Raw genomic sequence first — 64,530 nt, 5'->3', positions numbered from 1 at the left:
CATGCAGCAGAGTTTGCTTCTTCTTCCTAAGCTCCTCTATGGTTTCCTCTGCAGCTTTTCGTCTCTGTGCCTGGGCATCAGTTATTTTCTTCCTCTTTTGCTCATCTAGATGCTGTCTGTATCTGGACCTTGCTGATGCAGCAGATGCAAGTAGTTCCTTTGAGATAGGGACTTTGAGAACTCCCCCACAGACACTGACATAATCACAAACCAATCGCTGGGTAATCACTGTTTCTTCCTGCATATTGCAGGTCTCCACCTCTTTGTTTACAGAGAATCCTCTCTCCACTGTTGCTTGTCCATGGGAAAGAAGAAGTAGTTTCTGGCAAAACTCCCATAGCTCCTGATAGCGTTGGCTCAGGACACCATGGAGAAATGCATCCAGTCTGCTCTCTGTGGGTCTATAGGAGAGAAAGGTCTCACTTCTTGCTCCAACAGATAAGACCTCACTAAACTGCTGTATAATTACATCACCTGCAACATAAAAAGAAACAGGGAAACACATTTTGATTATATACAGTTGTTACGGCCCTCCACAAGATCCAGGGGTTTAGGGCAGATAACAAAAAAGGCTGGACAAAACCGTAAAATATAACCAAGGTTTATTTACACACTCGGGTTCATATAAACAACCAAAATCCAAAATACAACAAAGGGTGTCCTAAATATAGGTTATATAACTCCAGCCAAAAGAAAAAGAGCAACGGAAAGAAAAGAGATATTACAATTACTGTTATACTATGTACAAAAAGGAAACTTAACCAATGGCTACTCACAAAAGGTGAGAGCGTCTAATAACCAAAACAAACAACCAAAAAGCTACTCACAAAAGGTGAGAGCATTAACCATATCCAAAACGATAACTTAAGATGACTCACACAAAACTGGTGAGAGTCTCTGCTCAATATCAACTCAAAAGCACAAAGGTGCACACAATTACTCAAGACAGGAATCAAGCTCACTAAATACTCTATAAAGTCCAACGATTACACTCCAACACCCAGCCTGGCAAACTGTGCGCCCACGGGAACACAGCTGCCCCGGTTGTTGGGGCCTCCTCCTTTTTGAAGGCCTGGCTGCTCCACTGGATTGGTTGTAGAACCTGGAAGCGGAGACGGAGCAATCATTCCAGCTGGCACGGAATAGAAGGACGTCTGGCTGACGTCAGAGGGAGGGGCGGTTCCAGCTGGGGCTGCGTCAAACCCACAAGGAAATCCCCAGACAGCCTTTCTCCCATGGGCTGTAGACCAGGGGTCGTAACACAGTACATAAACCAGATTCATATTTATCAGCAAACTTGATCCTTTTTATATTTTGGTGTAAACACAGACTGAACTGTTGTATTATCTCCTACCAGCAGAGACACCTCCTGATAAATGCTTGCTTTGCAGAAATCTCTGCACTAGTTTTGTCATATTTGTCTGGCACCAGTCTGGGTCAGAGTACATCCTGCTGGGGTCCAAACAGGCCACCTGCCTAACAGGGGGATACTTTAATGGGCTCTTGTCTTGCACTTTCTGAATGATGGTAGACATCATCTTGATGCAGTCCTTCCTATACTCCAAGACTGTGAGCTCCCCCATCTTTTTTTGTCTCTGAAGTTCCTGACAGAATGAAATGTAATAAGACTAAGTGACCCTTTCTTATAAAAACAAACTATATTTGCTGTCTATCATCATTACATTAAAAGGTGAAACACTACCTTGAGAACTGATTCTGCACCCAAGCCTACAGTGACATCTTTTAGGTGGACCCAGCTATTCTTGTCGCTGACATTCAGTCTGACCAACGGCAGTGGACTGATGTCCTTCAGGATCTCTCTTTTGACAAAACGCCTCAGCACACTCTGACAGAAAAACAAAATGCATCTTAACTCATGCTAAATTTTTCAAACATTTATCACAACACAGACCAACATTAGAAAATTGATTTCTTAAATCATATTTGTGGGTGTGAGTTTCTGTATATAATTTGCAAATCAATCATATGAATCACATTTTTTCAATATGATTAAAGGTAGCACACTACTGTGAGGACAAATTTAGTATAAATTAAGTCAGACAGAATTGTACACACACTGAAATAAATAGCAACATCAAACTGTCCAGTGCAAGGATATAGTTACCTTCATCAACTCAGTCAAGTCTGTGGCTAAGAATGGCATCACTGGTTCATCAGTTTGATATCTGTTCAAGAATGGCGTGAATGTCCTGATGATAGCGATGTAGAAATGTAGCTTTGCCTGGATGAGGGGGTCTTTCTGAGCTGCTTCAAGGGTATCAAAAGATGCAGTTCCTGGATTTGGTAGCTTCCTCATTCTGACTGCATCCAGGTACATGGTCATGGCCACACCTCTAGGGCTCTCTCGGCTACTGGTAAGTTTTCAAGCCATCGGTGGCTACAGAATGCAAGTGGAAATTTTGCAGATTTGGTCAAAGCAGTGAAGTCCTCTCTCCTTGCTGGCACATTATGGAAGAGAACATGCATGGCTTTTAACACTTTCTCTAGCTGCCATAAGGCAAAACCGCATTTGCAGGCATTGTGTAGGGTGTGGAGGCCACAGCTCCCGACAACAATCAATTGAGTCCCCTCACACTGCCCATGCTGTTCTTGTTGAAGTAGTTCCAGAAACTTCCAGTTTACACTGGGTCCATCCATGGAGACTGAAAGCAGCTTTTTCAAATCCAGCTGTTGAGTGCATTCCTGATGAAAAAAAGAGTAATTTATCAAACATATAGTCTAGACGATATCTAGCATTAGTAAAATGTATCACAATTAAAACTTAGAATTGATGCACAGAAAAGCCATAGCTTGTTGTGAAATTGTCAAAAATATGTTTTATATTTTACACATTTTAATATGGCAAAATAAAAAGCATTATTTGTTATGGATTTCAACACAACTGCATAATAATTTTTATAACAAAAAATGCTTAAGAAAAAAAACGTTCATGTTTTCCATTTCAAAACAAAAACAACTACAGGTATTTTATAAGTGTTGGCTTGATTCTTACTTTAAAGTGGAGTAGTAAATCCTCAGCTCTTCCATGACCCATGAACTGGGATCTCAGGTATCTAGACTGGACTCGATCATCTTTCCAGTAATGAACATGTAAGTCCAGTTGCTTTGTTTTAGTCATTTTGTTGAGGGTTTCATCAAACATCAAAGTAAAACTGCCTCTGTTGACATCGGCCACGAGGAGTTTAATGATATAGGGAGCCAAACCAAATGTCGATATGTAGGCTGTTTTGTCTTTACCACAGGTAAAGTTTTTAGCGATTCCTGAGTCAGGAAACAAAGCCTGGAAAATCTCTCCAACTCCATCATTAGCGCTGTAGGACTGGTGTTTTGTCACGCTATGCAGACACCACAGTACCTCTGCCTGAAGGGTAGCGGTGGACCCAAAGATTGCCCTGAAGTCTGTCTCTGATGCTGCAGTCGTCGCTGGGATCGGAAATGTAGCTGAAGTCTGAGGAACTGATGGAATAGCGCAGAACTGAGAAATGGCGGGCATCTGCTGGCGGGTTTTGGCAGCAGCTTCTTGCTTCTCGCTGCGCATATGCGACTCCACAGCTTTAACTCCCATCGAGCAGAGTTTAAAAATCTTCTTGCACAGCGTACAGTGGGCCTCGTAGCTGTTCCCTGGAACCGTTGCTAACCATGTGTCCTAAATGTTGGATCATCCAGCCAGCGAACATTAAACCTGCACTTCCCCATGACTGACGCACCTGTTAGCTAATGAAGTACAAACTGCTAATGTGCCTGAAAATAGACCCCCCCACACACACAGACAACCAAGGGGTTCCGCAGATTCCAACCTCTTATACAAAAATACAAAACAGTAATTAGAAAGTTCTTTAGAGATTTCCAGATAAAATATATAAGTTCTGTTTATTTGATGTGTGCTATTTTTTAAGACCTTGGGACTCTGGATTTAAGGATTACTTGTCATTTTTAATGATATTTAAGGCCTTAATTTTGAAAAATCTCATTTAAGACTTTTTAAGGATCCGCGGATACCCTACCAATGACTTGGTGGGACCTACCATAGATATATATAGAACGCTAGATGCCTCGTCCGCGTTGCCAGCCAACAAAGTCGAACGTCCGTGCCTGGCGGCCATCTTACCACAGGTAGCTCTCTCACCCATAACGCTGTTGGTAGTGTAAAAGTACTTTTCAGAGGACCATAACTTGATCAAATTTCAACAGATTTTCAAACGGTTTGGTTTGTTATAAACATGGGTGGATGTAATAATTATACTCAATTGTTATTAATGATTATGTTGTCCTAAAAATAATGTTATGAAACAGGTAGATTAATATTTCCCTATTACAAATAGGCTATAAGCAAGGCTCTATGTTGAAATCCTTTAATGATTATGTTGTCCTAAAATAATTTCTGAAACAGGTAGATTAATATTTCCTATTACAAATAGGCTATAAGAAAGGCTCTATGTTGAAATCCTTTAATGATTATGTTGTCCTAAAAATAATTTTCTGAAACAGGTAGATTAATATTTCCTATTACAAATAGGCTATAAGAAAGGCTCTATGTTGAAATCCCCCCCTGTACACAGATGTATATACTGTAGACACTGCATACTTGAATACATTGAGGCCTTTGAGACCATACATGTAGGGGATAAACTTAACTGAACATTTTACCCACCTCTGACATACTTCATCTGCCTCTCAATATAATGCATGCTCATAATGTACCATAATCACAGAATACACAATATAAATTTAACCCCTTTCATGCGTAGCATCCACTATGGTGGACACCTATTTGACAGCTGTTTTCTAGTATATTCTTGGGTGGATATTTGTAATTTTGCCACTTCAGGGACATCAGTGAGTCATGCAATACACTGTTCACTTACTCTAGAATGAATATTTAATATATGTAATTCATACATTGTAATAACCAAACTTTCTTTAGTGATAAACAGGAAAATAAAAATGATAGCCATATTTTTTATAGAATAGCCAGATAATATAAATATGAAAAGCTTATCTAATTAATAATTTTGAATAAACTGTCAAAATACATTTCAAAAATAAGGTAAAATATGATCAAGAAATAAAAAAGCATCACTGTATGTGTCTCTGGAAGTAAAATACTGTATGCAAAAAACAGGTGGCACTGTTTCTTATAATTCATGCTTGAAAGGGTTAATACCACTAATATTGTATAAACAGTAAACGGTAACCTTCAGCATTATCAAATGTCCTCAATGTACAGTATAATTTACATTTACATATATGAAATCATAGAAAACCAGTTCTGAAACACATTGTTTAGAACATATTTAATTAGGAGCTGAAAACTCGGTGTCCGAAGACCCAACATCCACATTGCGCTAATGCCCTTTGAAAAGCACCGTTTTGTTGAGCTTCTGTCTCATACTGTTGCTCTGTAGGGTTATTGTCGTCATCCTAGCGACGTGGTGTAGCCTCAACTTAAAAAACAGGGACACAACTAATGTCAGCAGTGCATGGTGGTGGCTGTCTATGCCATACTGTGTATCATTGATGTGCTCCCCAAGCTCAAACACATCCTCTGACCCAATCCTCTTCCGTACAATGTAAATGACCTCCAGCAGTTTGATGGGCCTTGATTGTCTGCAACCAGCTGAGGCCTGGCGAATGACACATTCTGCTGCCCTGACGACCTTTACTGTTCCCTGTGATGGAATCACCAGGCCTCCATTGTTTTTTAGAGAGAGTAGGTGGTAGCTCTGGTCCTTGATGGCAGATGCAGGATCTGTCACCAGGCTGGCACGGCAGACATCACAGGCCAGCTTCTTCAGAGCCCGTCGCACAACAAATCCTAAAAAAGGGTTAGTATAACAATAGCATGACTAGAAGTAATGATAATAAATAAATAAACATGGGAAACCGTGAGACAGTTCTCCTTTTTTGACAATCATCATATCGTTTTCCCATGGATTTGAATACTGGCACTATTGGTTACCGGCAAAATCGGCTTTCAGTCAGCCTTTACCTGAAATGTACACAAGAGCGTTGTCCACAAGACCATTGAAGCGGACGGGAAGATAGCTGTGGTCATGGAGTAGGGCCGGAATGTCTGCAAATGGAGATGGAAGGTCTTCTCCTCCTGCTGCAGAGGAAACATCCACAGCTGACAGGCTTCTAGAGGTGTCAGTGGTCGCTGTTAGGGACTCGGTTTCATCTTGTGCTGTAACATTGCCTCTGCGACTCACAACTCCACACCGGGCCATCAGCTTCCTGAATATGTACTTAAACTGGCTGGCAGTGGGGTTGTTATTCCAGCCGCCTTGAAGAAACACAAGATTATCAAATAATTCAGACTGTGTCAATGGTGATCAATGTTCAGATAGACTTTTTTTTAGATACTCAATTTGTCAGTTTGTGACACTTGCATGAAATGTGTATGTCTTCAGAAAACACCCTCTCACACACACAAAAATTATATATATAAATATAATATAAATGTGTATGTATATATATATATATATATATATATATATATACATACATAAATATTATATATTTATATACACACACACACACAGGACATGATACATACACAAACAGACCCACAAACAATAAAAGCATTTGATTAAAATTGTGTCATTTTAGTGTTGTGGATGGTAAATATAAGTTGTGATCCCTACCGGATGCTCTAATAGAGTTAAAGAGAAGCTCTAAGTGGTCCTGGCTGAATCTGTAGGTCAGGACATATCGCTGGCCTTCAAGCAGCACAGGGACCATCGACATCAATGTGTCGATGTTGATGACAAAGCCCAGGACTGAGAGGAACCTTCAAAAGCAAATATTTAATTACTATGATTCTACTACTGTCCACAGGAAAGCAGGAATGCAAACTAACGGTATAGGATCAAAATAGTGAATGCTCCCAGAGCATCTCTCACTTCTACGGGTAGACACAAATTTACAGGTTAAACAATTGAAAATTGTTCACTGCTATTCATCTTAATTTTTTTCTTGGGGGGGGGTAAGCTGACTAGTTTGCATCCCTGACCTTAAAGTAATTATTGTGAGGTTTAGGACCCTTAAAATTACTTAAGGACACTAAACCTTCTTGACATAACAAAGACCATGCAAGACGTACCATTTTGACATGGGCATCTGGGGAGAAAAAAAAAAACGAATAAAGGAGAACTATAACCCAGACAAAAGCTGCAAACAGAAAATACATTGGAGCAAGATAGAATCATATGAATAATACATACCACTTTATGAACTTGATGCAGACTGAAAAGAGCATCTCATGAACTCGATGCAGAAAGGACAGAACATCTTACAGGACAGAGCATCCTATGAACTTGATGCAGACAGGAGGACAGAGCATCTGAACTTGATGCAGAAGATAGTAGATAAACAAGAGAACAGAACTTATTTAATGAACTTGAGGGATGCACTGACAACCAGTAGTTTTATCTTAAATAATTTCATGATTTATAAATTCACTAGCTTGTATACATCTACAAAGAATAAAAGAAATCCTGATTTTCTAAATCAACAGTCCAATTCTGATAATGTAATTAAGAATTTGTACTGGGTATTGGCGACTACAAATGGTGTCAGTGCGTCACTAGTTGAACAGTCACTATTTTAAAAGACCTCTTTGTTCTGTAAAGGGGTTTGCCATCCTCCATCTTCAAAGTGAGTAGGAACTCCCTGGCTTTTAACAAGAACTCCCTGGTGCTTGTCCAGTTTGTAGAACCAAGGGGGGCTTTGAACCCTTTGGCTCTGGGATTGCGACTGTTCAAGATGTCAAACAGCCTGTCTGTTATCTATAAACAAATATCTTAATTAACTGATAGCACTGAAATCATCACTATAAGACTTAGTGTCAACAGGTATCAGATACTAAGCATCCAAGTATGAGGCATAGTTTCCATTTCCATTTCCTCTGTGGATATGTTGCAGTGCCTTATACCTGTAAATATGAGATGTGACAATAAGGGTGCTTTTGAGAAAAGTATGAGGTCGGTGTAAACCGTTTTAACCATTTTAAGTTCTTACGTATCGTTGTATTTAAGGAGGATCATAATTATTTAATCAATCCTGATTTCAAATGTGAAAAGTGATAATCCTGGAGACATTCTTACCTCATAACCACAACTCTCTTAGTGTCACCTGACCAACAGATCAACTACAAAGGGAGGATGAGTTTTATAGGTTTGGTCAATGATGCAAATCTGTAGTTGCATTACCTTGATAAACTCTGAAGTAGCCTCAGAATCTTTGAACTCTGCATATCCCATGTCCTGCAAAGAGCGAAGTGCCACAGCCACAGAGTTACTGAGGGTCTGAGCAGCCAGGGAGACCTTAAGTTTAGAAAGAGAAATGAAGAACACATTTGCACTACAAGATACAAAGACCATCATAAAGTATAAAAAAAACAAAGGCTTAGAGTCCATTTCTATTGTGACCCTCTCTAAATGAATCCCCATGCAAACATACCTTCATCTTCTGATTAGCAAAGTTCACATGCTTATCAGTGACTCGGTTGGCAGCATGTAGTTCATTTTTCTTTTGGACATTGTTCAGCTGGACTATGTAATTCCAACTGATTCTGCCAGTTACACTTCTTATGGGGCTGTATGCCTGCAGATTGCAGAATCACATTTTTTTCCTCACAGCACACATCAACTGCAGTTAACATAATTATGTAAATACAAAGAACAATGTATAAAAAACAGAAAAGTAAAACAGAGTAAATGGGAAATAATGAGCATGTACCTGCAACATATTGCGTGTCAGCTTCAACATGTGGCAGGCATCCATCATGACAAAAACCTTGTCATGGGTTATTGGATGTGGAAAGTGGGTCTTCAGGGTACACATTTAACCACATAGCCATTTAAACCACTAACTCAAGCATGCCTATGGTGGACACTGGACATACTAAAAACATCTGTAAAATGACTATGTAAACATCGATTTGACTTTGGACAAGTTTTGCCCGATCCTCAGCTTGCCCCGTCAAAAATAAATATTTGAAGCCTTCCTATGTAGCCTGACCATTTATAATAATATTGTCTGCAGAGCTTCATGTAATTCAGTGTTAAATTAGACATCATGCACAATACCTTTGCAATGAGCTGGGATGTGGAAGGTGAATATGCAGAGTCTCTCTCATGGTAGTGGTAAGCCTTTGGACCATGCAAATGCAAGGGTAAGGGCAAAATCTCTCTGTGCTCGACAGGAGATGAACTGAAGGATCTGAATTCATAGGTCTTTAATAGAAAGCTAGGAAGGGGACAAAGATCATAAACTAGACAAAATAATCAATGTAAATATTTCATTTTACCTGAGTAGCATCCAAGCTTGTCTTTCAGCTCTTCGTTGATGAGATTTTTATCCTTCAGTTCCTCCAGGAGAGCCTGCATGTTGTTCTTTTGCCCTCTTTTCTCTCCTCAAGGCATTTGCTCTTCTCCCGCTCCAGTTTCCTAACTCTCGCTGAGGCTTCTTCAAGTTTTGGCCTTTAAGAGCCTTAGGGGAAGCAGGGCACGCGTACAAGTGGTCAGTGGCCTGCCGCTTGCGCTGCCCCTTGAGCCTCAATCTACTCTTCAGATGCTCCCTGTTTTAGGGCAAAATATACAAAAGCGTACACATAAATTACACTTTACTTTTACAACACTTCTCAATTATGTGAGCCTGAAGACACCATTAGGTTCTCCAATTCTCCAACAGAAAAACACAACATCATACAGTATCCCACTGATGGTGGATTTGTGGAGAAATAGAAATGATAGTTACAGGGCCATTATTAGATCGCTTTTGTTTCTGTGCATGTGTGGGTTTGGGTGTCTGTTTGGGGGGGGGTCACTTTGTAGGGCTTAGAGTAGAATCTTGTGGTGCTATTCCAGACACTGGTCTATGCATGGAAAACATGTAGGTTTCTTCACTTATATGGCAAAATATGTTTTTGTGGCTCTGGACAATAATGTAAAGGTCACCTAACGCCTAGGTATGGTTTAATGTTCATGTTTATTCATCCAGTGTATGAGTGACAGAGGCATGAGATGGCCAATGTTTTCAAACTTTTTACACAGAGTAACACAATCAAAATATATTTGGCTCTTAGACTACCTTCAAAGACTTATTTGGGTTCCAAACCAAGATAAAGGATTTAATATAAAAAGCCATATGATGCCCTCATTGATTTGACGTTCACATGCAAATACTCACATCATCATTCATCAGGTCCTTGGATTCAGCAGGTTGTCTTCTGCTCTTCTAGAAGTGGCTGTGCTTCTAGTTGCTTCCGACTAGAATAAACATAAGACATTGTGGAGTCTCTAAAATGTGCTGATATAAACAACATACTACAACTTGCAGGTACTAAAAACTAAAGTGTGACATTTGATCACATACTTCTATTGATATAACATCTATACACCTTCAATTATTGTTGGTTACACATACTCTTTGAAGATGGGCTGGAAAGTTGAATAAAGTTGGGACAACACCGTCTTTGAGCCGCACAGTCTGCCCCGTCCTGTCCATGTCCTCTCTCCTGAAATGGCTCACAGGCAGAGCAGGCACCTGTCAGAGGCTACAAAATCATTTCTCCTCAGAGCATTTCCCACTGCCTCCCTCCTTTCTTCTCCGTTTTTGGGAAATCTAAATAAAGTAAAAATGTACCTAGATCGGGATGTAAAGTAGCACTAGCCACCAGCAAATGCTGGTCAAATATAACAGTGGCTAGTAGATTTCAAATACATAAAAAAAAATTTATCAGTGGTTCATTTGTCATGAGCCCCACTGTTCCTGTATAACAGAAATTGTATTGAACATACTTCCACTAAATAACTAACGATTATCCTAAAAATAATATATTATCTTCTGGTGAAAGGTGAATCCCTCGTTTTCTTGTGGTCAAGACTACGATGATTAGCGCAGCCATAAGCTGCACAAAAGTCCGGCATGTTCTCTTTGGAAAAAACAAATTTCCTGTAGAAATAAGAATGGAAGATGTTTAAACAAACCAAACCCAAATGAAAATATGTGCAACTTTAGTTATATTGAAAAGAAACACCAATTCTGCTCTGACTTCGACGTAAAATTACTAGGTGCTAGCTAGCAGCCTAGCCATACACAACGTTGACTAAACCGTTTTCTGAAGAGAAAATCTGCGATTTCAACAGTCCAAGCATCCAGATTATAACCCGTTAATACTGTTTCTAATAAATCCCACCATTTGTAAATCCCGTCAAAATTTCAATCGAGATAAGAATAATAATGTTTCAGCAGATCACTGACCTTACTTGGTTTACCTCAGGTTCGACAGATTCTGCCAGGAAGCGAACTGTGGTAAGATGGCCGACCTGTGATGCCGTGTAAGAGACTCCGCCATAAGGCATCTAGCGTTCTATATATATCTATGCTTACTAGGACAAATGACGTCACATTCTCCATTCATGTGTATTGTGTTTTTACTTCCAGCTATCCTAAATGACATTCCTCCTATCTAAAATAAACATTCTGGATATCTGAAACAGTATTCTTACTAGGAAAAAAGAGAGTTTCTGATATCCAGAATCCAATAGTTTCTAGTCATAATTTTCATTTCAAGGTATCAAAAATCATTACTAAAACAAACTAATGTAATCACCTGCGTGTGACCCATAATGCTTAGCGGCTCACATTCCGTATTTAACACATTCAGCTTCGTTAACTCCCGTTTTCTCCACGAGTTGTAATGGCATTAGCGGTCATTCACAAGAACTACCTAATTTAAAATCCGCCCTGTTTTTGGATTTTGGTAATTCCTTTTTTTATTTTTCCTTCTGAATTGAAAGATGAAGACATGTTAAAAGGGGGCCCAGAAGTTTGACTATTTCTTTCAAATTAAAAGCCTAGATTAACACGTAGCATCGTGCAAGCACATACTGTGTTGAATGAAATGAAATGAAAATGAAATGAAATGAAATGAATGAATGAAATGAAAAATACTTTATTAATCCCAAAGGGAAATTCAATATTGTAGTAGTAGTATATTTTTTTTTTTTTTTTTTTTTTTTTTTAAACACATCACATTAATTAATTAAGGGCTTTGTTCTTCAGCCTGATAGCTGCTGGAAGGAAGGATCTTCTGTATCTCTCTGTCTTGCATCGGACTTGAACAAGCCTCCCACTGAACACACTCTGTATGTTCGTCACGGCGTTGTGTAGAGGGTGTGAAGGATCTTCCATTATCTTCGTCAGCTTGTACAGAATTCTTTATTTGATGATCAACTCCAGCGGCTCCAGAGTTACTCCAAGCACAGATCCAGCTTTCTTGATCAGTTTTGTTAATTCTTTTCAAGTCTCTGGTTTCTGATGCCGCTGCACCAGCAGATTGCTGCAAGCTGATTGCACTTTCAACCAACAGACCTGTAGAACATTTGCAACATTTTGGTGCAGACGTTAAAAGATCTCAGCTTCCTTAAGAAGTAGAGTCCTGCTCTGACCTTTCTTGTAAATGTACTCAGTGTTGCTTTTCCACTCAAGTCTGTTGTCCAGCTGAACTCCAAGGTACTTGTATTCCTCCACCACCTCCACCTCCTCTCCCATGATGGAAACACTTCTATGTGTGTTCTTGTTCCTCCTGAAGCCAACAATCATCTCCTTTGTTTTCTTGGTATTCAAGATGAGATGATTGTCACCGCACCATTTCACAAACTGACCGACCAGTTCTCTGTACTCTGCTTCTTGTCCATCACTGATACACCCAACAACTGCTGAGTCATCAGAGTATTTCTGCAGATGACAGAACTCAGAGTTGTACTGGAAGTCTGAGGTGTACAGCGTGAACAGAAATGGTGAAAGTACAGTCCCTTGTGGTGTTCCAGTGCTGCTGACCACCATCTCAGACACACAACCTTTCAGTCTCACAAACTGTGGTCTGTTTGTGAGGTATTCGTAAATCCAGGTGGTTGTGGAGGGATCCACCTGGAATTTCTGCAGCTTCTCACACAGCAGAGCAGGCTGAATCGTATTAAAAGCACTTGAGAAATCAAAGAACATGACCCTCAAAGTGCTGCCTGACTGGTCCAGATGAGAGTGGGCTCTCTGAAGCAGGTATATGATGGCATCTTCAACCCCAAGCCCATTACGGTATGCAAACTGTAATGGGTCCTGAAAGGTGTTCACCTGCTTGCTGAGGTGAGCCAGTAAGAGTCTCTCCAGGACTTTCATGACGTGAGATGTCAGGGCGACTGGTCTGTAGTCTTTTGGTTCAGCTGGTTGTGGTTTTTTAGGCACTGGAACAAGGCAGGATGTTTTCCACAGCACCGGGATTCTTCTCTGACTCAGGCTGGTGTTGAACAGGTGCTGGAGAATCGGACATAGCTGTTTTGAGCAGGTCTTGAGAACTCTGGGACTGACACCATCTGGACCTGCAGCCTTGTTCTGGTTCAGTTTCACCAGTTGTTGCATGACTTGGTTACAGGAGACAGACAGAGTGGAGGTGGAGGCAGAGGAGGTTTCAGGAAGTCCTGATGTGGAGGGAGATGAGGTTGTGTCCAGGTCCTTGACTGAGCTGCAGGGTGACAGAGTGGAGGTGTGACAGGAAAGCTGTGGGCTCATGGAGGGTGTGTGGCTAGTTGGGGTTGAAGCAGGAGATGAGCTAAACCTATTGAAGAACATGTTCAGTTCATTCGCTCTGTCCAGACCTCCATCGGTCTGATCCTCCTTTATCCCGAAGCCAGTGATCTTCTTCATTCCTGACCACACATCCCTCACATTGTTTTTCTGAAGCTTACTTTCCAACTTCTTCCTGTAGTCCTCCTTGCACTTCTTCGTTTGTGTTTTAAGTTGTTTTTGTGTGGACTTCAATAACTCCCTGTCTCCATCCCTAAAAGCTTTCTTTTTTGATGTTCAGCAGCTTTTTTCAGGTCACTGGTGATCCAGGGTTTGTTATTGGGGAAGCACCTCACTGTTCTTGTTGGAACGGTGCTGTCCACACAGAAGTTAATATAATCTGTCACACACTCAGTCAAGGCATTGATGTCATCTCCATGAGGTTCACATAGGACGTTCCAGTCTGTAGCCTCGAAGCATCCTCTCAGAGCATCTTCAGCTTCATTAGACCAGGTTCTAATAGCCTTTCTAATGACTGGTTGTTGCTGAACGATGGGCTTGTAGGAGGAGGAGAGAAGAACTAGTTATGGTTCTGATCTTCCTAAAGGTGGCAGGGCAAAGGAGCTGTATGCATTTTTAATATTTGCATAAAATAAGTCCAACGTTTTGTTTTCTCTGGTGGAGCAGCTGACAAACTGTTGGAAAGTTGGTAGAGTTGGCAGAGAGGGAGATGTTGTTAAAATCTCCAGAGATAGCCACAAATGCGTTTGGATGTTGTGTTTGAAGCCTGGCCACTACAGAGTTAATGACATCACAGGCTGCGTCTGGAGCGGTACCAGGTAATATATATACCGCTACCAGAATAACGCATGTGAACTCTCTGGGTAAATAATACGGGCGGAGACTCACAGCTAGCAGTTCAATGTCTCTTGTGCAGATCTTCTCTTTAACAGTGACATGTTCAGGATGACACCAGCGCTGGTTTACCAGCACCGCAATTCCACCTCCCTTCAACTTCCCGCTGAGTTGTTTATTGCGGTCTGCACGGACCGTCCTGAAGCCGTGTACAGACGCATTACAGTCTGGGATGTGTTCATGCAGCCATGTCTCGGTGAAGCACATAATACTGCACTCTCTGTATTCTTTAAGAGACCTGGTTAGCACCTGAAGTTCATCAATTTTGTTAGCTAGCGATCTCACGTTTCCCATAACAACCGTTGGAGAAAACGGTTTGAATCGCCACCGTTTTTCTCTCTGCCTCGCTCCTGCCCTGCATCCTCTTCTCTTTCTTTTCAACTCCGTTGGGATTTGAAGTGTTGTTTCACTGATAATCTTGAGTTTGGAGAGTTTTATCAGTTGATCCCGATGGTAAACAAGTCTCGTTGCCATGGAGACTCACAATAACAAGTCTTGCAAAAACAGAAAAATATTCAGAAAAAATCTCCCGTATAGCACAGCCTCTGACCAGCGTGAAAAATCAACCCGAACAGACACAGATTGACAGCTGATGTCCTTAAAAAAGACGGCTATATTGCAAAAAATCACGAGTTAAAAACAGAGCTACTACAATTGCTGCTGCCACCTAGCGGCGCATTCTAGAATATGTGTTGACTCATATAAAACAATATGAATATGTTCGTTCGGGCAGACAGCGACCCCAAGATGATGACAATAATAATAATAATAATAATAATAAGATAGATAGATAGATAGATAGATAGATAGATAGATAGATAGATAGATAGATAGATAGATAGATAGATAGATAGATAGATAGATAGATAGATAGATAGATAGATAGATAGATAGAAATAAAAGCCTAGTGGGTAACAAGTAACCAGGATTATAATGATTGTTCACAGTGATCACAGTGCTGTGAACTGTTCATAGCTATTATTCCTTGCTGGCTAAGTTACGTTGAATGTCTGGAATTTATCTGTGCCAAGCCGTCATATAACATGGTGAACAACTTAATCTGCCAAAGTGGAAAATCAGCATTTTCATTCAGATTTTTCCAGTGGGTAGGTCATTTTGTGCAGTTTTCTCAATAGTAAATGTAAATGGAGTCTAGAAAAGTTGTTTCATCAGTACAGCGCAGGAAAACTTCTAATATTCTATTTCCTTACACAGCTGCTGTTACTGAATCACCACAAGGTGGCAGAATACATGAGGGACATGGACTGGACTTTTGGCAGGCTACGCATACTGAAGACTTTATTCCATGTGGGAATGCCAAAGATTGAACAATATACCATCCACTCCAATGTACAAAGGAAGCTGTTGCCACAGTTTCCACAACAGTGCCTGATATGGAGCCTGAGTGAAATTAGGGTGTAATCAAGACCTGTTTCTATGTTTATATCACCATAGAATAAAACTATTTGTCATGTCAGTATTGATGAACGTTTAAAAGTCCATTTAATAATTTACTACACTAGAATGAAACTCCTGATTACGTTAATACTTAAATTAACTGGCTTTCCCACAGGAATCCTGGTAATAACCAAAAACACAACAGCTTGATTTTGATGGTGCACAAGCTCTTTAAGGTAGTTACCACTTGTATGGGAGATGATGTTAAATATGAAAGGCTGCTGGCAACAGCTGATGAAAACTAAGTGTATGCTGGTTTTACAGTGTATGCTAGTCTAACAGATGTAGCTGTCGAACGTATGCCGATCTGACAACGTATGCTAAACTGACAGAACATGGGCAGACAGACCAAGTGTTTGGGAGAGGACAAAATGGACAGAGGTGTACAGGAGGACATGGATGCTGAAGTGCTGCTTCAGTGCCATGATTATGATGTGAAACCAGAACCAGGAGCTTTAGGTACAGTGCACAAAATCATGGGCTCAATATGTTTTTCACTTTTAAAGGTTGCCAGTTACCGTCATCTACTGACATTTTGGCATCACACTGAACAAAGAGCTGGTACACATCATCTGCCTCCAGTGCAGCAGTTCCTGACAAGGCCACGGATCCACTGCATCGACCAGTAGGAATAGTTTATAATTCAAGTTTTGGTTTAACTTTTAAAACAGCTTTCTGCCAAGTAGCCCTTGAAAACACTGTTTTTCATTTTAATAAAGTTAAAATTTTCTTTTAAATGACCACTATCCCTTCTTCACTTCACCAGAACCAATGTCTTCCAACAATTGTTGAATAGTTTCAGTTCTTGCTGTACCTGTCTCTCGGTCTGAAGGAGAAAGATCTCAGTGACCGTTTCAAAGTTCATCAGTCCACTGTAAGCAGGATCATTACAACCTGGATCAATTCTTTGTACACTTGGCGAAGTTGGGATATGGATGTCTCCTGACATGATTAAAGCCACAATGCCAAACGTGTTTGGAAAGTACTCTGACACCCCAGTAATTATTGACTTTACAGAGATGAAATGTCACATACCTTCATCTTTTCTCTTACAGAGTGAGATGTTTTTACAGTACAAATCCCACTCTGCCATGAAAGGAATGTGTCCCCACATGGTGCTATCAATCCTGCTTCTTCGTTGGATTCTGGCTCTGTTAGTAACAAAGAATTGTTTAGGCAATCTGGCATTATCCAGCTTCTGGAAAAAGATATGGCCATTATGGAGAATTTTAGAATAAATGACCTGGTGCCCTTCAAAGTTTACAAACCACCTTTTCTCACTAAAAACTCAAAGCTATCACATGACGTGCTGTTCACTCAGGACTTTGCATGGTTAAGGATACAAGTGGAAAGGGCCAATAAGGAGAACAAATTATATGACACCATCATCCCCTGAACCTTTGAGGCAGTGTCAACCAGCTTTTTGCAGTAACCTGCCTCCTGAGTAACTATGAAAACAAACCCCCGGTCAAAACTTGGGCCAAGGTACTGACAGCAGGTTAAGTTGCACATGGGGTGATCAGATAGCTCAGTGGTGCCCTACTAGTTTACAGAACAATAACATGTTTGAAAATGCCATTTAGACAGGGACCAGTGATAACACCCTGCTGACGCAGTCTGATTGGCTGAGACACCTGCGCTGCAGAGTGGGTGATGACTTTGCCTAATTGCCCAAAATGCAGAGACAGCATCTTTGTGGACCTGCAGTTTCATCTAACAGGATTGGAGGATGTGATAGACATCCTCCAGCCTGTCATCAGGGGATAGAGTTTTGTTGTTTTTAATCTCAACTGGTGCTTTTTCTGTTCAGTTATAAAGTTATGGTTAAGTTGGTTCTAAGCATTTGTTTATATTGAAATGAAAAGTTTGGTTATTTCTTTTCAAACTGGTTGTGGTCTCTCCTTCATGTTGTTATCAACACAAGCCTGGCACAGAAACCAGTAACTACAGGTACATTTTGAATCTGTCGTTACTGTTAGGGTGTTTATGAATAAAGCCGTTGTGTTTTTCGTTATTACCAGGATATAAATTCCACACGTTCAACGTAACTTAGCCAGCAAGGAATAATAGCTATGAACAGTTCACAGCACTGTGATCACTGTGAACAATCATTATAATCCTGGTTACTTGGTTACCTGGTTACCCACTAGGCTTTAATTTCTATCTATCTATCTATCTATCTATCTATCTATCTATCTATCTATCTATCTATCTATCTATCTATCTATCTATCTATCTATCTATCTATCTATCTATCTATCTATCTATCTATCATTATCTTATTATTACTATTGTCATCATCTTGGGGTCGCTGTCTGCCCGAACGAATATATTCATATTGTTTTGTATGAGTCAACACAGTATGTGCTTGCACGATGCTACATGTTAATCTAGGCTTTTAATTTCAAAGAAATATTCTAGCTTCCGGGCCGCCTGTTAACATGTCTTCATCTTTCTATGGGCTTTATGCGCAGTCTCTTCCTGGTCACGATAAGCCAGCCCAACTACTTCCGGTTGACAGCTGCCAAAGCGGTGAATATGGTGTTTTTTACCCGTTGTCTTCAAGACTTGCCTCGCATCAACGGACGATGTCCACAGGATTTTCCAGAAGCATACGACGACGTCCGCAAGCAAGCGGATTAAAGGCTTTAAGTTGTTTATCACCAACTTTATACACGATTATGAAGGTAAGTGTTTCGCTAACAGTGGTAGCTCGAAGGTAGCATCATAAGAAGACAGGCAGCTAGTCAACGTGTTAATGTGATTAGGACACCGTGTAGTAAGAACAGTAAATATTAAGCTCACATTTTACACAGAAATATGTTTGGTCTGTTTTTGACATATAGTAATGCTTTGCTACTTATATTGTGTGTTCTTTGGTTAGCACCATTTGCTAATAAGTCACTACTGCTTCTCTTCCTCAGTTTCCCACAAGAGTGAGACAGAAGTGACAGTGAGGGCAAAGTGCTTCAGATCCATGAAAAAGAGCCAGAAGCCGCATTCATTGAGTGTAGGGAAATGGGAGCAGCGGGAAGAATTTACTTATTAAATATCACCTCAAACGGCAGTTAGTTGCAGTCCTGGGTTTTGATGCTGCTGTAATTTTTGCTGTTAATGTCTGTCGTTCAGAGGCATTTTCTACTCTGGTTTATTAATGTGATGGGAACTATGTAGCTCTACATTTATTGTCAGGAGTTTTTTTTCATGTAGACGAAATAAGGGGAAACGATGCATATTAATGAACATTCAGTCAAATGTAAATATAGCTCAAGGCTAATTTCCATCTGTAGACCCCCTGGCAGGTTAATGGTACTACAGAAATGCACACTAGACAAAAATAATTCAGTATTTTATATCTATTCAGTATTTTAACATATAAGAATATTTGGCTAAAACATATAACAAGTTTAACAACTTTAGTTGCTGTGTTTTTATAAGTCATACCAGTTTTAGGGCTATCATTCACTGCATGGATATAAAACCACTTCACATGGTACTGTTTCTATCAACTTCTTTTACAGGTGGTTCTCAAAGACACTAAACCTGTTGAGCTGCTGACGTACCAGTGTTCATGTGTTGCTGGGCTTGCCCTGTGCAGTCATGTTGCAGCCTTGCTGTATCAGTCTGCTGATTACAGCCAGAAGGGACTTACAGCTGTACCCCCAACACAAAGCTGCACACATTCTGAACAGCAGTGGCACAAACCTCGTACTCAGGTGAAAAATCCAAATTTTTTTAACATAATGTTGTTAGTTACACACATAGAAAAACCTCATCTTTAACTTTTACATTTCTTTACAGGGCTTCAAACCTGGTCCGACCAATCAGATGGTGATAGTATCAGCAAGACCCAAAGAAAGAAGACTGGCTGAAGGAATCCGGTAATACATTACACATAGAATAGTTCATTTATTTTCCTTTGTCTGTTTCATTGAATTTCCCTTTATAAGCATGCACACATGCACACTCTTCTTCTTATCGCACACAGCTTGTTAACAGTGAGGCACAAGAGAAGGCATAGATGCAGTGAGTACATAGTACATGGTAGATGATACCAAACCAACAAGCAGCGTGAACAGCTTCTTAAGAATAAAGTCTACTCCAAAGTTTGGCAGGTCAGAAGGTTAAACTGAATTGATCTCATAAAATATTTGACTGAACATGTAAAACAATTACGCTATGTTGTAATTGCAGGAGTAATTTATACAAAGCAGCCTCAAACCTGACCTGCGAGCTCCCAGACATGACTGTGCTTCACCTGAACGAGGCCTATGAACAGATGCCAAGGGACACTGCTCCACTTATAACCACCGTGGGGATTTCAGGGGCTATACCACTGGTGGATAGTGCCTTTGGCAAAGTTCAAGAAGGAAGTGTCCTCTCCTATCTCCTCCCAGCATGGAGCCCACCTAAAACGTGTTTGCATTCCACTGCAACACCACGACCATCTGTACCTCCCTCTAATTACTTCTTGGGCCCCACCAAGTGCTGCTTTGTACTGAGCCATCATCAGCAACTCCACATGGTGTCTCTGGAAACATCACATGACATGGCCCACCGAACTGAGGAGAGCACAAGGCAGCAAAGCTCTCTGCAGGAATGGCACCTCTTAAGGAGGCTGCGTGTGACATCCTCTAGATTTAGGTATGTGCACTTTTCACCCAACAGGATATATAGTTGTAAACAAACATGATGATCCTGTCGGAATAAGAAACTGTGTTAAATATGATTTTGTTTTTAAAACTTTGCCTTCATATAAACATCTTTTTTAGAAACCGCAGCCTAGCAGACCTTATGCATTTTGGTTTTAATAATAGTATAGTGTTTATATATATATATATATAATTGTACTGTTTAATTATATACTGTTTATCCATGTGATGTGCTTCAGAGAAGTTTGCCATGTGAGAGGACAGTCATCGGCAGAAAGCTTGGCCTCGAATCTCCCAGTCAGGCTACAAAACTGCTGACATGAAGAGAGGCCTCGAGCTGGAGCCTAAGGCAATAGAGGAGTATTGTCTGGCGAGGGACGTCAACCACTACCCATGTGGCTTCATCATTCATCCCGATGCGCCGTGGCTTGGGGCTTCACCAGATGGTCTGATCTACGACCCAAAAGCTGAACCTGCATTTGGACTGGTAGAGGTGAAGTGTCCTCATGTCAGAAGCTATGTCGACTGCACTTACCTCAGGGTCTCTGATGACATACTTCAGTTAAAAAAATCACATGCCTACTACTGGCAGGTGCAGGGGCAACTTTTATTAAGTGGATTTGAATGGTGCGACTTTGTAGTCTACACTGAGGATGACCTGTTCATTCAGAGGATTTACAGGGATGATGAAGTTCTACAAGCTATAAAAGAGAAAACTGATTATGATGCTTGCACTGCTTGTAAACAGAGGTGGGTAGTAACGTGGTACATTTACTCCATTACATTATCTTGGGTAAGTTTTTACAAAAAATGTACTTTTTATCGTAGTTTTAAAACGGTGTGCTTTTTACTTTCACTCAAATATACTTATAAATTAACACTACTTTTACTCCATTACAATTGCATGCATTCCACTCGTTGCTTCTATTTTTTGGCCATTTATTAATACGAATCAGTTTTGTTACACGACTTCCACATGACCATCTCAGAAAACAAACATACTGTGCTGGTGGCTACGTCAGTTTTATGGAGACTGTTTTAATGTGATGGATGTTTTATTCATGTTCATTTTTTTTCATCACTGTTTCAGTTATTGATTTTTAGTTAAAAAGAATATATCTGATGTTGTTGTCAGTATTTTAGTAGTTTTTTTCAATAAGTACTTTTTAGTCTAACTAGAGTAATTATCTGGATGACTAGCTTTGACTTTTACTTGAGTCATATTTTTCTCATGTAACAGTACTATTATTTCAGAATTTTTGGCTTCTCTACCCACCTCTGCTTGTAAATAACAAACAAACACAAAACAATTAAAATTCCACCGTTTGTGTCCCAAAGGAAGGCTGTGAGATCGCCTTTTTTATTGCATCAAAATGTTTAAAACAGCAATAACAATATCACATTCAATGACTAACTATTCTACAATAATCACTTGCAATGTCAGATTTGATTGTTCTACTTTGCCCAAGCCTTAACCAAGGGGCCATTTTCGTAGTTCAGCAGGAGACATGCAACAACGTACAGCTGATTAATGTTACCAAACATATTCAAAGGAATGACTGAATCCAATAACTTGTGTTCTTTCAATCTTCGAATCACACGCTCCACATGCACTCTGAGGTGTGCGATTGCCTGCGTTTCCCTGACCTCACTCTCAGGCATTTGATGTCTTCCTGAAAGAAATGCAGGTCTGTACATCTTACAGGGCACACAGTTGTCCATCAGGAAGCCTCTGTCCACCATGATCGCTGAGTCTGGACGGAGAAGCTTGCAAAGACCTGATTCCACAAACAGCTGCTTGTCGCTGATCGAACCAGCATAGAGGGGAGAAACAAAGGTCACTGGACCATGTGGTGCTATACCAGTCATTCCTTTCAGGGTGCAGTGGGACTTGTAGTTTGAGTAGACCTCACTCTGTAGCAAGGGAGAAGAAGGGGTTTGGCACCTCAGCTCAGTGCAGTCCAGAACCACAGTGGTGTCAGCATAGTCTCTGAACTCTACAGGTAGGTACTCCCGGATCCTCTCTTGTGTCATCCAGATTCTCTGTGCACCCAGGACAGAAAGCAAAAAATTGCTCCATGTGAGAATTATTCTGCTCACAGTAGATTGGTGGATTTGATAGCGGTCAGCCAGGTCCCTCTGCTTCAGTACAAGGGCCGGGTAGTTCAGGAACAGGAACATCTCATCTATTGGGTGTAGAGCCTGTCCCTGTGAAATACACAAGATAAGAAATAAATGGTTGGCTGTACTACTTTATTGTGCTCTAGTTGGAAAATCACATAATTACAAATAAGGCCTACCGTGGGAGCACTCAGTCGTCCAGCATCATCAGCAGTTAAGCTGGTCGCTCGGACCATGTATTTCAGTGATGGTTGAATGACCTGCCAAAACCGCATCAGGTGGTCATAAGATGCAAACCTGGAAACAGATGGAGACCTAACTTCACCTGAGGGACATTCCATTTTGTTTTATTTATTATTTTGAAAATTACCATAAGCAGGACAAATGTTAACCAAACTACATTAGTCAGATATTCAGTCATTTTTTTCCCCACACGCTGTGTAAATTTTTTTTAGATAGACATTTATTTATGCCTCAGTGGGGTAATTCATAGTGCTGTAGACAGCTGTACAATTTCACAGTAAACAAGTAAAACAAATATGAATAGATAAACAAGTTGTGTATACAAATATATATATATACACAACTACAATATAAATACATCAACACTGCTGTGAACAGGCCTAATTGTGGAGTCTGACAGCAGAGGGGAGGAAGGACCTGCTGTATCTCTCCATTGATGATGCTTTTGGTGTTCTTGACCTTCATCTGCGATCTGAAGTAAACCTTCCTGCTACAAGCAACCACCTGTTAGACCGGGGTCTTATTAATTTGTATTTCAGAATACGTTTTTAATTTCCATGTTCATGGAGTCTAACAAGTAAACCAGTCTATCCAAATATAAGAAGACGACCCCTCATTTCCCCTTGATGTTTCACTCTCAGCAGATATCTGCATCTGATCATCCACCTGGCTGCTTACTACCTGCAGATTGTACAGGTGAAGCTCCTGCAAACTTCAGTTATACTGAGGGGTTACCTTATGAAATAAATGCTTAACATTTTCACAGTACAGGGCAGCCCCTTTCACCCTGCTGCTGTCAGACCTTACAATCAGACCTGCTCACAGTCGACAACATGTAAGCTAGATGTTTACAGTAAGCAATAAGCAGAAAGCAATATACCATCTCCTGTGCTATTACACAGCTCTTTAATTTTCACCAATATAAAAAATAAAATAATGGAGCTCCTCTTGTGACACTATTATTAGGGTCCGAGCCATACAAAGTATGGCAAGACCCTATTGTTCCTGAAATGTTTATTATTAGGGTCCGAGCCATACAAAGTATGGCGGGGCCCTATTGTTTTCCAAATGTTTATTATACTTCTCCTAAGCGCTTCCAGGCCAAATTTGACCCCCTAAACACCCATGAAAAGTTGTGAAACTTGGCACACACGTCAAGCCCGGTGAAAATCGCGATATTCTAAAGTCCGCATACACTCCAATGCAAAAGTGGCTCAACAGCACCACCTAGAAGTCAAAAAAATACCCCATTGAATGGGGTCAGGGAACGTCTACTTCCACGTAGGAAGACGAAACTCGGCACACACGTGTAACACCCCGAGTCGAGCAAAAAAGTCAATCTAACACCTATTGCCATGGCAACAGGGTGCCCGCCATCTTGGCGTGTGCTGCCATTTATTTGCCATTTTTTGCACTTTACACACATCGTATTTGAACGAACTAGTCTCAGGGGATTCATCCGAGTGACTCCAAACTTGGTGGGAAGCTTCCTGACAAGTTGGGGACCAAACGCTCCTCAAATCTTTCTAATAGCCAAAAGCGTGTTACCGTGGTAACTGACGGAAAATGACCTTCTCGCCATGAAACACGGTTTGCTCATATCTCCATAGAAATACATGGGATCTCCACCAAACTTGACAGTATTCATACGTGTCACACCCCAAGTCCAGCAAAGAAGTCAATCAAACACCTGTTTCCATGGCAACGGGGTGGCCGCCATCTTGGATTTCACTGCCATTTGAACGAACTAGTCTGAGGGGATGCGTCCGACTGACTCCAAACTTGGTGGGGACCTTCCTGACAAGTTGGGGACCAAACGCTCCTCAAATCTCTCTAATAGGAGAAAGCGTGTTACCGTGGCAACCGACGGAAAACGCCTTCTCGCCATGAAACACGGTTTGCTCATATCTCCATAGAAATACATGGGATCTCCACCAAACTTGACAGTATTCATACGTGTCACACCCCAAGTCCAGCAAAGAAGTCAATCAAACACCTGTTTCCATGGCAACGGGGTGGCCGCCATCTTGGATTTCACTGCCATTTGAACGAACTAGTCTGAGGGGATGCGTCCGACTGACTCCAAACTTGGTGGGGACCTTCCTGACAAGTTGGGGACCAAACGCTCCTCAAATCTCTCTAATAGGAGAAAGCGTGTTACCGTGGCAACCGACGGAAAACGCCTTCTCGCCATGAAACACGGTTTGCTCATATCTCCACAGAAATAGATGGGATCTGCACCAAACTTGACAGGATTCATACTTGTTGGGTCCCTAACACATTGCACCACCTGTTGTCATGGCAACATAGCATGTTAGCTAGCAGAATTACCATGCAAGCAAGAAATGCTAACCAAATATATCAACATTTTAGATTTTCAGCTGGGTGTTTTGCCATTTTACCTTCCATGTTACCAGGTTACCTACCATGCTAGGAACAGGTGTATGAGACGGGTGGCGGGGTCCAGGCCGCTCGGACCCGATGGATGCCGCTTGCGGCTTTAATTAGGGTCCGAGCCATACAAAGTATGGCAAGGCCCTATTGTTCCTGAAATGTTTATTATTAGGGTCCGAGCCATACGAAGTATGGCGGGGCCCTATTGTTTTCCAAATGTTTAGTCTCCTCCTAAGCATTTCGACGCCACATTTGACCCCCTAAACACCCATGAAAAGTTGTGAAACTTGGCACACACGTCAAGCCCGGCGAAAATCGGATATTATAAGGTCCGCATACTATTCAATGCAAAATTGGCTCAACAGCGCCACCTAGAGTCACCAAAAATCACCACATGAATGGGGCCCAGGAAGTCTACTTCAACGTAGGAAGACGAAACTCGGCACACACGTGTACCACCCCGTGTTGACCAAATAACTCAATCAAACACCTGTTGCCATGGAAACAGGGCGCCCGCCATCTTGGTGTGTGCGGCCATTTTTTCGCCATTTTTTGCACTTTACACACATCGTATTTGAACGAACTAGTCTGAGGGGATTCATGCGATTGACTCCAAACTTGGTGGGAAGCTTCCTGACAAGTTGGGGACCAAACGCTCCTCAAATCTCTCTAATAGCAGAAAGCGTGTTACCGTGGCAACCGACCGAAAAACGCCTTCTCGCCATGAAACACGGTTTGCTCATATCTCCATAGACATACATGGGATCTCCACCAAACTTGACAGTATTCATACGTGTCACAGCCCAAGTCCAGCACAGAAGTCAATCGAACACCTGTTGCCATGGCAACGGGGTGCCCGCCATCTTGGATTTCATTGCCATTTGAACGAACTAGTCTGAGGGGATTCGTGCGACTGACTCCAAACTTGGTGGGAAGCTTCCTGACAAGTTGGGGACCAAACGCTCCTCAAATCTTTCTAATAGGAAAAAGCCTGTAACCGTGGCAACCGATGGAAAAGCCTTCTCGCCATGAAACATGGTTTGCTCATATCTCTATAGCAATACTTGGGATCTGCACCAAAGTTCACAGTATTCATACCTGTCACACCCCAAGTCCAGCACAGAAGTCAATCGAACACCTGTTGCCATGGCAACGGGGTGCCCGCCATCTTGGATTTCATTGCCATTTGAACGAACTAGTCTGAGGGGATTCGTGCGACTGACTCCAAACTTGGTGGGAAGCTTCCTGACAAGTTGGGGACCAAACGCTCCTCAAATCTTTCTAATAGGAGAAAGCGTGTAACCGTGGCAACCTTGGCAAAAAGCCTTCTCGCCATGAAACACGGTTTGCTTATATCTCCATAGGAAAACATTGGAACTGTACCAAACTTGACAGGATTCATACTTGTTGGGTCCCTAACGCATTACAACACCAGTTGTCATGCCAACATAGCATGTTAGCTAGCAAATTAGCATGCTAGGAAAAAATGCTAACTAAGTATATCAACATTTCAGATTTTCAGCTGGGTGTTTTACCATGTTAACTATGATGTTACCAGGTTACCTACCATGCTAGGAAAAGGTTTAGGACACGGGTGGCAGGGTCCAGACCGCTCGGACCCGATGGATGCAGCTTGCGGCTTTAATTATTATTCTCCTCCTTCTAAGCATTTCGACCCCACATTTGACCCCCTAAACACTCATGAAAAGTTGTGAAACTTGGCACACACGTCAAGCCCCGCGTAACTCGGATATTAAAAGGTCCGCATACACTTCAATGCAAAATTGGCTCAACAGCGCCACCTAGACACCCCCAAAATCCCCAAATGAATGGGGTCACAAAAGTCTACTTCGACGTAGGAACACGAAACTCGGCACACACGTGTATCACCCCGAGTCGAGCAGAAAAGTCAAAGAAACACCTGTTGCCATGGAAACGGGGTGCCCGCCATCTTGGCGTGTGCGGCCATTTTTTTGCCATTTTTTGCACTTTACACACATCGTATTTGAACGAACTAGTCTGAGGGGATTCGTGCGAATGACTCCAAACTTGGTGGGAAGCTTCCTGACAAGTTGGGGACCAAACGCTCCTCAAATCTTTCTAATAGCAGAAAGCGTGTTACCGTGGCAACCGACGCAAAATGACCTTCTCGCCATGAAACACAGTTTGCTCATATCTCCACAGAAATAGATGGGATCTGCACCAAAGTTCACAGTATTCATACGTGTCACACCCCAAGTCCAGCAAAGAAGTCAATCGAACAACTGTTGCCATGGCAACAGGGAGGCCGCCATCTTGGATTTCATTTCCATTTGAACGAACTAGTCTGAGGGGATTCGTGCGACTGACTCCAAACTTGGTGGGAAGCTTCCTGACAAGTTGGGGACCAAGCGCTCCTCAAATCTTTCTAATAGGAAACAGCTCGTAACCGTGGCAACCGACAGAAAAAGCCTTCTCGCCATGAAACACGGTTTGCTTATATCTCCTTATATCTCCACAGGAATAAATGGGAACTGCACCAAATTTGACAGTATTCATACGTGTCACACCCCATGTCCAGCAAAGAAGTTAATCAAACAGCTGTTGCCATGGCAACGGGGTGCCCGCCATCTTGGATTTCACTGCCATGTGAGTGAACTTGTCTGAGGGGATTCGTGCGACTGACTCCAAACTTGGTGGGAACGTTCATGACAAGTTGGGGACCAAACGCTATTCAAATCTTTCTAATAGGAGAAAGCGTGTAACCGTGGCAACCGACAGAAAAAGCCTTCTCGCCATGAAACACGGTTTGCTTATATCTCCACAGAAATACATGGGATCTCCACCAAACTTCATAGTATTCATACGTGTGACACCCCAAGTCCAGCAAAGAGGTCAATCAAACACCTGTTGCCATGGCAACGGGGTGGCCGCCATCTTGGATTTCATTGCCATTTGAACGAACTAGTCTGAGGGGATTCGTGCGACCGACTCCAAACTTGGTGGGGACCTTCCTGACAAGTTGGGGACCAAACGCTCCTCAAATCTTTCTAATAGGAAAAAGCCTGTAACCGTGGCAACCGACGGAAAAGCCTTCTCGCCATGAAACACGGTTTGCTCATATCTCCATGCAAATACGTGGGATCTGCACCAAACTTGACAGTATTCATACGTGTGACACCCCAAGTCCAGCAAAGAAGTCAATCGAACACCTGTTGCCATGGCAATGGGGTGGCCGCCATCTTGGATTTCACTGCCATTTGAACAAACTAGTCTGAGGGGATTCGTGCGACTGACTCCAAACTTGGTGGGAAGCTTCCTGACAAGTTGGGGACCAAACGCTATTCAAATCTTTCTAATAGGAAAAACCGTGTCACCGTGGCAACCGACGGAAAAACCCTTCTCGCCATGAAACACGGTTGCTCATATCTCCAGAGGAATACATGGGAACTGCACCAAACTTGACAGGGTTCATACTTGTTGGGTCCTTAACGCGTTATACCACCTGTTGTCATGGCAACATCGGGTGGCGGGGTCCAGGCCGCTCGGACCCGATGGATGCCGCTTGCGGCTTTAATTCTCCTTCTCCTTCTCCTAAGCATTTCGACCCCAAATTTCACCCCCTAAACACCCATGAAAAGTTGTGAAACTTGGCACACACGTCAAGCCCGGCGAAAATCGGATATTATAAGGTCCACATACTATTCAATGCAAAATTGGCTCAACAGCGCCACCTAGAGTCACCAAAAATCACCACATGAATGGGGCCCCGGAAGTCTACTTCAACGTAGGAAGACGAAACTCGGCACACACGTGTACCACCCCGTGTTGACCAAAAAACTCAAAGTAACACCTGTCGCCATGGCAACGTGGCACCCGCCATCTTGGTGTGTGCGGCCATTTTTTTGCCATTTTTTCCACTTTACACACATCGTATTTGAACGAACTAGTCTGAGGGGATTCGTGCGATTGACTCCAAACTCGGTGGGGACCTTCCTGACAAGTTGGGGACCAAACGCTCCTCAAATCTCTCTAATAGCAGAAAGCGTGTTACCGTGGCAACCGACGGAAAATGACCTTCTCGCCATGAAACACGGTTTGCTCATATCTCCATGGAAATGCATGGGATCTGCACCAAAGTTCAGAGTATTCATACCTGTCACACCCCAAGTGCAGCACAGAAGTCAATCGAACACCTGTTGCCATGGCAACGGGGTGGCCGCCATCTTGGATTTCACTGCCATTTGAACGAACTAGTCTGAGGGGATTTGTGCCACTGACACCAAACTTGGTGGGAAGCTTCCTGACAAGTTGGGGACCAAACGCTCCTCAAATCTTTCTAATAGCAGAAAGCGTGTTCCCGTGGCAACTGACGGAATATGACCTTCTCGCCATGAAACACGGTTTGCTTATATCTCCAGAGGAATAAATGGGAACTGCACCAAACTTGACAGGATTCACACACGTTGGGTCCTTAATGCATTACACCACCTCTTGTCATGGCGACATCGGGTGGCGGGGTCCAGGCCGCTCGGACCCGATGGATGCCGCTTGCGGCTTTAATTAGGGTCCGAGCCATACAAAGTATGGCAAGGCCCTATTGTTCCTGAAATGTTTATTATTAGGGTCCGAGCCATACAAAGTATGGCAAAGCCCTATTGTTTCTGCTATGTTTATTAGGGTCCGAGCCATACAAAGTATGGCAAGGCCCTATTGTTCCTGAAATGTTTATTATTAGGGTCCGAGCCATACGAAGTATGGAAGGACCCTATTGTTTTCCAAATGTTTATTATACTTCTCCTTCTAAGCATTTCGACGCCAAATTTGACCCCCTAAACACCCATGAAAAGTTGTGAAACTTGGCACACACGTCAAGCCCGGCGAAAATCGGATATTATAAAGTCTGCATACACTTCAATGCAAAATTGGCTCAACAGCGCCACCTAGAAAAAAAAAATACCCCAAAATGAATGGGGACCCCAACGTCTACTTCGATGTAGGAAGACGAAACTCGGCACACACGTGTAACACCCCAAGTCCAAAAGAAAACTCAATGAAACACCTGTTGCCATGGCAACGGGGTGCCCGCCATCTTGGCGTGTGCGGCCATTTTTTTCCCATTTTTTGCACTTTACACACATGGTATTTCAACGAACTAGTCTGAGGGGATTCGTGCGATTGACTCCAAACTTGGTGGGAAGCTTCCTGACAAGGTGGGGACCAAACGCTATTCAAATCTTTCTAATAGCAGAAAGCGTGTTACCGTGGCAACCCACGGAAGAACGCCTTCTCGCCATGAAACACGGTTCGCTCATATCTCCATAGAAATAGATGGGATCTGCACCAAAGTTCACAGTATTCATACGTGTAGAACCCCAAGTCCAGCAAAGAAGTCAATCGAACACCTGTTGCCAAGGCAACGGCGTGCCCGCCATCTTGGATTTCATGGCCATTTGAACGAACTAGTCTGAGGGGATTGGTGCGACTGACTCAAAACTTAGAGGGAAGCTTCCTGACAAGTTGGGGACCAAACGCTATTCAAATCTTTCTAATAGCAGAAAACGTGTTACCATGGCAACCGATGGAAAAACACCTTCTCGCCATGAAACACGGTTTGCTTATATCTCCATAGGAATACGTGGGATCTGCACCAAACTTGCCAGGATTCATACTTGTGACAACCCAAGTCCAGTATTGATGTCAATAGAACACCTGTTGCCATGGCAACGCACTGCCCGCCATCTTGGATTTCACTTCCATTTGAACGAACTAGTCTGAGGGGATTCGTGCCACTGACTCCAAACTTGCTGGGAACCTTCCTGACAAGTTGGGGAACAAACGCTATTCAAATCTTTCTAATAGGAGAAAGCGTGTAACCGTGGCAACCGACGGAAAAAGCCTTCTCGCCATGAAACACGGTTTGCTCATATCTCCACAGGAATAAATGGGAACTGCACCAAACTTGACAGGATTCAGACTTGTTGGGTCCCTAACGCATTACACCACCTGTTGTCGTGGCGACATCGGGTGGCGGGGTCCAGGCCGCTCGGACCCGATGGATGCCGCTTGCGGCTTTAATTAGGGTCCGAGCCATACAAAGTATGGCGAGACCCTATTGTTCCTGAAATGTTTATTATTATTATTATTATTCTTCTAAGAACTTTGAGCCCAAATATCACTGCCTAAACACCCATGAAAAGTTGTGAAACTTGGCACACACATCAAGCCCGGTGAAAATTTTGATATTCTCATGTCCGCATACACTTCAATGCAAAAGTGGCTCAACAGCGCCCCCTAGACACCCCAAAAATACCCAAATGAATGGGGTGCAGAAAGTGTACTTCGACGTAGGAAGACGAAACTCGGCACACACGTCTAACACCCCAACCTGACCAAAAAAGTCAATCAAACACCTGTTACCATGGCAACGGGTTGCCCGCCATCTTGCCGTGTGCGGCCATTTTTTGGCCATTTCTTCCACTTTACACACATCGTCTTTGAACAAACTAGTCTGAGGGGATTCGTGCGACTGCCTCCAAACTTGGTGGGAACCTTCCTGACAAGTTGGGGACCAAACGCTATTCGAATCTTTCTAATAGGAGAAAGCGTGTTACCGTGGCAACTGACGGAAAAATGCCTTCTCGCCATGAAACACGGTTTGCTCATATCTCCATATAAATACCTGGGATCTGCACCAAACTTGACAGTATTCATACGTGTGACACCCCAAGTCCAGCAAAGAAGTCAATCAAACACCTGTTGCCATGGCAACGGGGTGCCCGCCATCTTGGATTTCACTGCCATGTGAGTGAACTAGTCTGAGGAGATTCGTGCCACCGACTCCAAACTTGGTGGGAACGTTCATGACAAGTTGGGGACCAAACGCTATTCAAATCTTTCTAATAGGAGAAAGCGTGTTACCGTGGCAACCGACGGAAAAAGCCTTCTCGCCATGAAAGACGGTTTGCTCATATTTCCACAGAAATAGATGGGATCTGCACCAAACTTGACAGGATTCATACTTGTTGGGTCCCTAACGCATTGCACCACCTGTTCTCATGGCAACATAGCATGTTAGCTAGCAGAATTAACATGCAAGCAAAAAATGCTAACTAAGTATATCAACATTTCAGATTTTCAGCTGGGTGTTTTACCATGTTAAATATGATGTGACCAGGTTACCTACCATGCTAGGAAAAGGTGTATGACACGGGTGGCGGGGTCCAGGCCGCTCGGACCCGATGGATGCCACTTGCGGCTTTAATTATACTTCTCCTCCTAAGCGCTTCGACCCCAAATTTGACCCCCTAAACACCCATGAAAAGTTATGAAACTTGGCACACACCTCAAGCCCGGCGAAAATTGCAATATTCTATGGACTGCATACACTTCAATGCAAAAATGGCTCAACAGCGCCACCTAGAAAAAATAAATTACCCCCAATATAATGGGGACACAAACGGCTACTTCAACGCAGGAACACAAAACTCGGCACACACGTGTAACACCCCGAGTCGAGCAAAAAAGTCAATCAAACATCTGTTGTCATGGCAACGGGGTGCCCGCCATCTTGGCGTGTGCGTCCATTTTTTGGCCATTTTTTGCACTTTACACACATCGTATTTGAACGAACTAGTCTGAGGGGATTCGTGCGACTGACTCCAAACTTGGTGGGAAGCTTCCTCACAAGTTGGGGACCAAACGATATTCAAATCTTTCTAATAGCAGAAAGCGTGTTACCGTGTCAACCGACGGAAAATGACCTTCTCGCCATGAAACACGGTTTGCTCATATCTCCATGTAAATACATGGAATCTGCACCAAACTTGACAGTATTCATACTGGTGACACCCCAAGTCCAACAAAGAAGTCAATCGAACACCTGTTGCCATGACAACGGCGTGCCCACCATCTTGGATTTCACTGCCTTTTGAACGAACTAGTCTGGGGAGATTCGTGCGACCGACTCCAAACTTGGTGGGAACCTTCCTGACAAGTTGGGGAACAAACGCTATTCAAATCTTTCTAATAGGAAAAAGCCTGTAACCGTGGCAACCGACGGAAAAAGCCTTCTCGCCATGAAACACGGTTTGCTCATATTTCCACAGAAATAGATGGGATCTGCACCAAACTTGACAGGATTCATACTTGTTGGGTCCCTAACGCATTGCACCACCTGTTGTCATGGCAACATAGCATGTTAGCTAGCAGAATTAGCATGCAAGCAAAAAATGCTAACTAAGTATATCAACATTTCAGATTTTCAGCTGGGTGTTTTACCATGTTAAATATGATGTGACCAGGTTACCTACCATGCTAGGAAAAGGTGTATGAGACGGGTGGCGGGGTCCAGGCCGCTCGGACCCGATGGATGCCGCTTGCGGCTTTAATTATTATTATACTCCTAAGCATTTCGACCCCAAATTTGACCCCCTAAACGCCCATGAAAAGTTGTGAAACTTGGCACACACATCAAGCCCGGCGAAAAATTTCATATTCTAAGGTCCACATACATTTCAATGCAAAAGTGGCTCAACAGCGCCCCCTAGACACCCCAAAAATCCCCAAATGAATGGGGTCCCAAAAGTCTACTTCGACGTGGGAACACGAAACTCGGCACACACGTGTACCACCCCGAGTCGACCACAAAACTCAGTAGAACACCTGTTGCCATGGCAACGGGGCGCCCGCCATCTTGGTGTGTGCGGCCATTTTATGCACTTTACACACATCGCATTTGAACGAACTAGTCTGAGGAGATTTGTGCGACAGACTCCAAACTTGGTGGGAAGCTTCCTGACAAGTTGGGGACCAAACGCTCCTCAAAACTTTCTAATAGCAGAAAGCGTGTTACCGTGGCAACCGACGGAAAAAACGCCTTCTCGCCATGAAACACGGTTTGCTCATATCTCCATGGAAATAGATGGGATCTGCACCAAACATGACAATATTCATACGTGTCACACCCCAAGTCCAGCAAAGAAGTCAATCGAACACCTGTTGCCATGGCAACGGGGTGGCCGCCATCTTGGATGTCACTGACATTTGAATGAACTAGTCTGAGGGGGTTCATCCGACTGACTCCAAACTTGGTGGGGACCTTCCTGACCAGATGGGGATCAAACGCTCCTCAAATCTTTCTAATAGGAAAAACCGTGTTACCGTGGCAACACACGAAATATGACCATCTCGCCATGAAACACGGTTGCTTATATCTCCATAGAAATTCAAGGGATCTGCACCAAACTTGCCAGTATTCATACCTGTCACACCCCAACGCCAACAAAGAAGTCAATTGAACACCTGTTGCCATGGCAACGGGGTGGCCGCCATCTTGGATGTCACTGACATTTGAATGAACTAGTCTGAGGGGGTTCATCCGACTGACTCCAAACTTGGTGGGGACCTTCCTGACCAGATGGGGATCAAACGTTCCTCAAATCTTTCTAATAGGAGAAAGCGTGTTACCGTGGCAACCCACGGAATATGACAATCTCGCCATGAAACACGGTTGCTTAAATCTCCATAGAAATTCAAGGGATTTGCACCAAACTTGACAGTATTCATACTTGTTGGGTCCCTAACGCATTGCACCACCTGTTGTCATGGCAACATAGCATGTTACCTAGCAGAATTAGCATGCAAGCAAAAAATGCTAACTAAGTATATCAACATTTCAGATTTTCAGCTGGGTGTTTTCCCATTTTACCTTCCATGTTAACAGGTTACCTACCATGCTGAGAACAGGTGTATGACACGGGTGGCGGGGTCCAGGCCGCTCGGACCCGATGGATGCCGCTTGCGGCTTTAATTAGGGTCCGAGCCATACGAAGTATGGAAGGACCCTATTGTTTTCCAAATGTTTATTATACTTCTCCTTCTAAGCATTTCGACGCCAAATTTGACCCCCTAAACACCCATGAAAAGTTGTGAAACTTGGCACACACGTCAAGCCCGGCGAAAATCGGATATTATAAAGTCTGCATACACTTCAATGCAAAATTGGCTCAACAGCGCCACCTAGAAAAAAAAAATACCCCAAAATGAATGGGGACCCCAACGTCTACTTCGATGTAGGAAGACGAAACTCGGCACACACGTGTAACACCCCAAGTCCAAAAGAAAACTCAATGAAACACCTGTTGCCATGGCAACGGGGTGCCCGCCATCTTGGCGTGTGCGGCCATTTTTTTCCCATTTTTTGCACTTTACACACATGGTATTTCAACGAACTAGTCTGAGGGGATTCGTGCGATTGACTCCAAACTTGGTGGGAAGCTTCCTGACAAGGTGGGGACCAAACGCTATTCAAATCTTTCTAATAGCAGAAAGCGTGTTACCGTGGCAACCCACGGAAGAACGCCTTCTCGCCATGAAACACGGTTCGCTCATATCTCCATAGAAATAGATGGGATCTGCACCAAAGTTCACAGTATTCATACGTGTAGAACCCCAAGTCCAGCAAAGAAGTCAATCGAACACCTGTTGCCAAGGCAACGGCGTGCCCGCCATCTTGGATTTCATGGCCATTTGAACGAACTAGTCTGAGGGGATTGGTGCGACTGACTCAAAACTTAGAGGGAAGCTTCCTGACAAGTTGGGGACCAAACGCTATTCAAATCTTTCTAATAGCAGAAAACGTGTTACCATGGCAACCGATGGAAAAACACCTTCTCGCCATGAAACACGGTTTGCTTATATCTCCATAGGAATACGTGGGATCTGCACCAAACTTGCCAGGATTCATACTTGTGACAACCCAAGTCCAGTATTGATGTCAATAGAACACCTGTTGCCATGGCAACGCACTGCCCGCCATCTTGGATTTCACTTCCATTTGAACGAACTAGTCTGAGGGGATTCGTGCCACTGACTCCAAACTTGCTGGGAACCTTCCTGACAAGTTGGGGAACAAACGCTATTCAAATCTTTCTAATAGGAGAAAGCGTGTAACCGTGGCAACCGACGGAAAAAGCCTTCTCGCCATGAAACACGGTTTGCTCATATCTCCACAGGAATAAATGGGAACTGCACCAAACTTGACAGGATTCAGACTTGTTGGGTCCCTAACGCATTACACCACCTGTTGTCGTGGCGACATCGGGTGGCGGGGTCCAGGCCGCTCGGACCCGATGGATGCCGCTTGCGGCTTTAATTAGGGTCCGAGCCATACAAAGTATGGCAAGGCCCTATTGTTTCTGCTATGTTTATTATTATACTTCTCCTCCTAAGCGCTTCGACCCCTAATTTGACCCCCTAAACACCCATGAAAAGTTGTGAAACTTGGCACACACCTCAAGCCCGGCGAAAATTGCAATATTCTATGGACTGCATACACTTCAATGCAAAAATGGCTCAACAGCGCCACCTAGAAAAAATAAATTACCCCCAATATAATGGGGACACAAACGTCTACTTCCACGCAGGAACACGAAACTTGGCACACACGTGTAACACCCCGAGTCGAGCAAAAAAGTCAATCAAACATCTGTTGTCATGGCAACGGGGTGCCCGCCATCTTGGCGTGTGCGTCCATTTTTTGGCCATTTTTTGCACTTTACACACATCGTATTTGAACGAACTAGTCTGAGGGGATTCGTGCGACTGACTCCAAACTTGGTGGGAAGCTTCCTCACAAGTTGGGGACCAAACGCTATTCAAATCTTTCTAATAGGAGAAAGCGTGTAACCGTGGCAACCAACGGAAAAATGCCCTCGCCATGAAACACGGTTTGCTTATATCTCCATAGGAATACGTGGGATCTGCACCAAACTTGATAGGATTCATACAGGTTGGGTCCTTAACGCGTTACAGCACCTGTTGTCATGGCAACATTGGGTGGCGGGGTCCAGGCAGCTCGGACCCGATGGATGCCGCTTGCGGCTTTAATTATTATTATTTTTCTAAGCATTTCGAGGCCACATTTGACCCCCTAAACACCCATGAAAAGTTGTGAAACGTGGCACAGACGTCAAGCCCCGCGTAACTCGGATATTATAAGGTCCGCATACACTTCGATGCAAAACTGGCTCCACAGCGCCACCTCGAGTCAACAAAACACCCAAATGAATGGGGTCCTGAAAGTCTACTTCGACGTAGGAAGACGAAACTCGGCACAAACGTCTAACACGCCAAGCTGACCAAAAAAGTCAATCGAACAGCTGTTGCCATGGCAACGGTGTGCCCGCCATCTTGGCGTGTGTTTCTATTTTTTGGCCTTTTTTTGCACTTTACACACATCATATTTGAACAAACTAGTCTGAGGGGATTTGTGCGATTGACTCCAAACTTGGTGGGAAGCTTCCTGACAAGTTGTGGACCAAACGATATTCAAATCTTTGTAATAGCAGAAAGCATGTTACCATGGCAACCGACTGAAAGACGCCTTCTCGCCATGAAACACGGTTTGCTCATATCTCCATAGAAATAGATGGGATCTGCACCCAAGTTCACAGTATTCATACGTGTCACACCCCAAGTCCACCAAAGAAGTCAATCGAACACCTGTTGCCATGACAACAGCGTGCCCGCCATCTTGGATTTCACTGCCATTTCAACGAACTACTCGGAGGCGATTCGTGCCACCGACTCCATACTTGGTGGGAAGCTTCTTGACAAGTTGGGGACCAAACGCTATTCAAATCTTTCTAATAGCAGAAAGCGTGTTACCGTGGCAACCCACGGAAAAACGCCTTCTCGCCATGAAACACGGTTTGCTCATATCTCCATAGGAATACATGGGAACTGCACCAAACTTGACAGGATTCATACAGGTCGGGTCCTTAATGCCTTACACCACCTGTTGTCATGGCAACATAGCATGTTAGCTAGCAAATTAGCATGCTAGCAAAAAATGCTAACTAGGTATTTTGACATTACAGATTCTCAGCTGCGTGTTTTACCATGTTAACCATGATGTTACCAGGTTACCTACCGTGCTAGGAAAAGGTGTATGAGACGGGTGGCGGGGTCCAGGCCGCTCGGACCCGATGGATGCCGCTTGCGGCTTTAATTATTCTTCTCCTCCTTCTAAGCATTTCGAGGCCAAATTTGACCCCCTAAACACCCATGAAAAGTTGTGAAACTTGGCACACACATCAAGCCCGGTGAAAAATTTTATATTCTAAAGTCCGCATTGACTTCAATGCAAAATTGGCTCAACAGCGCCACCTACGGACACAAAAATTCCCCAAATGAATGGGGTCCCGAACGTCTACTTCAACATAGGAAGACGAAACTTGGCACACACGTGTAACATGCTGAGCCGACCAAAAAATTCAATAGAACACCTGTTGCCATGGCAACGGGGCGCCCGCCATCTTGGCGTGTGCGGCCATTTTTTTTGCCATTTTTTGCACTTTACACACATCGTATTTGAACGAACTAGTCTGAGGGGATTCGTGCGACTGACTCCAAACTTGGTGGGAAGCTTCCTGACAAGTTGGGGACCAAAAATTGTTCAAATCTTTCTAATAGCAGAAAGCATGTTACTGTGGCAACCGACGGAAAATGACCTTCTCGCCATGAAACACGGTTTGCTCATATCTCCATGTAAATACATGGGATCTGCACCAAACTTCACAGTATTCATACTGGTGACACCCCAAGTGCAGCAAAGAAGTCAATCGAACAGCTGTTGCCATGACAACGGCGTGCCCGCCATCTTGGATTTCACTGCCATTTGAACGAACTAGTCTGAGGAGATTCGTGCGACTGACTCCACACTTAGTGGGAACCTTCCTGACAAGTTGGGGAACAAACGCTATTCAAATCTTTCTAATAGGAAAAAGCCTGTAACCGTGGCAACAGACCGAAAAAGCCTTCTCGCCATGAAACACGGATTGCTTATATCTCCACAGGAATAAATGGGAACGGCACCAAACTAGACAGTATTCACACACGTTGGGTCCTTAACGCATTACACCACCTGTTGTCAGGGAGACATCGGGTGGCGGGGTCCAGGCAGCTCGGACCCGATGGATGCCGCTTGCGGCTTTAATTCTCCTTCTCCTCCTCCTCCTCCTCCTAAGCATTTCCACGCCAAATTTCATCCCCTAAACACCCATGAAAAGTTGTGAAACTTGGCACACACGTCAAGCCCGGCGAAAATCGGATATTATAAGGTCCGCATACTATTCAATGCAAAATTGGCTCAACAGCGCCACCTAGAGTCACCAAAAATCACCACATGAATGGGAACCAGGAAGTCTACTTCAACGTAGGAAGACGAAACTCGGCACACACGTGTACCACCCCGTGTTGACCAAAAAACTCAATGTAACACCTGTCGCCATGGCAACAGGGCGCCCGCCATCTTGGCGTGTGCGGCCATTTTTTTGCCATTTTTTCCACTTTACACACATCGTATTTGAACGAACTAGTCTGAGGGGATTCGTGCGACTGACTCCAAACTTGGTGGTAAGCTTCCTGACAAGTTGGGGACCAAACGCTCCTCAAATCTTTCTAATAGCAGAAAGCATGTTACCGTGGCAACAGACGGAAAAACGCCTTCACGCCATGAAACATGGTTTGCTCATATCTCCACAGAAATACATGGGATCTCCACCAAACTTCACAGTATTCATACGTGTGACACCCCAAGTCCAGCAAAGAAGTCAATCAAACACCTGTTGCCATGGCAACGGGGTGGCCGCCATCTTGGATCTCATTGCCATTTGAACGAACTAGTCTGAGGGGAATGGTCCGACCGACTCCAAACTCGGTGGGGACCTTCCTGACAAGTTGGGGACCAAACGCTCCTCACATCTTTCTAATAGCAGAAAGCGTGTTACCGTGGCAACCGACGGAAAATGACCTCGCCAAGAAACACGGTTTGCTCATATCTCCATAGAAAGAGATGGGATCTTCACCAAAGTTCACAGGATTCATATGTGTAACACCCCAAGTCCAGCAAAGAAGTCCATTAAACACCTGTTGCCATGGCAACCGACGGAAAATGGCCTTCTCGCCATGAAACACGGTTTGCTCATATCTCCATAGAAATAGATGGGATCTGCACCAAAGTTCACAGTATTCATACGTGTGACACCCCAAGTCCAGCAAAGTAGTCAATCAAACACCTGTTGCCATGGCAACTGGGTGCCCGCCATCTTGGATTTCACTGCCATTTCAACGAACTAGTCTGAGGGGATTCGTGCGACAGACTCCAAACTTGGTGGGAACGTTACTGACAAGTTGGGGAACAAACGCTATTCAAATCTTTCTCATAGGAAAAAGCCTGTAACCGTGGCAACCGACAGAAAAAGCCTCCTCGCCATGAAACACGGTTTGCTCATATCTCCACAGGAATCAATGGTAACTGCACCAAACTTGAAAGGATTCATACACGTTCCATCCTTCACGCATTACACCACCTGTTGTCTTGGCAACATAGCATGTTAGCTAGCAAATTAGCATGCTAGCAAAAAATGATAACTTGGTATTTCAACGTTTCAGATTCTCAGCTGCATGTTTTACCATGTCACCTACCATGTTACCAGGCTACCTACCATGCTAGGAAGACATGTATGAGACAGGTGGCGGGGTCCAGGCCGCTCGGACCCGATGGATGCCGCTTGCGGCTTTAATTAGGGTCCGAGCCATACAAAGTATGGCGGGGCCCTATTGTTTCTGCTATGTTTATTATTATTTTCCTTCTAAGCATTTCCACGCCAAATTTGACCCCCTTAACACCCATGAAAAGTTTTGAAACTTGGCACACACGTCAAGCCCGGCGAAAATCGGATTATTGGAAGGTCCGCATACACTTCAATGCAAAAATGGCTCAACAGCGCCACCTACAAAAAAATAAAATCCCTAAATGAATGGGGTCCCGAACGTCTACTTCGACGTAGGCAGACGAAACTCGGCACACAAGTGTAACACCCCGAGTCAACCAAAAAAGTCAATCAAACAGATGTTGCCATGGCAACGGGGTGCCCGCCATCTTGGCGTGTACGGCCATTTTTTTGCCATTTTTGGCACTTTACACACATCGTATTTGAACGAACTAGTCTGAGGGGATTCGTGCGACTAACTCCAAACTTGGTAGGAAGCTTCCTGAAAAGTTGGGGACCAAACGCTCCTCAAATCTCTCTAATAGCAGAAAGCGTGTTACCGTGGCAACTGACAGAAAAACGCCTTCTCGCCATGAAACACGGTTTGCTTATATCTCCACAGGAATAAATGGGAACTGCAACAAACTTGACAGGATTCATACAGGTTGGGTCCTCAACGCATTACACCACCTCTTGTCATGGCGACATCAGGTGGCGGGGTCCAGGCCGCTCGGACCCGATGGATGCCGCTTGCGGCTTTAATTAGGGTCCGAGCCATACAAAGTATGGCAAGGCCCTATTGTTTCTGCTATGTTTATTATTATTCTCCTTCTCCTCCTCCTCCTAAGCATTTCGACGCCAAATTTGACCCCCTAAACACCCATGAAAAGTTGTGAAACTTGGCACACACGTCAAGCCCGGCGAAAATCGGATATTCTAAGGTCCGCATACTATTCTGTGCCAAATTGGCTCAACAGCGCCACCTACAGTCACCAAAAATCACCACATGAATGGGGAACAGGAAGTCTACTTCAACGTAGGAAGACGAAACTCGGCACACACGTGTACCACCCCGTGTTGACCAAAAAACTCAATGTAACACATGTTGCCATGGCAACGGGGTGCCCGCCATCTTGGCGTGTGCGGCCATTTTTTGGCCATTTTTTCCACTTTACACACATCGTATTTGAACGAACTAGTCTGAGGGGATTCGTGCGATTGACTCCAAACTTGATGGGAAGCTTCCTGACAAGTTGGGGACCAAACGCTCCTCAAATCTTTCTAATAGCAGAAAGCATGTTACCGTGGCAACAGACGGAAAAATGCCCTCGCCATGAAACACGGCTTGCTTATATCTCCATAGGAATACGTGGGATCTGCACCAAACTTGACAGGTTTCATACAGGTTGGGTCCTTAACGCATTACAACACCTGTTGTCATGGCGATATCGGGTGGCGGGGTCCAGGCCGCTCGGACCCGATGGATGCTGCTTGCAGCTTTAATTATTATTCTCCTTCTCCTCCTCCTCCTAAGCATTTCGACGCCAAATTTGACCCCCTAAACACCCATGAAAAGTTGTGCAACTTGGCACACACGTCAAGCCCGGCAAAAATCGGATATTCTAAGGTCCGCATACTATTCAGTGCAAAATTGGCTCAACAGCGCCACCTACAGTCACCAAAAATCACCACATGAATGGGGAACAGGAAGTCTACTTCAACGTAGGAAGACGAAACTCGGCACACACGTGTACCACCCCGTGTTGACCAAAAAACTCAATGTAACACATGTTGCCATGGCAACGGGGTGCCCGCCATCTTGGCGTGTGCGGCCATTTTTTTGCCATTTTTTCCACTTTACACACATCGTATTTGAACGAACTAGTCTGAGGGGATTCGTGCGATTGACTCCAAACTTGATGGGAAGCTTCCTGACAAGTTGGGGACCAAACGCTCCTCAAATCTTTCTAATAGCAGAAAGCATGTTACCGTGGCAACAGACGGAAAAACGCCTTCTCGCCATGAAACACGGTTTGCTTATATCTCCATAGAAATAGATGGGATCTCCACCAAACTTCACAGTATTCATACGTGTGACACCCCAAGTACAGCAAAGAAGTCAATCAAACACCTGTTACCATGGCAACGGGTCGCCCGCCATCTTGGATTTCACTGCCATTTGAACGAACTAGTCTGAGGGGAATGGTCCAACCGACTCCAAACTCGGTGGGGACCTTCCTGACAAGTTGGGGACCAAACGCTCCTCAAATCTTTCTAATAGCAGAAAGCGTGTTACCGTGGCAACCGATGGAAAAAGACCTCGCCATTAAACACGGTTTGCTCATATCTCCACAGAAATAGATGGGATCTGCAACAAAGTTGACAGTATTCATACGTGTCACACCCCAAGTCCAGCAAAGAAGTCAATCAAACACCTGTTGCCATGGCAACGGGTCGCCCGCCATCTTGGATTTCACTCACATTTTCACAAACTAGTCTGAGGGGATTCGTGCGACAGACTCCAAACTTGGTGGAAAGCTTCCTGACAAGTTGGGGACCAAACGCTCCTCAAATCTTTCTAATAGGAGAAAACGTGTAACCGTGGCAACCCACGGAAAAAGCCTCCTCGCCATGAAACACGGTTTGCTCATATCTCCATAGGAATACATGGGATCTGCACCAAACTTGACAGGATTCATACTTGTGACACCCCAAGTCCACCATTGATGTCAATCGAACACCTGTTGCCATGGCAACGGGGTGGCCACCATCTTGGATTTCATTGCCATTTGAACGAACTAGTCTGAGGGGATTCGTGCGATTGACTCCAAACTTGGTGGGAAGCTTCCTGACTAGTTGGGGACCAAACGCTCCTCAAATCTTTCTAATAGGAAAAAGCGTGTAACCGTGGCAACCGACGGAAAAATGCCCTCGCCATGAAACACGGCTTGCTTATATCTCCATAGGAATACGTGGGATCTGCACCAAACTTGACAGGTTTCATAGAGGTTGGGTCCTTAACGCGTTACAGCACCTGTTGTCATGGCAACATCGGGTGGCGGGGTCCAGGCAGCTCGGACCCGATGGATGCCGCTTGCGGCTTTAATTATTATTATACTCCTAAGCATTTCGACCCCAAATTTGACCCCCTAAACGCCCATGAAAAGTTGTGAAACTTGGCACACACATCAAGCCCGGCGAAAAATTTCATATTCTAAGGTCCACATACATTTCAATGCAAAAGTGGCTCAACAGCGCCCCCTAGACACCCCAAAAATCCCCAAATGAATGGGGTCCCAAAAGTCTACTTCGACGTGGGAACACGAAACTCGGCACACACGTGTACCACCCCGAGTCGACCACAAAACTCAATAGAACACCTGTTGCCATGGCAACGGGCCGCCCGCCATCTTGGTGTGTGCGGCCATTTTATGCACTTTACACACATCGCATTTGAACGAACTAGTCTGAGGAGATTTGTGCGACAGACTCCAAACTTGGTGGGAAGCTTCCTGACAAGTTGGGGACCAAACGCTCCTCAAAACTTTCTAATAGCAGAAAGCGTGTTACCGTGGCAACCGACGGAAAAACGCCTTCTCGCCATGAAACACGGTTTGCTCATATCTCCATGGAAATAGATGGGATCTGCACCAAACTTGACAACATTCATACGTGTCACACCCGAAGTCCAGCAAAGAAGTCAATCGAACACCTGTTGCCATGGCAACGGGGTGGCCGCCATCTTGGATGTCACTGACATTTGAATGAACTAGTCTGAGAGGGTTCATCCGACTGACTCCAAACTTGGTGGGGACCTTCCTGACCAGATGGGGATCAAACGCTCCTCAAATCTTTCTAATAGGAAAAACCGTGTTACCGTGGCAACACACGAAATATGACCATCTCGCCATGAAACACGGTTGCTTATATCTCCATAGAAATTCAAGGGATCTGCACCAAACTTGCCAGTATTCATACGTGTCACAACCCAACGCCAACAAAGAAGTCAATTGAACACCTGTTGCCATGGCAACGGGGTGGCCGCCATCTTGGATTTCACTGCCATTTGAACTAACTAGTCTGGGGGGAATGGTCCGACCGACTCCAAACTCGGTGGGGACCTTCCTGACAAGTTGGGGACCAAACGCTCCTCAAATCTTTCTAATAGCAGAAAGCGTGTTACCGTGGCAACCGATGGAAAAAGACCTCGCCATTAAACACGGTTTGCTCATATCTCCACAGAAATAGATGGGATCTGCACCAAAGTTCACAGTATTCATACGTGTTGGGTCCCTAACACATTACAACACCTGTTGTCATGGCAACATAGCATGTTAGCTAGCAAATTTGCATGCTAGGAAAAAATACTAACTAAGGATATCAACATTTCAGATTTTCAGCTGGGTGTTTTCCCATGTTAACTATGATGTTATCAGGTTTCCTACCATGCTAGGAAAAGGTGTAGGACACGGGTGGCGGGGTCCAGGCAGCTCGGACCCGATGGATGCCGCTTGCGGCTTTAATTAGGGTCCGAGCCATACGAAGTATGGCAAGGCCCTATTGTGGTTGAAATGTTTATTCTACTCCGTTCTTCTTCTAAGCGCTTCGACCCCAAATATGACCCCCTAAACACCCATGAAAAGTTGTGAAACTTGGCACACACGTCAAGCTCGGCGTAACTCGGATATGATAAGGTCCGCATACACTTCAATGCAAAAACGGCTCAACAGCGCCACCTACAGTCACCAAAAATCACCACATGAATGGGGCCCAGGAAGTCTACTTCAACGTAGGAAGACGAAACTCGCCACACACGTGCAACACCCCGAGATGACCAAAAAACTCAATGTAACACCTGTCGCCATGGCAACGGGGCGCCCGCCATCTTGGCGTGTGCGGCCATTTTTTTCCCATTTTTTGCACTTTACACACATCGCATTTGAACGAACTAGTCTGAGGGGATTCGTGCGACTGACTCCAAACTTGGTGGGAAGCTTACTGAGAAGTTGGGGACCAAACGCTCCTCAAATCTTTCTAATAGCAGAAAGCGTGTTACCGTGGCAACCAACGGAAAAACGCCTTCTCGCCATGAAACATGGTTTGCTCATATCTCCATAGAAATACGTGGGATCTGCACCAAACTTCACAGGATTCATACGTGTGACACCCCAAGTCCAGCAAAGAAGTCAATTGAACACCTGTTGCTATGGCAACGGGGTGCCCGCCATCTTGGATTTCACTGCTATTTGAACGAACTAGTCTGAGAGGATTCGTGCGATTGACTCCAAACTTGGTGGGAAGCTTCCTTACAAGTTGGGGATCAAACGCTCCTCAAATCTTTCTAATAGGAAGAAGCGTGTAACCGTGGCAACTGATGGAAAATGACCTCGCCATGAAACACGGTTTGCTTATATCTCCATAGGAATACGTGGGACCTGCACCAAACTTGACAGGATTCATACTTGTGACACCCCAAGTCCAGCATTGATGTCAATTGAACACCTGTTGCCATGGCAACGGGGTGGCCGCCATCTTGGCTTTCACTGCCATTTGAACGAACTAGTCTGGGGGGGATCGTCCGACTGACTCCAAACTTGGTGGGGTCCTTCCTGACAAGTTGGGGACCAAACGCTCCTCAAATCTCTCTAATAGGAAAAAGCGTGTTACTGTGGCTAACGACGGAAAACGCCTTCTCGCCATGAAACACGGTTTGCTTATATCTCCACAGGAATAAATGGGAACTGCACCAAACTTGACAGGATTCATACTTGTTGGGTCCTCAACGCGTTACACCACCTGTTGTCATGGCGACATCGGGTGGCGGGGTCCAGGGAGCTCGGACCCGATGGATGCCGCTTGCGGCTTTAATTAGGGTCCGAGCCATACGAAGTATGGCAAGGCCCTATTGTGGTTGAAATGTTTATTCTACTCCGTTCTTCTTCTAAGCGCTTCGACCCCAAATATGACCCCCTAAACACCCATGAAAAGTTGTGAAACTTGGCACACACGTCAAGCTTGGCGTAACTCGGATATGATAAGGTCCGCATACACTTCAATGCAAAAACGGCTCAACAGCGCCACCTACAGTCACCAAAAATTACCACATGAATGGGGCCCAGGAAGTCCTTTCAGCTGACTTTAAAGAAACGCTAGCAAAGCTTGAACACAAGCTAGATCGCATTCACGCTACTGTTTCCGATCACTCGGTGAAGATTGGCGACCTCGAAAAAAATGCCACTGAACAAGATTTACGTCTGACAGCTCTGGAAGAAACTTGTGCGACGCTGAGTGACAGCAACGCTAAGTTACTTGCAAAAGTTACAGATCTCGAGGCCCGTAGTCGTCGGAATAACATCAGGGTGCTGGGCTTACCCGAATCCATCGAGGGACAACAGCAACCGACCATCTTTTTCTCTAAGATGCTAGCCGAAGTGTTTGGAGACGTACTGGATGCTCCGCCTGAGTGCGACAGGGCCCATCGTACCTTCTCCGTTAAATCCCAGATGGGGCAGAGACCCAGGCCGGTAATCATCCGGCTACACAAGTTCCAAGTGAAGGACAAGATCATCCGAGAAGCCCGGGCCAAAAGAGGCAAGTTAACGTTTCAGTCACATTCTATAGCAATATATGAGGATTACCCGCCGGAAATCGTGGAACAACGCAAAGAATACAGTGAGGTGATGTCACAGCTGTATAAACTTGGATTAAAGCCAACCCTACTGTACCCCGCCAGACTCTTCATCAAACCGAAGGAGGGAGGTAGGATACACCTGCCATCAGCTACAGAGGCCAAGAAGTATGTGAAAACATTACCATAATAAACATCGTCTGGCTGGTCACGAGATGAAGTGCCACAGTCATAAGAACACACTGTTTTGTTTTGCCTCTTGTCTCATTAGTGTTCCGTTCAGTAGCGAACTCTAGTGATAATTATGAAATTGATCTTGGCCTTCTTTAAAATGAATATAAACTTCTATGCATAGCCATCTTTTGTTGTTATTGTCATTGTTTTGTGGAAGGCGAGTGATAGCTAGAGCTAATAATGAGGTGTCAGTCGGTATTTCACATGAGTGAATGGATGTCCTCTGGTGTGTATGAGTGTGAATGTGGCTGTATGGATGTGAATGAGTGTGCATGGTTGTCCTTGTGGGTTTGTTTATGCATGTTTATTTTATGTTTGTATGCTTTCCCTGTGGTGCTAAATGTAAAACCGCTGTGCTTAAATGGGTATGGATGATTTGAATAATCATGATGGAGATGCTCAGCACTGTTGTGATAATGTTAATATTACTTGTAAACAATATGAACCTGAACAACTTAAATATCTTAAGGACAGTAACAACTTTTCTGCAATTCATTTTAACATTAGAAGCCTCACCAAACATCATGATCAATTAGTTTCTCTATTATCTGCCACTGGGTGCAGTTTTGATGTAATTGCTTGTAGTGAAACCTGGCTATGTGAAAGGTCATACATTGATGCTCTTCATCTACAGGGCTATAAATTGTATTTCAAGAATAGACTTGGAAGAACAGGAGGGGGAGTATGTTTATATGTAAACTCCAGATTCCATGCCAATATTTGTGAAAATTTAAGTGTGGGAGATGATCAGTCTGACTCACTTTTTATTAATGTAAACACTGGTAAAGGTTGTAATCTTATTATTGGGGTGATTTATAGACCACCCGATTCAAATCCTGCTATTTTCAATACCAAATTAGAGGAAATTCTTTATGGATTGAACAAGAAAAACAATAAATGCATCCTCCTTGGAGATTTCAATATAGATATCTCCAAGGATGACGCTATCAAAAAGGAGTTTGCTAACACTCTACATTCCTCCTCGTTTTTTCTAACCATAAATACTTTTACTAGAGTATCTAATTCATCCAGGTCTATCATTGACAATATTATTACAAATATTCGGAATTTAAAGTTAGAATCTGGCACAGTCATTACTGACATATCTGACCACTTTCCTATTGTTTTGTTCCTTAACTTTGTATGTAAACCCGTACCTGCTCGTTGTAAGAAAAAAATCAAAGTACTAAATGAGAAAACCCTGCAGCAACTCTGTGAGAGCTTGGAGGCTAAATCATGGACAAGTGTTTATGATGCTAGTGACCCCAACACTGCATACGACAGCTTGACTCACGAATTAATTAATTCTATTCATAACTCTATTCCTGAGAAGACTGTCACATGCAGTGATCGTAATTGTAACCCTTGGCTTACCAAAGGGATACTAAATTCTATAAATCACAAAAATAAACTCTACAAGTCCTACATAAAAAACCCCACTGATGAAAATAGAAATAAATACTTTAGGTTCAGAAACAAACTTACTCATATTTTAAGGAAAAGTAAATGTAACTACTATACAGAACATATTAGTGCAGCCCAAGGTGATTCTAAAAGGACATGGGCAATTCTAAATAAAGTCCTAAACAGAGGTCAGAAGTCACCAGTGTTACCTGACTCCATGGATGGCAATCTATCCCTACTCGCTAATACCCTAAATGACCACTTCATTTCCATAGGTGAAGACCTTGCAAACAAAATCAGACCTCCTATAGGATTATCTTACAAAAACTATCTTTCTGGCAATTATTTAAATTCCTTTTTTTTTAGACCTACTGATGCTGCAGAACTCCATAAAATCATTATAAATCTTAAGAACTCTTACACTGCAGGAGCAGATGGAATATGCAGTAAAATCCTGATAGCTATTGCCCATATAATAGTAAAACCTCTCACACACTGCATCAACTTGTCATTACTTCATGGCGTAGTACCGAAAATGACTAAAATTGCCAGAATCACTCCAATTTATAAATCTGCAGATAAAAACAATATGAACAATTACCGCCCAATTGCTGTGTTACCAACTCTCTCAAAGGTACTAGAGAGAGTTGTGTACAATAGATTAAGTGAATACCTAGACAAGTTCCATATTCTAACAAGTTCACAATACGGCTTCAGGAAGAAGAATTCAACATGCATGGCTATTCTGGATCTTGTTGAGAAAATTAATGATGCTCTTGATCAAGGCGAGTGTGGAATTGGCATTTTTCTGGACTTATCCAAGGCATTCGATACCATCGACCATGAAATACTACTGAGGAAGATGCATCATTATGGCATTAGAGGAATACCACACAACTGGTTTAGAAGTTACCTATTCAATCGACAACAATATGTTAGCATTAATAATCATACTTCAATAAATAAGGAAATTAAATATGGGGTCCCCCAGGGTTCAATTCTGGGCCCACTGCTCTTTCTTATCTACATTAATGACTTTGTAAATTCATCTGAAATACTACATAAGATTATGTTTGCTGATGATACTAACTTGTTTCTTTCACATAAAAACTCAATAGACCTACAGACTCTTTTAAATGCTGAATTAAATAAAATAGATAACTGGTTCAGGTGTAATAAACTTTCCCTTAACATCAGCAAAACAAACTACATTGTATTCAGATCAAATAAAAAGTAATTGACACAATCAGGATCTGTCTGAAAGTAAACGATGAGAATTTATTACAAGTCAGTTCTACAAAGTTCCTGGGGGTTCTAATTGACAAGTCTCTTAACTTCAAAAGCCATATTGACCACCTGATATCAACACTATCCAAATATGTCGGTCTGCTCTTCAAAATAAGACACTATCTTCCTTTAACTGCACTTCTCACCCTGTACAAGACCCTGTTTGAGCCCCATATTAATTACTGTAATGTCATATGGTGTAACACATTTCCCAGTCACCTAAAGAAACTAGAAGCCCTACAAAAGAAGATGGTACGAGTCATGTCTTGGTCCAGTTTTAATGCCCCCAGCCACCCCCTATTTTCTCGCTTACATCTTCTTCGACTTAAGGAGCTAAATACATTTCAAAATGCATGTATAATGTTCCAAATTGTGAATAATATGAATAATAGGCTGTCAGAGCTCATTCCAATCTGGGCCCCAGCCCATACTCATGATACCAGGAACAAATATCTTATCAGTGGTAAAAAAAGAAGACTCGCTAGCACCAGCCTGAGCATTGTATGCAGGGGCCCTCAGATTTGGAATGAGCTCGACGACAAGTTGAAAGTGTTAAAATCCATCTCCACCTTTAAAAAGATGTTAAAAACCATTCTGATCAATTCATACAAACATTCCAATACCTAAGTTGTAAACTCTCTAGCCCTAGGGAAATTGTTTTTTTTTTTTTTTTTTTTTTTTTTTGTGTGTGTGTGTGTGTTTAGTATGTAATACTATTGTTGTCGGTACATTAATGTTGTATGATTTTTTCTTCTTCTTTTTTTTCTTCTTAAAATTGTCATTATGTACACAGGTTCCTGCTTATAAGCTTTAGGTAGCTTCCTAAGGAGACCTGATTTATACACGATCCTGGCTAAGCCATATGAAAAGGTGTAGAACATGTGAATATGGATGTGTGTATGAATAAATAAATGAAATGAAATGAAGTCTACTTCAACGTAGGAAGACGAAACTCGGCACACACGTGCAACACCCCGAGATGACCAAAAAACTCAATGTAACACCTGTCGCCATGGCAACGGGGCGCCCGCCATCTTGGCGTGTGCGGCCATTTTTTTCCCATTTTTTGCACTTTACACACATCGCATTTGAACGAACTAGTCTGAGGGGATTCGTGCGACTGACTCCAAACTTGGTGGGAAGCTTACTGAGAAGTTGGGGACCAAACGCTCCTCAAATCTTTCTAATAGCAGAAAGCGTGTTACCGTGGCAACCAACGGAAAAACGCCTTCTCGCCATGAAACACGGTTTGCTCATATCTCCATAGAAATACGTGGGATCTGCACCAAACTTCACAGGATTCATACGTGTGACACCCCAAGTCCAGCAAAGAAGTCAATTGAACACCTGTTGCTATGGCAACGGGGTGCCCGCCATCTTGGATTTCACTGCTATTTGAACGAACTAGTCTGAGAGGATTCGTGCGATTGACTCCAAACTTGGTGGGAAGCTTCCTTACAAGTTGGGGATCAAATGCTCCTCAAATCTTTCTAATAGGAAGAAGCGTGTAACCGTGGCAACTGATGGAAAATGACCTCGCCATGAAACACGGTTTGCTTATATCTCCATAGGAATACGTGGGACCTGCACCAAACTTGACAGGATTCATACTTGTGACACCCCAAGTCCAGCATTGATGTCAATTGAACACCTGTTGCCATGGCAACGGGGTGGCCGCCATCTTGGCTTTCACTGCCATTTGAACGAACTAGTCTGGGGGGGATCGTCCGACTGACTCCAAACTTGGTGGGGTCCTTCCTGACAAGTTGGGGACCAAACGCTCCTCAAATCTCTCTAATAGGAAAAAGCGTGTTACTGTGGCTAACGACGGAAAACGCCTTCTCGCCATGAAACACGGTTTGCTTATATCTCCACAGGAATAAATGGGAACTGCACCAAACTTGACAGGATTCATACTTGTTGGGTCCTCAACGCGTTACACCACCTGTTGTCATGGCGACATCGGGTGGCGGGGTCCAGGGAGCTCGGACCCGATGGATGCCGCTTGCGGCTTTAATTAGGGTCCGAGCCATACGAAGTATGGCAAGGCCCTATTGTTCCTGAAATGTTTATTATTAGGGTCCGAGCCATACAAAGTATGGCAAGGCCCTATTGTTCCTGAAATGTTTATTCTCCTCCTTCTTCTAAGCGCTTCGTCCCCAAATTTCACCCCCTAAACACCCATGAAAAGTTGTGAAACTTGGCACACACGTCAAGCCCGGCGAAAATCGGATATTATAAGGTCCACATACTATTCAATGCAAAATTGGCTCAACAGCGCCACCTAGAGTCACCAAAAATCACCACATGAATGGGGCCCCGGAAGTCTACTTCAACGTAGGAAGACGAAACTCGGCACACACGTGTACCACCCCGTGTTGACCAAAAAACTCAAAGTAACACCTGTCGCCATGGCAACGTGGCACCCGCCATCTTGGTGTGTGCGGCCATTTTTTTGCCATTTTTTCCACTTTACACACATCGTATTTGAACGAACTAGTCTGAGGGGATTCGTGCGATTGACTCCAAACTCGGTGGGGACCTTCCTGACAAGTTGGGGACCAAACGCTCCTCAAATCTCTCTAATAGCAGAAAGCGTGTTACCGAGGCAACCGACGGAAAATGACCTTCTCGCCATGAAACACGGTTTGCTCATATCTCCATGGAAATGCATGGGATCTGCACCAAAGTTCAGAGTATTCATACCTGTCACACCCCAAGTGCAGCACAGAAGTCAATCGAACACCTGTTGCCATGGCAACGGGGTGGCCGCCATCTTGGATTTCACTGCCATTTGAACGAACTAGTCTGAGGGGATTTGTGCCACTGACACCAAACTTGGTGGGAAGCTTCCTGACAAGTTGGGGACCAAACGCTCCTCAAATCTTTCTAATAGCAGAAAGCGTGTTCCCGTGGCAACTGACGGAATATGACCTTCTCGCCATGAAACACGGTTTGCTTATATCTCCACAGGAATAAATGGGAACTGCACCAAACTTGACAGGATTCACACACGTTGGGTCCTTAATGCATTACACCACCTCTTGTCATGGCGACATCGGGTGGCGGGGTCCAGGCCGCTCGGACCCGATGGATGCCGCTTGCGGCTTTAATTAGGGTCCGAGCCATACAAAGTATGGCGGGGCCCTATTGTTTTCCAAATGTTTATTCTCCTCCTTCTAAGCGCCTAAAAGCCATATTTGACCCCCTAAACACCCATGAAAAGTTGTGAAATTCGGCACACACATCAAGCCCCGAGCAAATTTCGATATTCTATGGTCCGCATACACTTCAATGCAAAAATGGCTCAACAGCGCCACCTAGAGACCAAAAAAATCCCCAAATGAATGGGGTCCTGAAAGTCTACTTCGACGTAGGAAGACGAAACTCGGCACACACGTATACCACCCCGAGTCCAGCAAAAAAGTCAATGAAACACCTGTTGCCATGGAAACGGGGTGCCCGCCCTCTTGGCGTGTGCGGCCATGTTTTGGCCATTTTTTGCACTTTACACACATCGTATTTTAACGAACTAGTCTGAGGGGATTCGTGCGATTGACTCCAAACTTAGTAGGAAGCCTCCTTACAAGTTGGGGACCAAACGCTATTCAAATCTTTGTAATAGCAGAAAGCGTGTTACCGTGGCAACCCACGGAAAATTACCTTCTCGCCATGAAACACGGTTTGCTCATATCTCCATAGAAATACATGGGATCTTCACCAAAGTTCACAGTATTCTTACATGTCACACCCCAAGTGCAGCAAAGAAGTCAATTGAACACCTGTTGCCATGACAACGGCGTGCCCGCCATCTTGGATTTCACTGCCTTTTGAACGAACTAGTCTGAGGAGATTCGTGCAACCGACTCCAAACTTGCTGGGAACCTTCCTGACAAGTTGGGGACCAAACGCTATTCAAATCTTTCTAATAGGAAAAAGCGTGTAACCGTGGCAACCGACGGAAAACGCCTTCTCGCCATGAAACACGGTTTGCTTATATCTCCATAGAAAGAGATGGGATCTTTACCAAAGTTCACAGGATTCATATGTGTAACACCCCAAGTCCAGCAAAGAAGTCCATTAAACACCTGTTGCCATGGCAACCGACGGAAAATGGCCTTCTCGCCATGAAACACGGTTTGCTCATATCTCCATAGAAATAGATGGGATCTGCACCAAAGTTCACAGTATTCATACGTGTGACACCCCAAGTCCAGCAAAGTAGTCAATCAAACACCTGTTGCCATGGCAACTGGGTGCCCGCCATCTTGGATTTCACTGCCATTTCAACTAACTAGTCTGAGGGGATTCGTGCGACAGACTCCAAACTTGGTGGGAACGTTACTGACAAGTTGGGGAACAAACGCTATTCAAATCTTTCTCATAGGAAAAAGCCTGTAACCGTGGCAACCGACAGAATAACCCTCCTCGCCATGAAACACGGTTTGCTCATATCTCCACAGGAATCAATGGTAACTGCACCAAACTTGAAAGGATTCATACACGTTCCATCCTTCACGCATTACACCACCTGTTGTCATGGCAACATAGCATGTTAGCTAGCAAATTAGCATGGTAGCAAAAAATGATAACTTGGTATTTCAACGTTTCAGATTCTCAGCTGCATGTTTTACCATGTCACCTACCATGTTACCAGGCTACCTACCATGCTAGGAAGACGTGTATGAGACAGGTGGCGGGGTCCAGGCCGCTCGGACCCGATGGATGCCGCTTGCGGCTTTAATTATTCTTCTCCTTCTTCTAAGCGCTTCGACCCCAAATATGACCCCCTAAACACTCATGAAAAGTTGTGAAACTTGGCACACATGTCAAGCCCGGCGAAAATCGCAATATTCTAAGGTCAGCATACACTTCAATGCAAAAGTGGCTCAACAGCGCCACCTAGAAGTAAAAAAAATACGCCATAGAATGGGGTCCGGGTACGTCTACTTCGACGTAGGAAGACGAAACTCGGCACACACGTCTAACACCCCGAGTCCAGCAAAAAAGTCAATCGAACACCTGTTGCCATGGCAACGGCGTGCCCGCCATCTTGCCGTGTGCGGCCATTTTTTTGCCATTTTTTGCACTTTACACACATCGTATTTGAACGAACTAGTCTGAGGGGATTCGTGCGATTGACTCCAAACTTGGTGGGAAGCTTCCTGACAAGTTGGGGACCAAACGCTCCTCAAATCTTTCTAATAGCAGAAAGCGTGTTACCGTGGCAACCCACGCAAAATGACCTTCTCGCCATGACACACGGTTTGCTCATATCTCCACAGAAATAGATGGGATCTGCACCAAAGTTCACAGTATTCATACGTGTCACACCCCAAGTCCAGCAAACAAGTCAATCGAACACCTGTTGCCATGGCAACAGGGAGGCCGCCATCTTGGATTTCATTTCCATTTGAACGAACTAGTCTGAGGGGATTTGTGCGACTGACTCCAAACTCGGTGGGGACCTTCCTGACAAGTTGGGGACCAAATGCTCCTCAGATCTCTCTAATAGGAAAAAGCGTGTTACCGTGGCAACCCACGGAAAAAGCCTTCTCGCCATGAAACACGGTTTGCTCATATCTCCATAGAAATACATGGGATCTGCACCAAAGTTGACAGGATTCATACCTGTGACACCCCAAGTCCAGCAAAAAAGTCAATCGAACACCTGTTGCCATGGCAACGGGATGGCCGCCATCTTGGATTTCATTGACATTTCAACAAACTAGTCTGAGGGGATTCGTGCCACTGACTCCAAACTTGGTGGGAAGCTTCCTGACAAGTTGGGGACCAAACGCTCCTCAAATCTTTCTAATAGGAAAAACAGTGTTACCGTGGCAACTGACGGAAAAAAGCCTTCTCGCCATGAAACACGGTTGCTCATATCTCCATAGGAATACATCGGAACTGCACCAAACTTCACAGGATTCATACTTGTTGGGTCCTTAACGCGTTACACCACCTGTTGTCATGGCAACATCGGGTGGCGGGGTCCAGGCCGCTCGGACCCGATGGATGCCGCTTGCGGCTTTAATTATTAGGGTCCGAGCCATACAAAGTATGGCGGGGCCCTATTGTTTTCCAAATGTTTATTAGGGTCCGAGCCATACAAAGTATGGCAAGGCCCTATTGTTTCTGCTATGTTTATTATTATTCTCCTTCTCCTCCTCCTCCTAAGCATTTCGACGCCAAATTTGACCCCCTAAACACCCATGAAAAGTTGTGAAACTTGGCACACACGTCAAGCCCGGCGAAAATCGGATATTCTAAGGTCCGCATACTATTCTGTGCCAAATTGGCTCAACAGCGCCACCTACAGTCACCAAAAATCACCACATGAATGGGGAACAGGAAGTCTACTTCAACGTAGGAAGACGAAACTCGGCACACACGTGTACCACCCCGTGTTGACCAAAAAACTCAATGTAACACATGTTGCCATGGCAACGGGGTGCCCGCCATCTTGGCGTGTGCGGCCATTTTTTGGCCATTTTTTCCACTTTACACACATCGTATTTGAACGAACTAGTCTGAGGGGATTCGTGCGATTGACTCCAAACTTGATGGGAAGCTTCCTGACAAGTTGGGGACCAAACGCTCCTCAAATCTTTCTAATAGCAGAAAGCATGTTACCGTGGCAACAGACGGAAAAATGCCCTCGCCATGAAACACGGCTTGCTTATATCTCCATAGGAATACGTGGGATCTGCACCAAACTTGACAGGTTTCATACAGGTTGGGTCCTTAACGCATTACAACACCTGTTGTCATGGCGATATCGGGTGGCGGGGTCCAGGCCGCTCGGACCCGATGGATGCTGCTTGCAGCTTTAATTATTATTCTCCTTCTCCTCCTCCTCCTAAGCATTTCGACGCCAAATTTGACCCCCTAAACACCCATGAAAAGTTGTGCAACTTGGCACACACGTCAAGCCCGGCAAAAATCGGATATTCTAAGGTCCGCATACTATTCAGTGCAAAATTGGCTCAACAGCGCCACCTACAGTCACCAAAAATCACCACATGAATGGGGAACAGGAAGTCTACTTCAACGTAGGAAGACGAAACTCGGCACACACGTGTACCACCCCGTGTTGACCAAAAAACTCAATGTAACACATGTTGCCATGGCAACGGGGTGCCCGCCATCTTGGCGTGTGCGGCCATTTTTTTGCCATTTTTTCCACTTTACACACATCGTATTTGAACGAACTAGTCTGAGGGGATTCGTGCGATTGACTCCAAACTTGATGGGAAGCTTCCTGACAAGTTGGGGACCAAACGCTCCTCAAATCTTTCTAATAGCAGAAAGCATGTTACCGTGGCAACAGACGGAAAAACGCCTTCTCGCCATGAAACACGGTTTGCTTATATCTCCATAGAAATAGATGGGATCTCCACCAAACTTCACAGTATTCATACGTGTGACACCCCAAGTACAGCAAAGAAGTCAATCAAACACCTGTTACCATGGCAACGGGTCGCCCGCCATCTTGGATTTCACTGCCATTTGAACGAACTAGTCTGAGGGGAATGGTCCAACCGACTCCAAACTCGGTGGGGACCTTCCTGACAAGTTGGGGACCAAACGCTCCTCAAATCTTTCTAATAGCAGAAAGCGTGTTACCGTGGCAACCGATGGAAAAAGACCTCGCCATTAAACACGGTTTGCTCATATCTCCACAGAAATAGATGGGATCTGCAACAAAGTTGACAGTATTCATACGTGTCACACCCCAAGTCCAGCAAAGAAGTCAATCAAACACCTGTTGCCATGGCAACGGGTCGCCCGCCATCTTGGATTTCACTCACATTTTCACAAACTAGTCTGAGGGGATTCGTGCGACAGACTCCAAACTTGGTGGAAAGCTTCCTGACAAGTTGGGGACCAAACGCTCCTCAAATCTTTCTAATAGGAGAAAACGTGTAACCGTGGCAACCCACGGAAAAAGCCTCCTCGCCATGAAACACGGTTTGCTCATATCTCCATAGGAATACATGGGATCTGCACCAAACTTGACAGGATTCATACTTGTGACACCCCAAGTCCACCATTGATGTCAATCGAACACCTGTTGCCATGGCAACGGGGTGGCCACCATCTTGGATTTCATTGCCATTTGAACGAACTAGTCTGAGGGGATTCGTGCGATTGACTCCAAACTTGGTGGGAAGCTTCCTGACTAGTTGGGGACCAAACGCTCCTCAAATCTTTCTAATAGGAAAAAGCGTGTAACCGTGGCAACCGACGGAAAAATGCCCTCGCCATGAAACACGGCTTGCTTATATCTCCATAGGAATACGTGGGATCTGCACCAAACTTGACAGGTTTCATAGAGGTTGGGTCCTTAACGCGTTACAGCACCTGTTGTCATGGCAACATCGGGTGGCGGGGTCCAGGCAGCTCGGACCCGATGGATGCCGCTTGCGGCTTTAATTATTATTATACTCCTAAGCATTTCGACCCCAAATTTGACCCCCTAAACGCCCATGAAAAGTTGTGAAACTTGGCACACACATCAAGCCCGGCGAAAAATTTCATATTCTAAGGTCCACATACATTTCAATGCAAAAGTGGCTCAACAGCGCCCCCTAGACACCCCAAAAATCCCCAAATGAATGGGGTCCCAAAAGTCTACTTCGACGTGGGAACACGAAACTCGGCACACACGTGTACCACCCCGAGTCGACCACAAAACTCAATAGAACACCTGTTGCCATGGCAACGGGCCGCCCGCCATCTTGGTGTGTGCGGCCATTTTATGCACTTTACACACATCGCATTTGAACGAACTAGTCTGAGGAGATTTGTGCGACAGACTCCAAACTTGGTGGGAAGCTTCCTGACAAGTTGGGGACCAAACGCTCCTCAAAACTTTCTAATAGCAGAAAGCGTGTTACCGTGGCAACCGACGGAAAAACGCCTTCTCGCCATGAAACACGGTTTGCTCATATCTCCATGGAAATAGATGGGATCTGCACCAAACTTGACAACATTCATACGTGTCACACCCGAAGTCCAGCAAAGAAGTCAATCGAACACCTGTTGCCATGGCAACGGGGTGGCCGCCATCTTGGATGTCACTGACATTTGAATGAATTAGTCTGAGAGGGTTCATCCGACTGACTCCAAACTTGGTGGGGACCTTCCTGACCAGATGGGGATCAAACGCTCCTCAAATCTTTCTAATAGGAAAAACCGTGTTACCGTGGCAACACACGAAATATGACCATCTCGCCATGAAACACGGTTGCTTATATCTCCATAGAAATTCAAGGGATCTGCACCAAACTTGCCAGTATTCATACGTGTCACAACCCAACGCCAACAAAGAAGTCAATTGAACACCTGTTGCCATGGCAACGGGGTGGCCGCCATCTTGGATTTCACTGCCATTTGAACTAACTAGTCTGGGGGGAATGGTCCGACCGACTCCAAACTCGGTGGGGACCTTCCTGACAAGTTGGGGACCAAACGCTCCTCAAATCTTTCTAATAGCAGAAAGCGTGTTACCGTGGCAACCGATGGAAAAAGACCTCGCCATTAAACACGGTTTGCTCATATCTCCACAGAAATAGATGGGATCTGCACCAAAGTTCACAGTATTCATACGTGTTGGGTCCCTAACACATTACAACACCTGTTGTCATGGCAACATAGCATGTTAGCTAGCAAATTTGCATGCTAGGAAAAAATACTAACTAAGGATATCAACATTTCAGATTTTCAGCTGGGTGTTTTCCCATGTTAACTATGATGTTATCAGGTTTCCTACCATGCTAGGAAAAGGTGTAGGACACGGGTGGCGGGGTCCAGGCAGCTCGGACCCGATGGATGCCGCTTGCGGCTTTAATTAGGGTCCGAGCCATACGAAGTATGGCAAGGCCCTATTGTGGTTGAAATGTTTATTCTACTCCGTTCTTCTTCTAAGCGCTTCGACCCCAAATATGACCCCCTAAACACCCATGAAAAGTTGTGAAACTTGGCACACACGTCAAGCTCGGCGTAACTCGGATATGATAAGGTCCGCATACACTTCAATGCAAAAACGGCTCAACAGCGCCACCTACAGTCACCAAAAATCACCACATGAATGGGGCCCAGGAAGTCTACTTCAACGTAGGAAGACGAAACTCGCCACACACGTGCAACACCCCGAGATGACCAAAAAACTCAATGTAACACCTGTCGCCATGGCAACGGGGCGCCCGCCATCTTGGCGTGTGCGGCCATTTTTTTCCCATTTTTTGCACTTTACACACATCGCATTTGAACGAACTAGTCTGAGGGGATTCGTGCGACTGACTCCAAACTTGGTGGGAAGCTTACTGAGAAGTTGGGGACCAAACGCTCCTCAAATCTTTCTAATAGCAGAAAGCGTGTTACCGTGGCAACCAACGGAAAAACGCCTTCTCGCCATGAAACATGGTTTGCTCATATCTCCATAGAAATACGTGGGATCTGCACCAAACTTCACAGGATTCATACGTGTGACACCCCAAGTCCAGCAAAGAAGTCAATTGAACACCTGTTGCTATGGCAACGGGGTGCCCGCCATCTTGGATTTCACTGCTATTTGAACGAACTAGTCTGAGAGGATTCGTGCGATTGACTCCAAACTTGGTGGGAAGCTTCCTTACAAGTTGGGGATCAAACGCTCCTCAAATCTTTCTAATAGGAAGAAGCGTGTAACCGTGGCAACTGATGGAAAATGACCTCGCCATGAAACACGGTTTGCTTATATCTCCATAGGAATACGTGGGACCTGCACCAAACTTGACAGGATTCATACTTGTGACACCCCAAGTCCAGCATTGATGTCAATTGAACACCTGTTGCCATGGCAACGGGGTGGCCGCCATCTTGGCTTTCACTGCCATTTGAACGAACTAGTCTGGGGGGGATCGTCCGACTGACTCCAAACTTGGTGGGGTCCTTCCTGACAAGTTGGGGACCAAACGCTCCTCAAATCTCTCTAATAGGAAAAAGCGTGTTACTGTGGCTAACGACGGAAAACGCCTTCTCGCCATGAAACACGGTTTGCTTATATCTCCACAGGAATAAATGGGAACTGCACCAAACTTGACAGGATTCATACTTGTTGGGTCCTCAACGCGTTACACCACCTGTTGTCATGGCGACATCGGGTGGCGGGGTCCAGGGAGCTCGGACCCGATGGATGCCGCTTGCGGCTTTAATTAGGGTCCGAGCCATACGAAGTATGGCAAGGCCCTATTGTGGTTGAAATGTTTATTCTACTCCGTTCTTCTTCTAAGCGCTTCGACCCCAAATATGACCCCCTAAACACCCATGAAAAGTTGTGAAACTTGGCACACACGTCAAGCTTGGCGTAACTCGGATATGATAAGGTCCGCATACACTTCAATGCAAAAACGGCTCAACAGCGCCACCTACAGTCACCAAAAATTACCACATGAATGGGGCCCAGGAAGTCCTTTCAGCTGACTTTAAAGAAACGCTAGCAAAGCTTGAACACAAGCTAGATCGCATTCACGCTACTGTTTCCGATCACTCGGTGAAGATTGGCGACCTCGAAAAAAATGCCACTGAACAAGATTTACGTCTGACAGCTCTGGAAGAAACTTGTGCGACGCTGAGTGACAGCAACGCTAAGTTACTTGCAAAAGTTACAGATCTCGAGGCCCGTAGTCGTCGGAATAACATCAGGGTGCTGGGCTTACCCGAATCCATCGAGGGACAACAGCAACCGACCATCTTTTTCTCTAAGATGCTAGCCGAAGTGTTTGGAGACGTACTGGATGCTCCGCCTGAGTGCGACAGGGCCCATCGTACCTTCTCCGTTAAATCCCAGATGGGGCAGAGACCCAGGCCGGTAATCATCCGGCTACACAAGTTCCAAGTGAAGGACAAGATCATCCGAGAAGCCCGGGCCAAAAGAGGCAAGTTAACGTTTCAGTCACATTCTATAGCAATATATGAGGATTACCCGCCGGAAATCGTGGAACAACGCAAAGAATACAGTGAGGTGATGTCACAGCTGTATAAACTTGGATTAAAGCCAACCCTACTGTACCCCGCCAGACTCTTCATCAAACCGAAGGAGGGAGGTAGGATACACCTGCCATCAGCTACAGAGGCCAAGAAGTATGTGAAAACATTACCATAATAAACATCGTCTGGCTGGTCACGAGATGAAGTGCCACAGTCATAAGAACACACTGTTTTGTTTTGCCTCTTGTCTCATTAGTGTTCCGTTCAGTAGCGAACTCTAGTGATAATTATGAAATTGATCTTGGCCTTCTTTAAAATGAATATAAACTTCTATGCATAGCCATCTTTTGTTGTTATTGTCATTGTTTTGTGGAAGGCGAGTGATAGCTAGAGCTAATAATGAGGTGTCAGTCGGTATTTCACATGAGTGAATGGATGTCCTCTGGTGTGTATGAGTGTGAATGTGGCTGTATGGATGTGAATGAGTGTGCATGGTTGTCCTTGTGGGTTTGTTTATGCATGTTTATTTTATGTTTGTATGCTTTCCCTGTGGTGCTAAATGTAAAACCGCTGTGCTTAAATGGGTATGGATGATTTGAATAATCATGATGGAGATGCTCAGCACTGTTGTGATAATGTTAATATTACTTGTAAACAATATGAACCTGAACAACTTAAATATCTTAAGGACAGTAACAACTTTTCTGCAATTCATTTTAACATTAGAAGCCTCACCAAACATCATGATCAATTAGTTTCTCTATTATCTGCCACTGGGTGCAGTTTTGATGTAATTGCTTGTAGTGAAACCTGGCTATGTGAAAGGTCATACATTGATGCTCTTCATCTACAGGGCTATAAATTGTATTTCAAGAATAGACTTGGAAGAACAGGAGGGGGAGTATGTTTATATGTAAACTCCAGATTCCATGCCAATATTTGTGAAAATTTAAGTGTGGGAGATGATCAGTCTGACTCACTTTTTATTAATGTAAACACTGGTAAAGGTTGTAATCTTATTATTGGGGTGATTTATAGACCACCCGATTCAAATCCTGCTATTTTCAATACCAAATTAGAGGAAATTCTTTATGGATTGAACAAGAAAAACAATAAATGCATCCTCCTTGGAGATTTCAATATAGATATCTCCAAGGATGACGCTATCAAAAAGGAGTTTGCTAACACTCTACATTCCTCCTCGTTTTTTCTAACCATAAATACTTTTACTAGAGTATCTAATTCATCCAGGTCTATCATTGACAATATTATTACAAATATTCGGAATTTAAAGTTAGAATCTGGCACAGTCATTACTGACATATCTGACCACTTTCCTATTGTTTTGTTCCTTAACTTTGTATGTAAACCCGTACCTGCTCGTTGTAAGAAAAAAATCAAAGTACTAAATGAGAAAACCCTGCAGCAACTCTGTGAGAGCTTGGAGGCTAAATCATGGACAAGTGTTTATGATGCTAGTGACCCCAACACTGCATACGACAGCTTGACTCACGAATTAATTAATTCTATTCATAACTCTATTCCTGAGAAGACTGTCACATGCAGTGATCGTAATTGTAACCCTTGGCTTACCAAAGGGATACTAAATTCTATAAATCACAAAAATAAACTCTACAAGTCCTACATAAAAAACCCCACTGATGAAAATAGAAATAAATACTTTAGGTTCAGAAACAAACTTACTCATATTTTAAGGAAAAGTAAATGTAACTACTATACAGAACATATTAGTGCAGCCCAAGGTGATTCTAAAAGGACATGGGCAATTCTAAATAAAGTCCTAAACAGAGGTCAGAAGTCACCAGTGTTACCTGACTCCATGGATGGCAATCTATCCCTACTCGCTAATACCCTAAATGACCACTTCATTTCCATAGGTGAAGACCTTGCAAACAAAATCAGACCTCCTATAGGATTATCTTACAAAAACTATCTTTCTGGCAATTATTTAAATTCCTTTTTTTTAGACCTACTGATGCTGCAGAACTCCATAAAATCATTATAAATCTTAAGAACTCTTACACTGCAGGAGCAGATGGAATATGCAGTAAAATCCTGATAGCTATTGCCCATA

General features: G+C 44.0%; 2 protein-coding genes and 2 long non-coding RNA genes across 5 annotated transcripts; 2 read left to right on the top strand and 2 right to left on the bottom strand.

Moving 5' to 3' along the window:
- Positions 1-5,336: 5,336 nt before the first annotated feature.
- On the bottom strand, positions 5,337-10,960 carry LOC121631262. Of its 2 annotated transcripts, XM_041972045.1 has the most exons (8): positions 8,761-8,852; positions 8,482-8,625; positions 8,232-8,345; positions 7,245-7,368; positions 7,124-7,140; positions 6,666-6,811; positions 6,011-6,304; positions 5,337-5,836 (listed from the first exon to the last, which is right to left on the bottom strand). In XM_041972045.1, exons 5-8 carry the CDS (start codon positions 7,138-7,140, stop codon positions 5,367-5,369), a joined length of 927 nt encoding a protein of 308 aa, XP_041827979.1. In that variant the 5' UTR covers positions 7,245-7,368; positions 8,232-8,345; positions 8,482-8,625; positions 8,761-8,852; the 3' UTR covers positions 5,337-5,366. The 2 variants fall into 2 exon arrangements, with proteins under 2 accessions (XP_041827979.1, XP_041827980.1); XM_041972046.1 differs by lacking the exons at positions 7,124-7,140; positions 7,245-7,368; positions 8,232-8,345; positions 8,482-8,625; positions 8,761-8,852 and adding exons at positions 9,657-9,663; positions 10,910-10,960 and having other exon boundaries at positions 6,666-6,995.
- An 8,681-nt stretch (positions 10,961-19,641) lies between these two features.
- On the top strand, positions 19,642-20,220 carry LOC121631815. Its single transcript, XR_006008801.1, has 3 exons — positions 19,642-19,676; positions 19,762-19,841; positions 20,155-20,220. It is a non-coding gene; the product is annotated as an uncharacterized LOC121631815 (long non-coding RNA).
- A 1,702-nt stretch (positions 20,221-21,922) lies between these two features.
- Positions 21,923-23,048, bottom strand: LOC121631402. Its single transcript, XM_041972283.1, has 2 exons — positions 22,913-23,048; positions 21,923-22,820 (listed from the first exon to the last, which is right to left on the bottom strand). Exons 1-2 carry the CDS (start codon positions 23,006-23,008, stop codon positions 22,068-22,070), a joined length of 849 nt encoding a protein of 282 aa, XP_041828217.1. The 5' UTR covers positions 23,009-23,048; the 3' UTR covers positions 21,923-22,067.
- Positions 23,049-51,218: 28,170 nt separating this feature from the next.
- On the top strand, positions 51,219-62,904 carry LOC121631801. The gene is made up of 3 exons (XR_006008800.1): positions 51,219-51,385; positions 62,482-62,483; positions 62,892-62,904. It is a non-coding gene; the product is annotated as an uncharacterized LOC121631801 (long non-coding RNA).
- Positions 62,905-64,530: the final 1,626 nt, after the last annotated feature.

This window comes from Melanotaenia boesemani, chromosome 20 (genome assembly GCF_017639745.1).
Source record: "Melanotaenia boesemani isolate fMelBoe1 chromosome 20, fMelBoe1.pri, whole genome shotgun sequence".
Classification (NCBI taxonomy): Eukaryota; Metazoa; Chordata; class Actinopteri; order Atheriniformes; family Melanotaeniidae; genus Melanotaenia; species Melanotaenia boesemani.
The sequence above is the reverse complement of the archived record's forward strand: the minus strand, read 5'-3'. Positions and strand labels throughout refer to the sequence as shown.

What these genes read in the sequence shown, in the direction of transcription:
- LOC121631262 (XM_041972045.1), bottom strand. An exon ending in TAACTCTATTAGAGCATCCG is followed by an intron (nt 6,305 to 6,665) that starts GTAGGGATCACA and finishes TGTTTCTTCAAG; the next exon opens with GCGGCTGGAATAACAACCCC. An exon ending in CGCTCTTGTGTACATTTCAG is followed by an intron (nt 5,837 to 6,010) that starts GTAAAGGCTGAC and finishes ACCCTTTTTTAG; the next exon opens with GATTTGTTGTGCGACGGGCT.
- LOC121631402 (XM_041972283.1), bottom strand. Translation starts at nt 23,008, where the DNA reads ATGCGGTTTTGGCAGGTCATTCAACCATCACTGAAATACATGGTCCGA. An exon ending in GACGACTGAGTGCTCCCACG is followed by an intron (nt 22,821 to 22,912) that starts GTAGGCCTTATT and finishes TGTATTTCACAG; the next exon opens with GGACAGGCTCTACACCCAAT.